General features: G+C 37.7%; 1 protein-coding gene across 1 annotated transcript; it reads left to right on the forward strand.

Moving 5' to 3' along the window:
• Positions 1-4,600: 4,600 nt before the first annotated feature.
• NDUFS4 (NADH:ubiquinone oxidoreductase subunit S4) lies at positions 4,601-54,365 on the forward strand. Its single transcript, XM_076363045.1, has 5 exons — positions 4,601-4,754; positions 25,695-25,773; positions 45,282-45,454; positions 49,748-49,821; positions 54,157-54,365. Exons 1-5 carry the CDS (start codon positions 4,669-4,671, stop codon positions 54,258-54,260), a joined length of 516 nt encoding a protein of 171 aa, XP_076219160.1. The 5' UTR covers positions 4,601-4,668; the 3' UTR covers positions 54,261-54,365.
• Positions 54,366-72,089: the final 17,724 nt, after the last annotated feature.

A 72,089-nucleotide genomic window follows, 5' to 3' on the forward strand; every position in this document is an offset into this window, starting at 1 on the left:
ATGCAATCAAACAGACTTTAGGAATATTGTCAGCTTCCTTACCAACCTGGCTGCCATATAGAGAATGTAAATAAATACTAAAATCCCAAAACATCATGTTCTTATGCTAACTCATCTTTTAATGCAGAAATTGACATTTGGGACAAATCCTCCCATTAAATTTATCCTGATACCTAAAGCACAGTAAGGTTTGCAAAGGACTATGTAAGAGGAATAGTCTTTGTCTCACTGCAAATACTCAAAAAACCTGCAAGCATAACTGCAGCTGATATTTCATCAGCAAAATAAATTATTTTGGACAGAATGGAGCCAAAAGAGTCATTAATTACAGAGTAAGCTCTTACAAAGATAAAATCTCAAAACTAAAATTTTCAAACTAAAATTTAGTATTTTAAAAACTAAATTCCAGTCCTATAAAAGTTAATTAATGTGAATTACTTAGTGTATGTTAAGCTGTCATACTTAGATGTCTGAAGGGTCAGAATCTGCGAGTTATCCAACACTGAAATCATAGCTTCTGTATGTAAAAGCAATGCAACCAACAAACAAAATGGAACTGGGAATTCACGCAGCTATAGCCAGTATAATCAGTTTGCTTGCATGTTGTACCCCTTTTCTACCAGTTCTTTGCTGCATTAGACTGTCGAGATCTTTGAGACTGATGCTATTGTTTCCTACATAGTTCCTCTACGCCACCCAGAAGAAAACAAACCAATTCAAAGCAACAATACATTAAGGAATAGCTCTAGAATTCTGCTTGTCACTGCTAACTGTGGTTTATTCAAGACTATGAAATTGTTTGTACCAGAATTGATTGGTACATTCAATTTGGTTTTACTTTACTCCAGGCTTGGAGTAAAGCTGTGCAACCTCAGTCTTGCAGGAAAAAAGTAAAAGATTAAATTTTCCTCTCCAATTCTCACAATGTGTGCAGCTCACATATGTGAAAAGAAAATACAACTCTAACTCTGCATAGTTAAGCTAATAAGCTTTCTCATAGAGTGAGACAATAGGAACTGTGAGCGTACTGTACAGCACAATGAGTGCTGGCACATGAACTGTTTCAGTCTTGAGGGACAGTGTTTCACAGTATATCAGTGACAGAAGACCAGCTTGCAGCCAGAATTATGAATGAAAAGTTTAAGCCTTCATGAAAGTATGGGCTTAGAATGATTCTTCGGCAGTTACCTCAAAAATTGATGTATTGAATTATTTTGGGGAATAAGGGCATTTAACACTTCATTTTCTAAGACTATTACGCACACAAATTCATTAGTTCAACCTAAGACATGATGATTTTAAAAGGTGTTGTATTATACGTGTGAATGCATTTACACAAATTTAAGCCAATCAGATAAAACAGTATACATTCAACTTAAGCCTATGTAGGAGTATCTTCCAGGTCTACTTCTAAACCTGAGGAAATAGTGGGAGACAGAAAAATTCATCTCTCTTTCAGGCACCAGACTGCAAGGGACTGTTGGTGCATATTAATTTCACAGTAAACTGTGTACTTGGAATTGCCACACATGCTGTCTCTGGAGAGTCATGGTTATTTGTCTTGAAATAGTCTCTCATGTGTTTGTGACTACTATACAATAATAATTCAGCAACAAATGCTATGGTTACATTTATATTAGTAAATAAACAGTCCAAGGACCCTTTTGTACCCCCAATGCAGCTCAGCTTACGTGGCACAGCTCACATCCATGGAGCTAAACTCTTTCCCCTCTTCTCCCCTGCTCCAAAAAAACAATCCAAAACCCAGAGTGGCCTCATCCACACAGCTTATTAGGAACAGTCCCAGGCCCACACTAGTTCCCAGACTGTGTTCAGACATTGTTTGGGACGGTGCTAATTGGCCAGGGCCAAATCGGTTCCAGGGACTGTGCTAGCAATTAGCAGCACGTTCACTTGTGCACACGCTCAAGCCCATCAGTCGCTGTGATCTAGCAGAAGACGGTCCCATCTCTGCAGCTGCCAAAGGCAGCTCCTGAATTTGGCACCCTCCTTTGACGGATTCAGTTAATTAGGTGGCAGCTCCAAATTCCAGCTGCCATGTGCTACCTCTGTCCTTCCCCCACCCAAAGAAGAGGTAGCAGGGAGAGCAGGAGTTCAAAGAACCGAGCCACGCGAAGCACAGGAGCCTTGACGTGCTGCCCAAACCACCGGCTCTATCTCTGACCGTGAAAGAGGACACCAGTACAAAGCTGGATCTACCCCAAAAGTCTTTGTTTGGCTCAGCTATGATGATCTGCCAGCTGATGCAAAGTAGACAGACTCAAACAACTTACCTCAGTTTACAGTGGAGCCCTCAAGGGCAACTGGCCTCACCAAACCACTGGTGCCTTTGAACAGCTATAAAATCTTCCTCTGCTTCCAGAAATGACAGAACATTTCTCCTAGCTGAAGCACCACAAAGTTTATAATATTTAGAATTTTACAAGTACAAGTTTAGATTAGCTGAAGTAAATCTGAGTTGCTGTGAATGCCTCCTCTAACCTACCATCACTCATGCACTGGAAAAAGATTTTGGAAGAGAGAGAAAAATGAATTTCCTGAGATGCAGATATTCTTACTATGTCTATCTGCATGTGACTGAAGGTTCAGTGTGAGAGATAACATGCATTATTAGGCTGATAACTGACAACAGCTGAAAAAAAAAATCACAAAAAAAAATTTGGGGAACAGAGTTTTTCAAGTCTTTCTCTCAAAGTACCTGAAGAAAAACTGGTAAGTTTGAAAGTTTGGAGTATTTTCCCACCTGCATTTAACAAAGGATATCACCTCCCATATAAGCCATTTCAGTTCATCATTGCTACAAAATTACTCCTGCTGTCTGTCTTACCACATCTGACTCTAAACATACTCACTAATGATAGAAAAATTAATTTTAAATACTCCCATCTCTAAAACCACCAAATCTGTAAATCACTGTCCTTACTGTATCTCTGTATTATGCTGCCCAGAAAGATTTTTCACTTTTCTTTTTCTCCAGCGTTGTTGCTGTTTTGAAAGGGAAGAACAGTATACATTTTCATTTCCCCACAATTCAGAAATATTTGATGGGAAGAAAGCATAGAAAATTACATATTTGAGAGTGGAAAGTTCTAATAGGACGATTTACATTAGAAAGTATTTTGCAACCTTTGCCTAATGCAAAGACTATGAAATAATGACTCTGGGTCTGACATTTAAATAGGATTATATAATACAAGGGTGTTGCTTGTTTGTTCTCATCAGAAATTAATGTTCTGTTGATTTGTAACTGCAGAAGACGTTCATTGAAAGTTTAACTTTTCATTAGAACTATTCTTCTTCTGTCTTCCTTTATTTGGGGCAGGAAAATGCTGAATTTACTTGCTTGTGCAGAATTTTTGTATCTGACTGTCAAACCGTGCTGTCAAAATCGAGAACAAGGCTGGCTTCTCCAGGAGCAACGCAGAAACAGTTCGTCAAAACCAACATCATCTCCTGTAGGAACTTCATAACTTTTTTGTTCAACAAACTTCTAAATATTTTTTCAGTTTTTCAGTAAAATGGAAGCTGAAACTTTAGTTTTTCAAAATGTCAACAGATTTGAAATATAATTTTAAGAATACCGCCTCTTCCCCCCCAAACCAAAAAATTTTCAGTCCTTCACAATATTACAGATCCTGCTGTAACACTGTTACAGCTTTTGTACAGCTTTTGCACCACGCATTTTTGGAAACTTTGTCATTTGAGCTTTTGGCACTGAACATGATCATATTTGACTTTTGATTTATAGCCATCTGTCTTCTTTAACCATGAACACAGCACCATAATGCTTCCAGGGCATAAGTACCATTATTTACTTCCCTTTTACAGTTAATATATTAAAAATATGACTCCACTTTAAGAGAACAGGGGTCTTGCCAGTCTTCCTTGCTTCAATATAGGAAATAAGGCTGGAATCGATTTAAAAACAAAACAGAGCTCCTAAAAGTACCACAGTATGTCAAGAGACTTATCGTAGTGAACCAAGAACGTGGATCCATTTTAAACAGTGAAATTATGTTTGAAAACAGGTGCAAGACGATATATCGAAGCTTTGATGTCTTTGTAGGGAGTGCACCATTCCGCCCGTGAAACGTAATGGCAAAGAATGGGGCAAAAAATACCCGTCCCACAGCTTTTGTGCCCAAGCAGGAGGGGCGCCGGGGACACCAGGGCTCGGAGCCCGCCGTGCCCTCCCTGCCTTGCTGGCCCGTCCCGGAGACACACACACCGGCCAGCCCCGCCACCCTGCCGGGGGGCGGTGAGGGCGCTGGGGCCTGCGCCATCCCTCCCGGGGGCTCGTCCCCTGCCATCGAGAAGATGGCGTCACGCCCAAAGCTGCCAGAAAACGTTTCTGCGCCGAACGCATAGCTGGGGGAAAGGGGCGCCTGCGCCCCAATGCGTGCACGGCTCCTCCACGGGGCTCCGGGCATCAGGCCTAACCTTCCTCAGTGCCGCGATGGGGTGCCAGCAGCGCCCCGCCGCCCTTCCCTTTCTCCCCTTCCCCAGCACTCCCTCCATCGCACCCTAGCCCCGTCCCTGCCCGCCCCTCCCGCTCCCTCTTTCCGCCCTCGCCTTCGCGTTTCCTGTCTGGGCGGAGGAGGTTTGGCCCTGCGACGCCGCCGTCTCCCAGCGGCTGCGGCGAGTGTCATGGCGGCGGCTCTCTCAATGTCAGCGGCTCTGAGGCACCTTGTCGTGAGGAGCGGGGCCTCCGCGGCCCGCCTGTCGCCGGCCAGGTAACGGGCACCGCGGGCGCTCCGCCGGCCGGGCGGCACCGCCGCAGCCAGGGCCCGTCGGCGGGGGCGGCCGTGCTCCCGGGGAGGCTGACCCGGGCCTAGGGCTTCGCCGCGGCCGCCTCGGCGGTAGGCCGGGGGGCTGCGCAGGGCCCCGCCGCCAGCGGGGGGCTGCCCGGCTGACAGCGGGCGCCTGGTCGAGGTCTTCCTCCAGGGTTGTGCGTGTCTGTCCGTGTCTGTCCTTGCTGTCTTCCTCGCTGTGACCGCCCGCCCGGTGTCCTTGCGGCGCCCGGAGGTCGGGAGCTGGTCGAAACGGCAGAGGAGTTCCGCCGTGCCCGGCGTGGCGGGCAGAGTTTGCCTCGCTGCCAGGGAGCCGGAGAGGGCGATGGCGTCTTCCATCGCCAGCACGGTCTTCCCAGAGATTTGCACCCCTTTGCCCCACCCTGTACCCTGTAGCTTTTCCTCTCTGTCCCCTCCCCAAGATCTGTTACTTTTCTCAGGGGGTACATAGATACTTTCACTGATTCCTCGAAATAATGCTGGAAATTGCTTTATCATTTTTGGTGGCTCTTTGCTGTTTGTTTCTTTAGTGCAGAGACCTATATTGAAAGTCCTGTACTTGACCCAACTTCTAGTTGAAGATGTGTGCATGTGTTTGCTTCTGTGCATGTCACAGGACTTAAGTTTTTGTAAGACTCCGTTCTAGTCAGGAGAAAAAATACAGTTCAATGCCATTAATGATGATTTGGAGGGTTTGCTTTTCTATGCTATTTAAATCTTTACATATAAACATACAGACAGCATAGTTTCAGTAACTTTTTTAAATCTGTGGGGTCTTTTTTTTTAAATATATATATGTGTGTGTGTATATACATAAAAACACACAGAGAAGGCTATATATATACCCATATAGAGAGAAAGGAGGACTACGGCCATACTATTTTTTCCTGCTTTTTATGCTCTGACTGTCCCATCAGTTACTCTGCTTCGTCCCTCTTACAATGGCACCTGTTTTACAGTGCCCTCAGTCTCATAAAAATGCTTTGGAATCTGTGAATATGGATTTAGGAATTGCTCAACACTAATGCAGAAACTTTCTGTTCATGTTTGACTGCTTATTTCTGCCCTTCTTTTAGTCCTCTCTGGTGTTGGCACAACTTGTTGCCCGTGCCATGTGGTAAATCGGAGCAGTCAACTGATTCAGGTTAAAAATAATTTTGTTTATTTTAAAGTTTTACCACTCTACCTTTTAAGCAGTTAATTCCAGAACAAGTAGTAGGAGATAGCAGGGGTGGGAATGAACAGCATGGAAATGTGAGGTAGGGACTCTTAAGTTGGCATTTCTTCCAGGAAATTTCTTCTTTGAAATAGTACCTTAGGTTTCTTCCCTGCCACAGAGGGACACTGAAGAATTAGTGTCCCTTAATAATTTCAATAAGAGGGAGGTTGAAGATATTTGCCTGAGGGGGACTGGAACTTATGCTTCACGTTCCGTAGGAGAGTGACCTGATCATAAATCTGCAGGTTTCTTGGGGAAGAGGCAGGGAAGAGCACTATGAGTCTCTCTTATTTGAAGTTTTACGCATCTTTGCGATCATTGCATGTTGGAAGAGTGAGAATAAAATTTTCCTTGGAACAAGGAAAAGATGTTTCAGAATAAGATCGTTTTGGCAGTATGAAGGACCAGTTAAGGCTGTCATTCATTGCATAATTTTTGTAAAGTAATTAATTATTTTCTTGATGAAGTAGGCACTGAAACTTACATCTTTCTTCTTCTCAGTTACTGTTTCATACAAAAAATATTGTTAAGCAGCCGCTGCAGTCTGCCTACTTGGAAGGGAGAATCAAAGTACGTAATTACAGAAAAGGATTCAGGGCTCTAAATTTTAAATTCAAGATGTCTTCCTGCAGCTCATAGTGAGCTAATAAAAATAGATAGAGGTGTATGGGAGAAAGTGTATCTTTTGTTTCCATACTTTCTGTTGCTTCTTGAAAGCAGCTGTTTGGTTTGTTTTCTTTTGTGGATACCTTTCTTATATACCATATAATCCTTTGTATTTTACCAGAAATCTAGATAACTCCAATACCATAAATTTCAGTAGACAGGTAGATGCCTCAAAGCTTGGCAGTATACAAATCCCATTTCTAGCTTTAGTATCTCACATTTCATTTTGTAAAAAGGGGATAAAGGAACTTCCCTACCTCACAGAATTGCAAATCGTCTTATAATACAAACCACTTAAGCTTATTTTCTAGTTATAATGATCAGCAACTATCCAAAAGCCTACTTCTTTGAGAAGCCAATGGTTTGCAGCGTATCTTGCAACTGGATATACAGATCCTGTGATACTGGTTTCCTTTCAGAAAAGTGTTTTGGCAGATACAGTTTGGTGCAAGTAGCTTCTTTGTTACAGTAAATTCAGAGTATATTTGTCCTCTTTGTGTAATTTATTATTGGAGTAATCTGTGTATTTGTCAATCTGTAGAAAGAATGTACTATGCCAGTATGCTAGATGTGTGTCTTAAAGTAAATATAGGTGTTAGAATTACTAACAGTAAAAGTTAACACTGTTCTTAGGAGATGCATCTAAGAAGATGCTGGAATTGTCAGCTGTGAGGGCATTTAAATGATTCTTCTGTCACTTCAGCACTATGCTTTTGTTTACTCAGATTCAGAGTACGGTTTGGTCAGGTTTGGTACAACTTGGTTAAATTACAGTTTCATGTTATCTGCCTAAATTAGGTTATGAGAGTAATATAGCTTATTGTTTGAGCACTGTGGGATTAAAGTTAAAACCTTCAAGTGGTAGTTTTATTTGCAGTGGTTTTTGCAGATTTTTGCATGTGGAACTTCTGATGGTTCTCCAGTTTTCAGAAAGTCAGTTACAGAATAATATAGCTGTCCTCTGATTTTGAAAACAATTCTCAAGATCATTTTCCAGAAGTCACAAGAGAGATTCTATTCTGATTTCCATGAGTTATATTTGGTTCTTACAAATATTATGACTCCTCTAATGCAAAGATTGCATTTATCTGTACATGTTTAGCACTTCAAATTATGCATGCCCAAGCTGCTTGATGATTCTGAACTGGTTACTGGTAACAGTAACAATGAAATAGGTGCTCAGTCCAAAGTTAAGAGAACACGCAGCAACATGCCTCATATCTTTATGAAGTCCTGTGTGCCTCGTTTAAATCACTGAAGCAGTGGTTACTGAGTCCATCATTATTCTGTCTGGTGGTGAGCCTAATAGACCATCAGCAGATGGCTTGAGCTGATACAGAAAGTAGAAGTGCCTCCGTTGCTTAGATCACAGTTTTGAAGCTTTCATGCTGTAAGATCTGTCAAGGTTTCAGGAGCTTGAAATTATATTGAACATGCTCTTCTGAGTTTGACCTCTTCAGGAGGAAAGTTGTACCTTGTTTGTCTTATCTAATTCCTTCAAATTTTACCTCTTAGTGATCTGCAGCCAAAATTTGATTAAGGGGATTAATTTAAATAATACAGTTACATTTCTTTAAGTTTCATGTGAATTGGAGGAAAGCAGAGGAGGGACTCTTAAATGTCTTTGTCTTGAGAAAGACTGCATTGTCTCCTTGCATTAGAAAATATGGATAGGTGGAGCTGGGAAAACAAAACTTCAGACAAATTTCTATTGAACTGGGAATCAGCTATTTGTTCCAAAATCACTTAGTATTTCAAAGAGTCCCTTTATTTCACAAGGTATTGCAGTCAGGATACAAAGATACTAATTTCTGTTGCAGAAGCAGAGTATTTTGTGTGTGCAGGTGTAATACCTGGCCACACAGTCTACATTTCATGATAATGGATTGTTCTTGTCACTTTTCAGTGATAAATTATGGTTCTTCAAAATGTATTACCTTCCTTTTCTAATTCTGTTGTAAAGACTCTGAGTATGATAGCAAATGTTTTGCTAGTTCATCATAAATGGATACCTGAGGTTATGAAAGCAAAGAATTATGGACATTTGTGTAGTAGAAAGCCTGTTATTCAATTCATGCTATATGCTCAAGAGAATGAGGAAACCTGGGATGCCATTTAAATCTTATTCTTCAGTTACTGTATACATAAGCAAGCTTCCCCCCCAGTAAAAAGAGGGGGAAGCCATTTTTGTGCGAACATAAAGGACTTAATAAAATGTAGAAGAAACCTGTTTCATTTTCTGTCTTGCTTTTTCATGAATAATAGAGAAAATGTTTATTAACTTTTCAAAAAAAGTTTTTTTGTTTTCCCCTCAAGATAACTAGCTTACTCTCTTGTGTTATTGTTTGTTTGGTTTGGTTTTTTTTCCTTTTTCAAAATAGTGTTGGCTTTTTGTTGCATGTTCATACTAAACCATATGTTAAAATAGGGCTTAGTAGACTTCCCAGATCTAGACCTGGGTAGACCAGAGAGCTACACAAAGATGCACAAAGCTCTGACTGCATCTGGTTAATAGAAGCACTGTTTAGCCAGTGTTAGTGCCAGCCAGTGTGACATTTTTGTAAAGTTTGGCATAAGTATGATGTTGCAGCAGTTGTATTATTTACTATTTCATCCAGCTGTAATGTGTGTCTGCTACTTATGCTCATATACTGTGCAGGATAATGTACATGTGGTGTTGTCAGGTTCAGACACATCAGAAGCTTTTGTTTTCATTAATAAAAAAAATAGTTCTGCAGCATTTAACTTCATCAAAATTAATTCCAATGGCTAACTGCATCTGCAAACAGTACCTGGTATAAAATTTCAAGATAAGACCAGGGGAAAAAGTTTTCTGAGGTCTTGCCTTTGCTGTATAAGTGGTGTTTATACATAGTTTCATTTTTATTCATGGGGAAAAAGACCTTTTAAAATATGTATTTAACTTGAATTTTATAATTTTATCTCGAATATCTATTTTGTTTTTAATGCGTATCAGAGAAAGTGCAGTGAATCAGACTATCTTACAACGCAACAGTACAACTGTGAACTGAAATGCGGAATAAAACTCCAGGGAGTTTTTTGGTCATAAGATTGTGGTGATGTGGAGGTTTGGAGCAGACTCAAGGTGAAAGATGTGGAGAGGCAAATGGACATAGCGAGGGGAAAAAAGATGAAAAACATTGCAGTTTGTACACTTAAGGACCATAAGTTTAAAAACAAAACTCCAGGCAGCCATGAGTGTTTGTCTGATCTTGCAGACAGCCTGAAGCAGTAGTTTGGGAGAAGTAGATGTTTCATATATCTAAGTGTATAATTCATTTAAACTCCATTCCCTTTGACTCTGTCCACACTGTTCAGATAATGATTGTGTGGATAAGAGAGTGTCTAGCAGCCAAATCTTGCATATTCACTGTGACTGAAAGCATCATCAGTGGTTATTTTTTATAGTCACATGTCCTTTGATGATGATCTGGTGTCTTGCTCTTGTGCCGGAAGGCCCTCTTTCCCCCATCAGTTTTGCATGCTTTGAGGGAGAGAGGAGGAGATTTCTGACAAGCAGGATGACTTGAGTCCTTTTGTAGTACTTTACGTAGGATCTCAAAGACGTTAATCCATCACTACTTGCTTCTGTCCTGTAAGAGTTGGCGGGACAACAGCATACTGTCTTATTCATGACTGGTGTGTTGTTCATGGATATGCATCTTTATTACGAGGTCAGAGTAGCTCTGAAACACCAGAATTGTGTTTTAGATTTCCTGCTTTTGGCTTCTCTGTTTGGTATTATAGGAAGTAGGGTGTAGGAGTGCTCCTGGTTTCCTTTAAAATGGAAAGAGGAAGCTTTGGAAAGCCCCCATGGAGGAGCGAAGATGTTGGATGTAATGAAACACTAGAGCAGTAGCATGTTGCTGTCAAAGTGAAGAATTCTGTCACAGATTAGAGAAATGAAAAAGTGAAAAAGACCACGTATCATGTAGTTTAGCCTTCTTCTAACGAACAACTTGTCTCCTAGTGAGCTAAGATCAAGATCAAGATTGTTCTTAAAGTTGTATGGGATTCCCATAATGTTTCTTAAAGTTCAAGTGCTTTCAGTATTGGTCTAGGTGAGGAAGAGGATGGGTAGAAAGACATGAAAGTAAGAGGGGCAGAAGGGGAAAAGAGGTTGGGAGAGCCAAAGTTTGAGAATGGGGGCAAGGGAGAGATGTGTTGTTCTGGAAATGACTGTCTTTCTAATGTAATTATGGAGAAGTAAGTAGAGCAGGCGTTATGACAGCAAAATGTTCCTGATGAGGCTTCTTAAATTGCTTGTTCATTATTGGGCATATAACGTGGAGTGACTTATTTTGATTACATTTGGTTCCTTCACTTTTGGAATTAGAAACCCAAAGCAGGAGGAATGACAGCCTTTTCAGCAAGCGAAGGTTTAACAGAAACAAGCAGACAGATGTTTAAGGTATGTTTGTGTTGAAAGATAACTAGTAAATAAGCGATGTGCTTGCTTCTGCACTAGAACAGCTGAAAGCTCTTCTTACCAGCTCTGTGGCGACTAGTCATTGTGGGCTCAGAACTGCAGGTCACTTACCTGAAGTTTGACATATCTTTAAAAAAAGAATTATTACATGCTAGAATAACTTTTTCCCTAAATCTACTGATTTGAGAACCTAATAATCTTCTCTCTACTTTGAAGATATGAAGAGGAGTGGAGATATGAATAAAAACCCCAAACCGAACCAAAACAACAAAAAAAAAAACAAACAAAAAAGCCTTGGAGGGTAGAGGTGAAGTTTGTTGGCACTAGTACCCTAAAACAGAAGGACATAATACTTCACTTCAGGGACTAAACAATTTAAAATAGGTTCTGATACTGCATTTGAAAATGACACACATTTTGTTTTCAAAACAACCCCAAACTTTTTTTATAGAAAAGGCTGTCGTGTTGGTATTTCCTAATACCGCATATTTGGTATCTCAAAGTTTGAGAGACATGTACTTGTAGAATTTGCTACAATGACTTCAAGCACATTTTTTTGTCAAATAAATAAAGAAATTGATAGAAAGATGAAATGCCATATGGATACATGGAGAAGGGGAATTCGAATGCCAGCTGTCAATAGATAGAATTTCAAATCTATGTTAACAAAATAATAAAATTTGCTTTAGTGGTGGTGGTTTAATATATACTGTTTAGCAGGTTTAACTCATACTAGAAAATACTACTTTTTGGGTTACAAAAATGACCTTGATGTTGCCTTAATGTAGGTTTGAGCATTAACCTTGTTATTCCATTACACATCTCAACTTGATGCAATATTTATATATGATTGGAAAAGCCCAGAAGACAGTTGGGTTGGGTTGTATTTCTGACTGATAGGAACTGTCACTTTCAAAGCTGTTCTTCACAAAAACAGACACTATCAAAATGCGCCAGTGGGATTCAGAAGTTAAGTTCCAGAACCCAAAGTAACTTGAGAATTTAATTGATACCATCTACCTCAGTAACATGCTTCTTTGGCCTTTCACTCACAACTAGACACAAGCAAAATCAGTATCTGATATTTCTTTTTTTGGGAGGAAGTAAACGCAAATCAAATCAACAGTAGGATTATTAGACCAATGTAGTAGATCTTCCCTGTGGCACTGTGGGAAATCTTGCTTATTGTTAAGCACATGTTGATGAATAGTGAGGATGGAAACACTAATTACAGTTAATATGGTTGATATTTTTAACTTCTATCTGCGTTCTCAATTTTGAATGTTGCTTTTGGTGACATCTTTGTAACACATCCTATGGATAAATCATCTGTTTAGTATGGTAATAATTTCTCATCATCCCCAACCTTTTGGCTGTTTCTGTGGTGTTTTTTTCCTTTTTTTTTTTTTTTTTAAGGAATTTGTGAACTTTAAGCATGCTTGCAAACAGTTTTAGGCATAAGGTGAATTTCTGGAGATACAAAGGCAATGTCACTATTCAGTTCTGTCTGGGACTAACACGCAGTCTTGTTCATAGTTACTATGTTTTATACGATTCTTTGTAATGCATAGGAAAATATCTGTTCTTAAACTTGTGCATTTTTCGTTCTTTGAGAGTGAACCATGTCTGTTTGCCTTTTTTTTTTTTTTTTTTTTTGGTTACCATAGGGCCTGAAACTAAATTTTTAGTAGTTTGGGAAAAACTAGAAATTAAAAGTATCCCTCCCTGCCAGGCAGCTATTGATTTTTCTGCTGTTGGCCAAATGGTCTGTCATAGATGAAATTGTCTGTTGTAAGAAATTGATTTTTCTGCTGTTGGCCAAATGGTCTGTCATAGATGAAATTGTCTGTTGTAAGAAATTGAAATTATGAGAGACTTTTATAGTTAGCAGGGGAGCTTGAACCTACTGACAGTTTAAAAAAAACCCCCAAGTTTAAAAAAATCTTCTTTTATACTAATAGTTTCAGTAAATTTGTATAATCCTTGAGAGTTTATTGTTTTATACGTTTTATCCATGTACATGTTTTTATTCTCATGACAATACAGTGGATTTTGATACGCTTTTTAAATTCTTTTGTAAGAATTTAATTCTGAGTGTGTTACAAAGTGTACCTCCAAACTGTCTTAAGATCACATCCTTTATTGTTCCTAATAAAAGATATTGTTAAACTAGCAGGAGGCAAGCTGAACATTATCTTCCTTAGAATGCATATTTCCTAAGAAATGAATGGCATATGTCTGAGTTTCAAAGTGCAGTTGTTCCCTCCTGGCAGTATAACAGTATGTTTAGGTACCATTTTGTTAACAAGCCACTTTCTAGCTGCAGTAATTTTTGTCTGTCTTAATCTTCCCTTGACCTGTGACTGATGTTGAGGAAGTAAATTAACTTTTGACTCAACTAGACAGGCTGTAGGCAGCTCCAGAATGTGTGTGGGCAAACAATTCTTGGAGCTGCTTATTCTTGGAGTGTTAACATGGAAGATTTCGTAAACAGTTTCTATTAATTATTTTTTAAAAATCAAATTTAATGTATTTTATATAAAATACTTGAAAACATTTTTATTATGAATGTATATGTAAATGCTTCTTCTGATTTTGTCATTTGCTGTCAGGATAATGAAGTAATGTTCTACTAAATGTTAGTGATGCCATTTGTATTAAAGTCCAAACCAAAATTTTGTTGCAGAGGATAACTGTTCAATTTTTCATCTTTTCTATGTATTTAGTTTTAAGTAGAGATTTTTATGGGTATTGCATCTGATGTCAATAATGTTCAGAAGTACCATCTTTCATTATAAAACCAGAGATGTATTTTGTGGCTATTTAAAGACCCAAGAATAAATAAGTGGCTTACTACTTTCAGTAGAACCACTATATTTTAAATGAAGGAAAAAAACGCAGAGCTCTTCATGCAGTAGCTTTGACTGTTCTGTCATATATTCAAGGAGTATTTGTATGTGCTGCGTAAGTTATCCGAAGGGAAATTCTGCAGCAGTGATGTTTTGTCATATGTCAGTGTTGATTGTGCCTACCAAAGGAAGAGACAAATAATCTGAATGTTGTTGTCTGAACTGGAATTCAAGAATAATGTTTGCATTTGAAGCACTGTTTTTGCCTTAAGGGTTTATTCCACTTTAGAAAAGAGTGAGCAATGGCAAGGCTAGCAGTCTCCTTTCAGAGAGCTAATAGCTGCTCAGATAGTAAGAATATGGAAAGAGACTAGCAAAAGGAAGGAATGGTACTAGTGGAGGAGAGGGTCAGTGTATAAGTAAGTACAAGAGAACACACAAATAGGGTAGCTGATGAGCTTATTTTTATTCTCAAAGGTGAGTTCTCAAAAAATGCTTGTATTTACATTAATAAATAGCAGTAAATGGAAACAAAATGAAGTAAGATAACTATAGAACAACAGGGCACTCACGCTTTCTTTTAAAGTAGACTTCATTTAAGTAGCTTGGCAGTTTCATTATATTACTCTTGTAACACACAATAATTTATCCTTTATCAATTTAAAGAATTATTGTCCCAAGACTGCAGATGCTGATACAGTACTCTAGAAGAAATGACCTTTTTTTTTTTAATGCCTAAACTAGTGCCATGTAATTGTTACTTGCACTTGCATGTAGAATAGCAGTTAAAGTTTTGATGTCATAATTTTTTTAAAACTTCTGTTGGAGACTTGCATAAGTTGCTTACATTGCAGCCAACCATTTGTTTTAAGCTAAAGACGGATGTGTATTGTAGAAGCTAATTAATCACACTGGTACCCACAACAAAAAACCTGTGTGGTTAGTATCTTTTAAAAAAGAGGTAAGATTTAAAATTGGTCATTATAGAGAGACTACATAAAAATTAAGTCCTGTGCTTTGGTTGCAAAGTAATGAGGCTGAAAAACAAATGCAAATATATTGCATACACTGGAAAAAACTGAATTTGATAGGAATTAATGACTAGCAAAGTGTCAGGGAGCAGCAAGGGCTGGCTGCTCCTGAAGGTAAGGCAAGCTGGAAGCTGAGGGTGATCCCAGAAGGGACAGTGCCCTCACTGACCAGGGCACAGTCCCACAGCATCTATGTATGAGGAGAGCTTGGGTGCTGGTAATAGGGTCCATTAACAGTCTCAGACACAGCGAAGTCATGAGCGAGGTCCAGGGTCCATCTGGGGAGTCCAGTCAGGAGCAAAAGGAACCAGAGACAGGTTTGGAGACAAGCTGCAACGTGTGTCTGAAGTCCATCCAGGCAACAGTGTCTGAACAGGACTGGAGTCACGCTGCAGCTTGGGTCAGGGGTCTAGCCAGGCTCAGAGGCAGGAGCTGGAGACAGGGCTGGAGGCGGGTACACTTAATGATGTCGCTCACCCAAGGGCTGAAGACCAAGAGCTGAGCTTAAATGGAACTCCAGGGCCACGGGCAGGGGGTGTTCGTGGAGGCCCTGGATGAGGCTGGTCACAGCCATTAAGACCTGTTAATGGCCTTAGGGTCCTGATGCATGGTCTGACAGAGTTTGTCTTCAGGCTGTTAATAGAGCACAAGCTGACTTGAAAACTCAAATTATATTCTTGCATGTAAGATGGCACCATTGGTATATCTTCTCTGCATGTAACTCAGTAGGCAAAGATTTACTGAAACATCATGGGGGTTGTTCCACTCAGAGGTGTGTGAACAGGAAGTTGGAAATATGTCAAGAAAGGGATGATGTGGACAGGCAGAAGAATTAAAAAATGGGCTGTGGTGTGATTAAGGTGTGTGATATAATGGAGAGTAGCTAAGGTACCTGATAACTGTGGAATGGCAACTGTTCAAAGAGGAGTTGAGGACAAAAGCTTCATGTCAGGAAGGAAATTGAAGAGTAAGGTGGCTGAGACAAGGCAAAGTTGACAAAGCAAGGGTGAAATAAAATCATACGCAATAGTATTAGCTAGATTATCCCATTCTCATCTAGAACAACTGCTGAGAGCATACAGTTCTGAAGTGACCTGCTTCTGTATGTCACATTCCATTTGTGGGGCATTTGGCTGTCTTTAAGTGGCTTTTATGAAGTACTACAAACATAAATGAATAGATAGCTCTTGAATACATTTTTTCATAGCTGCCCAACAACCGAGGCTTACTAGCCAAATAGCTTAATTGACTTTTGTGAGCCATTATAAACCAAGATGTAGTTTTCCAGTAACACTTTAAAGGATTCTTTTTTGTACTATAGTTTAGTTCAATAGTTTACAGTTCAGGTGTTTGAGGGCATTAAATAAGAAATAAGTTGCCTTTATTTATATGCCATGTTTTACAGGCCTTGCTATTACCTGAGATTATTGGAATAAGTATTACTTAAGCCTTTAAGTGCAGTCAAATAGAAAGACTAAATCAAGAGGAAAGGATAGGGATGAAATGCAGGACCATGCTATGCCATAAACCAGTTTGCAAACACAGAGGAATCTTTACTCATTTTTTTTGTTTAATTTTACATGACTCAAAGGCTCTTGTTCAAAATGCATAAACTTCCCTAAGACAGAGGTGGGTTGTGGAACATTGGTTTCATTCCTCACAGTTTTGGAATTAAGCCCTTTGACTTTTGTTGTTCTTACTATAAAGAGAGCACAGTTTTTAGTTATTGTCTAGTTGTGTGAATGCCTGAATGTGCATGTGTGGGGAGAAGTTTGACATTTAGAAAGCAGAAACTGAGCAAGTGTGTCACCTGTGTATTTTCTCTTTACTCCCTACGTAACTTTTCCCTCTTCCTTTTTAACTTTATTAGGCTTTCTGACTAGATAATGTCAAATTCAGTTGATATAGGCTGTGCAGCATTTCTAGTAGTATTTGCCTTTTGGCTGACTTGCCTACAAGAGGTTTCCACTGGTTCGTGGGGAACCTGCTGTTCTCAGATTGTGATCTGAGGTTAATTTCTAAGATTAGGTCTTCTGGTTTGGAGAGTAGCATGTAATGGAATTGCTGATCAGCAACTGTACAGGTGGCAGTAGTTCAGACCTTCTGTCACCTAACTGCAGTTGGACATCTTATAAATTATCTATTCTATTGCTGTAAAAGTAGCACACCAGATCTCTTTTCATAATGAGTTTTATGATTTCTACTACAAAAATTTTTAAATAATTTGGGGTCATTTTATTCTTAATGTGTTAAACCCCTCTCTCAAAAGTGTTTCTAGTCTGCTGTAATCTGGGAGAGACCACTGGCATACTGCAAATCACATTCATATGGGGGTCTAGAAGCACTGGTATGACTTTGTTCAGAAGTTTAGTTGCAAATAATGACTGAGTTTACATCCAAGTACATTGAGAAACAGTCTGGTATCAACCTGGGACTTGCAGAGAACTGTTTCAGGATGTGCAGCCCTTGCTTGCTGGTGTGCTGACTTGAACCCAAGCTAGCTCTGTGTATTTTTGCCTGAACTATTCCTCCGCTCAAGCTGTTTTCATTGTGTGTATGCTTGTGCCATGCATGTATCCATCTAATTAATGCTTCCACAAGGCATAGCGCTCAAAAGCATGGTGGAGACACCTGTGTAGCTCTGCAGGAGTAGGCTGAGCCTGCCTGTGCTTACTGCCTCTGGCTGTTGCGGAGCCTTCTGAAGGGTTGTGCTGGTCTGTGTTGCGTGCCCGGTGGTGTCAGCTCAATTAGCGGGCTAGAGAGCAGCTCAAACAGGCCCTGTTTGAGTCAGGGGCAGTGCAGGCTTGGCACTAAGTCAGAGCTAACCTTCCTCATTCCTTGTTGAACCTGGGAAAGCTGTTTAAATGAGGTAAACTGATGGTGGGCAACTCAAGCCGTGTCTTAACAGAGCTGACTTTTGTCCTGGGGACTTAACTGTTGAGTGCCAGGAGTGGCCATAGTGCTCTGGTCCTACGGTAGTTCTGGAAGGACTACGGCTGTGTTTGCATAGTGCTGTGGTTCAGGTGATACCTTGGTTGTCTGTAGATACATCAGTAGCATTTTCCTATCTGTGGGATGATTAAAATAGAACCTAAAATAACTAAAATCTGATTGTTTTCTCCTTAACAAAGTATTTACTACTTGAAAACTTAATTCATTTAATATTTCTAAAGGCAGGCGAACTTAACATTTAGCTTTGAACATGCACACTGTTACAAGCCACAAGTCAAACGCTTTAAAGTTATTTTCGTGTTTATTCAGTACATTTATATGACTGTTGCTTCTTTTCACAATGGAGACTTGCCTCACAGAAAAGCACAATCAGTTCCTGCCCTGTTTTCCAAACACACACCTGGAAAATATATGTATATTTTGCATATGAATTTTTTAGCAAGTAGAAACAGTGTTTATGTATTTCTATTTCAATTTTGATTTTTTTGCCACTTAATACAGAAATTTCAGTAGTTTACATTAAATAAATTGGTATTCCTTTCATCCATTCAGAAACATAATTTACTGTGTTTATAATTTAACATCATTTTGTAGGCAAAGGAAAAATTACGATGTGCCCATATTGTCTGAGAATGTAACTGTTTATAAATGGGGAACTTGGCTTTTCCTCCAAACCCAAAAGTTACTCATGCAGTTCATACTACAAAATAGAACTACATAGTCTCCACAGGCAGTGTTTGGCATTATATTCCATATTTTGTTTATCTTGGGATGTAATAAGAATAGTAAATGTATCCTGGTAAAAATAAAATACCATTGACTGTTAAGTTTTTATCACTTTAATTACAATAGTGAATCTAATACCAAGGAAGTATTATCCCACTCTATTTAAAGTTCACCTCTCACAAGTTCAACTTTACAAGCTGTCTTTATAAAAATGCATTATATTGGGGCTGAATACTGTGATCTGTACTATATTTGACATCGTATAACAGGCAATCACTAATGTCTGTGTTTTATATGAGAGAACATTACACTGATTTGTTTTTAGTCTACTTAATTGCAGTGTGTGACCAGGTAGTGTTTCCAGTGTTTCTTTTTGTTCAGAATTTAATGTCTTTATGGTGGCTGTACACTGTGAAGCTTATATTATTCCTGATAAATGCCATAATATTAAAAAAGGTTGGTTTTCTAAGAGTGATTATCCGTTCAATGTATTGAATGGTTCGTCATGGCTTCTGCATATATGTATATTCACACCTACTGGTGCCCTGGTCATTCAGTATCAGAATACTTAAAACACCATTTAGACTTCTTAATGAGTGCCTTCATTTTTCATGAGGAACATGAGGTTTTCTTCAAGACTTTGTTTCATCTCTATGTTGTGTTCTGATTACCTTCTTTAACATATCTCCAACAGTTGACCAAAAGGGGGTGCTAATAGATCAAACAGTCAGATGTGTGGCATAAAGAGGTTAAGGGGCCTTTTTTTGTGCAATGAATTAAATCTCAGCTACTGAATTAGATCAGGTAAATACAAGGTTTTGCATCTGGGTGTTGTGTAACATGCAGGTCACAGCATTGCTCTTTGTGGAAGGCAAATTCATGCCTTGTAAATATGGCTGCTTCTCACCTTCCACTAGGCTTGTGGGGGATTCTTTGTGACATTTCCAGAGGCTCTGTGGCAGGCATTCTCTTCTGTAAGACTTCCATATATTTTTCTGTTTATGCAGTTAAAAAACAAAAGCATATAGGGGTTAAGCACAGGTTATTTAGCAGGTATTTAAGAAGCTCAAATTTATTGAATTTTAGAGACTGAATGCAGATACTCAAAACTGCCAAGGTAAATGTTCAAGTCAGATGCCTTAATATCCTTCATCCTGATATCACAAAAGACTTTAGCTTTCCATTTTTTTACTGTTTGGTTTCTCAGTTCAGCAGAACTGGTTAATGGCATCAACAGAGCCGGGGCCTCTAATGTAAGAAGGGAAGAGGAGACATAAGTATGTCCCCTGAAACAAGGAACTGCTATGTCTTTATCCCACAGTAGAATAAGATGGTTGAGAGACTTGATACTGGTGTGAATATTGTAATGAAGACTGGAGTACTTCCAATGGCTTCTCAATGGACCCCTCCATTTGTGTACCAGAGACGTGGAACCCATTTGTGACTTTGCTGGAACAGCAGGTGACAGTGGAAGGGGAGTACATGCTTCTCATGGGAGACTTGTGGTTAGATGATCACAGCATTTGTTTTTCCAGGATATGTGATACCTATAGAAATTTTTGAACTCTACAAATTCACATTTTCACTAGTAGTTATCATTAATTCATTCCGTGTTACTGAGCTAATGTAAGAGTATTTTTACAAGTATTTAATAAGAAGACTGTGTAGTGTAGTCTTTGCAAAATTTCTACTCCTCTCTCTACGCAGTATAAAGGACATTTAGATTTACTATGAGACTCTAAAATAACAAATTATAGCCATAACCCAGTCTAGATGCAACGTTCAGGTCTATAATGTCTCGCTAAAGAACTGTACACTGTGGAAGAAAAAGTGACCTTAACCTTTTTTAAATTCCTAACACCGAAACCCAGAAATACCATTAAAGTGTATTGTTTTATAGCAGATATTAAAGCAGAGTTCATGCTGAAGCTGGACCACAATCAGATTGATGGTAAAGACAAAATTGTATTATACAAAGTTACATTTTAAGTGAACTTTAGAAATGAGTATAATGAAATTATAATAAATGATAGAAATGATTAAATGATAATAGTGTAAAATGATGATACAGGATCATGTAGATCAAGTTTAAGGAATTTAAATGCACAACACAATGGCATGGGGTGGGAAGAAAATACCACTTTCATAATTGCAAACCAAATGACAATTTGAGTGGTGGTCTCTGTAGCCAAAGGAGCTGCTATTTGTTCATGCCAAGTTATCCATGTTTGTGGAAACACAAAGACACCTCCGTATTTGTGCGACAGACTAACATGTAGAGAACAAAGAAGGAATCTTCCATTAAGAGAGTGACTAGGAGATTTGAGAGAGGGAATATACTTGGGGAGGAGGACTGTGATGCCAGATGCATCTGAAGGAAGAGGCCCAGAAAGACAAACTTCAGCAAGAGGAGAATTTTGCTGTCTGAGTCCCTGTGGACTAAGCGTGGCATCTTCAGCAGCCATACAGCCAAGCCTCCTTGATGAAAGAAAAACTTTTTAGGGACTAGAAGACCTTGTGAAGGATTGGTTATAATCCAAGAAGCTGCAGATTGGATTAGCCACATACATTAATGTGGGATACTGTGGGGAAGTATCTGCAAGATCATAAAGGACATGGCTGACTTTTTTTTATGAACCTTAATTTTACTTTTGTCTACGTAATTTTGAAGGGTTTTTCTTTTAAAAGGCTAACTATTCTAATAAACTCAGGCTTTTACATTTAAAAGCTTGTTTGTTCACCACTATGGAGCTCTCTATAAGAAAAATGTTTGGGCAGATCCACAATGGAGCTGTGGCCAGCTTGGAGTCTCGTCACACTTTGTTTATTAGGTAGTAACTGAAGGAAGTTTGTCTGATCTGTGTTTTGAATGGGACATTAATGAGCCTAGAAGGACATTAATGAGCCTAGAAGATAGCAGGGTTTACTGTTGCTAGCTATTACGTGTAAAACCTTCTGTATAGTTTCTGAACTTTAGAATTATATTTCTGGTCTATTTATTATTATTTAAAGTATTCTGTGTACAGTAATTTTAAATCAGAGTTTGATTAGTCTTGGAACAGGGTAAGAAATGGAACTTCCTGCTCTTAAGGCCTCATCCCAAGATGTTTCAACGGGGGGGGGGGGGGGAAGAAAGCATAAGCAGTCAAAAAGAAGCAAAACAGGATAATGTGGACCCATATTTCTTACAAAGAGAAAGTAAGAAAGCAGATTACCTTTCTGGAGGTCAGTAATAGAAGAAAGGAGGCGAATCTTGTGAGAATGGAACTGTAAAAAGTATGGTTTATACCTTTGCAAGTTTATCTGTCACAAAAGCTACCTAAAGGTCAAGGTGGATGTGGGCAGAGGCATGTATTAATTGGGAATTTTGTGCGAATTACTTTACTGTTGAGGACAGAATAAAAGGTTTTAATTGAGTGGTCACTTAAGTGATTTAGATTGCATATTCATTTGATTTGAAGGTAAAATAAGTGTTGTAAAGTTTATACAATTTCTAAGGGGAAACTTCAGTGATGAAATAATACTTGTCGCTGTGGGAGTTTGAAAAGAGAGGATTGTGTGAAAAAGGTCTGTTTCCTGGTTATCTCCTCAGTTAAGTGCCTGACATTAGGAACAAACTTGCAATGAAACCTGTTGAAAATTAAACAAGCGCTCTGGGAATCAAGTAACACTTGTTATTAACTTCTAAATAATAGTATTTCAGATCACATGGTATTTCAGAGTTGTTGGTATTTCTAAGCTCCAGGTTACTTTCCTATGAGAGATGCAACAAATGGAAATATCAACAGCCTGTCACCTTTAAAGCAATACTCGTGTTTTATATATTTTTACACAGAGGGACCTCCATGGACTTATGGTTCACATTCCTAGTCTAGTACAAATGCCAGTTTTCAACCACTTTTCAAATAGGAAGTTCTTAAGGAAAGTATGTTCTTTCCAACTCATTGCAGTCCAGGGACGGGCAGAAGGCTGGGCATTTTAAGAAATGTACAAGGTTGCAAATTCCAGTAACAGCTGGGCTTTTTCCAGAATGGTGTAGTCAAGAGAAATGGCTTTGAAAAATGATGAAGAGGAGCAGAAGTTGACTTAGGTTAGTAAACAGTCTGTCTGCTTTTGTAGATGAAGAGCTAAAACATTATGGAGAGCTGTAAGGTGTGATGTCTCTGTCAACTGGGATAAATTGCAAGGCATCTTGTACAAAAAAATCAGCTCCCTCTGTATGCAGTGTAGAGGCATCTCAGAGAAACATTCTGCCCATCTTTAATCTGAAGGGATTTTTACCCTGCTCTTGCCTATTAACTGTAATGGTATGAAATCTCTTTAATTTTTTTTCCTGCAAATACAGAAATTTCCAAAATGAGCACCGATCTGAGTAAAAATGATGTCAAATGACATAATGCTGAGTGGAAATAATTTTGGAAGGGCATGACATTTATACTTTTCAAAGCTGATTAATGCTTTTCCAAATTAAAACAAAACAAAACAAATTCAAACTGAATTGTGCTAAATTGTGTTCCAAATTGCATTTATATTACAAGATCAATATTACATACTGATTCTGATCAATCTTATTACTTAAATCCTGGCATACTCAAATCTTTACATATTCATCGGACCTTTCCACAGAGCAAGGTTCAGAGAACTTCTTGGTTCATAGTTCAGATTATTTTCTATCCAGAAAGGACCAATTTGATTGCATAATCCAATGTCCTTTGGCCATATATTAAGTAGTGTAGTGAACACTGTATCACATGAAGTTCTAGAATACCTGCAGAATACTACTTTGACACTAAAATTCCTGGAGTGGGGGAGAAAATAATTTTCATATTACAATGTTTTTGCCTTGTTTAAGGTTGGAAATTTTGCTGCTTCAGCTACTCTACTACTGGAACTAAAGTGTAATGCTGCTGTTCTGAAGGCTTTTAGGATAACTTCTCTCTTGGTGTGTTTTTGAATAAGAACCATCTAAGAACCATTTCTTGTAGCATACTGCAGTATCTGTCTATTCTGTTTTTATGATGTATTGTTTTACATGTACAAATTAAAAAATGACAGCTGTGTTGATCCAGAAGCTCTCTGGGACACAGATTTTGGGCTAACAGAGTAGTTATCATTTCGATGTTTATGAAATTCTTGTGCTCCCTTGCACTTGAAAACTTCATCTTGTTCTTCAAAGTACCCTTCCAGACAGATTTTTGTCATTTTAAATAGCAATAGATGTGTCTGTCCATGTCATAAAGTTAGGTGATTCTGTAAACTTTGTGCTTTGAGTTTGTTTTTCGTGATGTCGAGATTTTTTGAAGTTGTTATTGGTAAATGGAAGGTAATTTAGTAGAGTGTAATCTGTGTTAGCAGTATTGACTTGTGGGAATCTGCATTTCGAATATTATTGAACTGAACTTTGTTCCAGTTGCTTAGTTTTATAAGATTTTTGTGGCTTTATAGTCACTAATTTCAAATTCCTTTCTAGTGTAGGTTTTACCCCCTAAAAACTTTACCATGATAATATTGTCTGAAAATTGAATGCTTGTTTAGTTAATTTGTTAAACTCAGTGCAGATAGATTAATTAAATGATCAAGTTCATATCTTCAAAATGCATTCTCACCAGAATCGACAAAAATTTAGGGAGGGATTTGAGATTAGATGACATGGTAGATGCATGTGTTATGGAGGCTGTTCCCCCAGTTAGGTCTGCCATGTTCCCATGGCTTGGTAGAATGCCATAGAAGATATGCTCTTTTAATTCTACAGGTTTTGAATGATTGTGTGCAAGTTATCTGGTCCTGAGACACCTTTCACATTATTGACTATTTAACAGTTATAGTTTATGTGGGGAGGGGTTAGTTTGGATAGTATTGCAGATCTTCTGAAAGTCTTGGAATTTGGCTTTAAAAACTGTGGTGTTTTTAAAGGCACTTATGGATGGTTTCCTCAAAAATTGGGTAAACATTACCAATAGCATTAAATTACTAGAAGTATGGTTGTAAGTATCCCATAGGCAAAATCTCAAAGTTCATTTGCATCTGCAAGCATGTCTGGCTTCCCAAAATTAGGTAATCTGAAAAACAGTTGAAATGGAAGTGACTTAGTGCCTCTTACTGTTCAGTTGTCTATATTCTTGCATTTTTGTGCCTCATTTGTTTAAAATGACCTTAATTAAATGTGAAACACACTGTTAGCTCAGAGAATTGGGCTTTTTGGCTTGTTTCACTTGCTGTTGCATTATTTTGCCAAAAGATGATTTGTAGTCAAAGGGCCCAATCCTGACATTAGTGACATAATGCAAATTAAGGGCAAATTTTACTTCTTAATTCAGTGATGTGGAATTGGGTTCTGTGTTTCCATCTGTACCTTACAGGTTTAGTAGTTACGCAAGAAGATTAATCATATTTCTTGGAAACGAATAAGCTGACCCATACTGATTTAGAAATGAAGCAAAATAGTTGTGAGCTTTGCCCACTCAAAACCAGAAAATTTTGTTTGAATTATTAGCTTAGGGTTTGTTTTGTTTTTTTTTTGTGGTTTTTGTTTTTTTTTTAATTTGTTAATATTCTGTTGTTAAAGTGTAGAACTGGAGCTTTACCATTACAAATAGATTTAGGATTTTTTTCCTCTGATGCCATAATTTTAAGGATCAGAGTTGCAGAATGCTTGCAGCAGCCTTGTATTTTTCTGTCTGTTCGTGACAAACCAGCTACTGTACATTCATATAGAGCAGTACAGTCCTTGCCACTGGCAGTCTGTCTGTGACAGAGAGCCTGTAGGCTGACATAAAGTGCAGCCTGTTGTGAACTGCTAAGTGGGAGTCTGCCAAAAACTCAGCAGACAGAACTAATTGGGGAGAAAAAGGATTTTTGTGCCCTCATCTCTCCCTCTTCAATTTTTTTTACAAGACGGATATTGTTAAAGTAACTTGTTTATGTAAGATTTGTCTGCCTCTATTTTCTCATTGCATGAATCATTTTTTAACTTCAAGTCTTGCACCGCAGGTCACTGAGCACTTCCACATGGCGGCTGGCACAGGACCAAACTCGAGACACGCAACTCATCACAGTTGATGAAAAATTGGTAAGGGTTTTCTACTGCATACTGCTATGATACAGCCTTCAGGGTTATTTCTGCACAATAGGCATTCACTATGGTATTCTGCGTTCTTCTAGGAAAGCCGTATAAATGTGAACTACAAAGCAACAATCCTTCATACATTTTTAAGAGGGGAACATTAGTAAAATATAAGTTTGTGAAGGAAATATGGCATTCAAAGTGTTAAGCAATATTAAAATTATGAGTACCTTGTTTATTATTATTATATTATGGCCAAGGACTAGTATGAGCTGTAATTTATAACAAGTTTGTTTGAAATCTGGGTATATTTTCTGTGTAGTGAAATTATACAGAATTTGCTGGCTTCCTGAAATTATCTTCATTAGGACCTATATTACTAAAGAAACTGTATAAAGAAGGATCATGCAAGATTATTGTTACTATGCACATATACTCTAGCTTTTGAATATGCATGAAGGTTAGATTACAACTAGGAACAAATGCATAACATTCTTCTGCTAATCAGTAGCAGATCAGAAATTTGGCAATCTTTTCTTGTAAGTTCTTCCATAATGTGTGGTCTGTTACTCTAGATGCAACCTGACACTTATGTTTATATTATTCAATAGTATAATTTTTTTAAGACTTCTGGGGGGAATGTGTCACAGCAGAAGCATGCTTTTAATTCGTTTTCATATTGCTTTCGAATCTTAAGGAAAAAAAATTATTCCCATCATATGTACCAGACAGTTCATATTGTATGTACTTTCTTGTATCTCTGAAGCTATATTAACTACTTAAGAAATATTTGGGATTTGTATTTATAAATCGAACATTTGTAATGAAAACTACAGGCTGTTGGAAAAAAAAACACACCTACTTTAACAACTCTTTAGGGCTTTTTTTTTGAATGCTTTGTAATATAAATGTAGCAATAATAATTACAGGTAAAAAAAATCAGTTATTTTGTAAACATTTTTCTGAATTTAAAAAGTAATAGTATAATTTTAGGTTTAAAAATTAGGCAAAAAATAATACTGTAATCTAGTGAACATTATTATCTTGCTAATCTAGTTGCATAACATGGGATTCAGGAAATTTCATTTAATGTACAAGAGTTCATGAGTCAGTATGTAAATAAGATTCACCAACTCAATAGACCTACATTTCCCTAAACGAATTATGAATTACATTTGATTATTGTAGCACTGCTCTTTAACATTAAAAAAAAAAACAAACAACTAAATAGAGTTTTTATAATGCCTGAATTTATAGTATCACATTTCCCTATTGTGACCTCAGGTGTTGGATACATAGATCTGAGAGACTACAGTGTGAAGACAGACCCACAAAATAAATACTCTTCTATCTTCCATTTTGCATTTAAATGTACATTATCCTAAGTTAGGGTTGTACCTTATCCTGTCTAGCTATGAGAGTTTATACTTCCAGTTGAGTTAAAGTGATACTAATTTGAAATACAACTATTCTGTTCTCTTAGTGTTCGTGTAAATGAATTGTAAGTGAAGTGGTTATTTCTAATGTCATTATATGTTCTCATCAGGTTGAAGATGCTCATATCATAGTTGCTGGATTTTTTTTTGAGATCTCATAGTAGCAGCCATTGAATAATTTTGTTTAATTTTGATACATATAATGTATCTAAATGATTATTTTATCCTCAGTTCTTTCAAGTATTAGGTTAAATGTCAAGACTGAATAGTATTTTCCTACAATATTGTGCATGTAGGTGCACATTCTAGATGCACAAATGTTTGGGGTTTTTTTCCAGATTATTGTAGGGCCTGAAACAAAATGGTAGAAAATTAGAATATTACTTTTAAATTTTCATTTGTAGATTTAGTTAAGTTTTTGGAGAAGTTTCCATAATGCCATAAAATATCCAATAATTGATGTTCTATTAATGGGCAAAAATTTATATCCTGTTAGCAAAGAAAATCTTCACAGAGAGGTTTGATGTGGTTTTCAACTCTTTCAGGATTAGGAGTTCTCTAGACACCTGTTAAACCTCATGGAAAGTAGAGTACTGTATTAACTTATTTTAGGTTGTTGCAGTGTATTTCCTAATTTTAAGTAGGATTAATTACAACCCATTAAAACTAATTTAACACATCTATGTGTGTTAAATGTGTATAATATAGTGTGTATAGTATAACATGAATTTTCTGGTTTTTAAATAATATTGCTAAGCATAATAAAACTATTATTTTCATGAAAGTTGTAATTAAACTGTATTCCAGAAGTTGATGCTTAACTTTTAATTAAGAAACACCTGTTCTCTCGTGTCACTGCCAGATACATGCATCTTATTGTTAGAAATCATTAAATCATATTTTGATGGATTTGTTGGCTTTGTCATACTTCCCCCACCCGCCCGCCAAAGCCTGGCATCACCTTATGGGTGGTTTTTACGTGCATATCAGAAAGAAGCAGCAAGAACAGGTGGAAAATGGGATATGGTTATCCTTGTTTGCCTTACTCCTCTTGTAACTTTTATTGAAACTGAACTCTTGTGTGAGTTGATGTTTACAAGGCTAGTAGAGTAACACTGTGGTTATTGAAAACTTTTAATTGCATGTTGTAGTTGAAGTAATCTGTCTATTTCCAGTACTTTTGTAGGCCTTGTATTCCTATGTGTATATGCATGTGCTAGAACTTGATCAACAGGGATTCCTTTGAATTATCTAGAGTCCCATTTGGTTCTGTAAGTGCTAAAATATTCCTTGTCTTGGGAAACACAAATGAAATAGAAGGGGGAAGAGCATCCTGACATTGAATTATTAAGCAGTAGTCGGTCACCTTCTTACTGCAGCCCAGCACGTGTTGACTACAACAGAAAAATGAGTTCTAATGAAATAGTAGAAAATACAGTAGTTTAGACCACATTCATTTTTCATATTAGAAAAAAGTGGGACTCTTAAATGTAAAAGGAGTTAAAATGCACAGCTTGTATAGAACACATCCAAGAAATGATATCTTTGTCTCCGTTACTAGCTGTTTTCAGTGACTATTGAATAAAATAACTTTTAATGAACAGTTAAATCCAAAGAAAATAACATACAAAATGAACAAAGCTTAACAGAAATATAGTTCTTGCATCACATTGTGAATCTCTAGCCACCAATTAGGTCATATTCCAAGAGTCTGGACAAATAGCTGCGTGAAAAGTAGTCTCTCAAGACCCTGCTTGCATTAGGAAATTTGGGCTATAGAGGACAAAGGCTGTCGGCAGCAAATCTCCCTCAGGTAATGTTCCAAATGATTTAACTGTTTGTGCGTATGCAGTAACATAGCTTCCATCATCATTATAAAAAGCTTTAGTGGTTTTGCCTAAAATGGGCGTTTAAACTGTTTTAAATTACTGTGATTTGTTTCAATCGTTGTAAGTAGGGTGCATCAATACTGTTTGTTGTACCTAAAAGTTGTCCAGTTCAGCATGTGTGCTTTAAGCAGGCTTCCCAGTCAGTGCTGGTAACACTGCATTGTCGGTGTTTAGCCTGGAGTTTCTACAGGCTAGGAACTTTTGTGAAAGTTGCTGTCTGTAATTGGAAGGTACCCCAAAATATTTGCCAATAAAAGGACTTTTGCAGTGGTTAAATGGTACCAATATTGCAAGAACGTTTCAGAATTAGAACAACTGCCAGAAAATACCCTTTGCATCTCTAAAGCAGAATATTCCACTGATAATGTATATGCTGTAGCTCAAAGCAAAAATTACTGCAAGAGCAGTTGCGGGGTTTGGTCACTGGGGAGATGCTAGAAACATTGTGGAACTGTGGTTAAGAATCAGCTATTAGTTGCAGCCATCTCACAGATGTTTTTGTTCTGTATCAGGCCAAGATGAAATAGGATGAATTGCTACGCAGAGTTAAGCGTTCAAGAGCAGTGCTATCAAGTACAGTTGAAATGGTATTAAAGTAGTTTTTGCAGCATTGTGAGAACATGTAGGGACAGACTCTATTACAAGCATGATGGGCTAACTGCAAAGATGCTACTGACATTTCAGCACCTGTCCTGAAATTGTTTTGTTTTGTCTATACTGTTAATTAAGCTTTTTTTCAGTAATGGTTCAGAAGTCTCAGTACTGAACCTCAGCAGAGGGCCAGTTTCCTTCAGATTGTAGACAAACTCTACATAACTCACTAAAGATAACTTGCATACACAAAATTGGGCGCAGAAAATCTGAACCCCTTTTTGAGGATGAGCAGTTCATATTTTTCAGATGATGTTCAAGAGGAGCAATAAATGCTGTATAGTGCAGCAGCCTAGGCCAAAGCAGATTAATAAGTGGATAGGGGATGAGGGAAAGGCTGTGGATATTGTTTACCTGGGCTTCAGTAAAGCCTTTGACACCGTTTCCCCCAGCGTTCTCCTGGAGGAACTGGCTGCTCATGGCTTGGGTGGGCATACTCTTCACTGGGTAAAAAACTGGCTGGGTGGCCGGGCCCAAAGAATTGTGGTGAATGGAGTTAAATCCAGTTGGTGGCTGGTCACAAGTGGTGTTCCCCAGGCCTCGGTATTGGGGCCAGTTCTGTTTAATATCTTTATCAATGATCTGGACAAGGGGATCGAGTGCACCCTTAGTAAGTTTGCAGGTGACACCAAGTTGGACGGGAGTGTTGATCTGCTTGAGGGTAGGAAGGCTCTACGGAGGGATCTGGACAGGCTGGATCGATGGGCTGAGGCCACCTGTATGAGGTTCAACAAGGCTAAATGGTGGGTCCTGCACTTGGGTCACAACAACCTAACGAACCAGCGCATGCAATGCTACAGGCTTGGGGAAGAGTGGCTGGAAAGCTGCCTGTCGGAAAAGGACCTGGGGGTGCTGGTTGACAGCCGGCTGAACATGAGCCGGCAGTGTGCCCGGGCGGCCAAGAAGGCCAATGGCATCCTGGCCTGTATCAGAACTAGTGTGGCCAGCAGGAGTAGGGAAGTGATCGTGCCCCTGTACTCGGCACTGGTGAGGCCACACCTCGAATGCTGTGTTCAGTTTTGGGCCCCTCACTACAAGAAGGACATTGAGGTGCTGGAGTGTGTCCAAAGAAGAGCGACGAAGCTGGTGAAGGGTCTGGAGCACAAGTCTTATGAGGAGCAGTTGAGGGTGGTTTAGCCTGGAGAAGAGGAGGCTGAGGGGAGACCTTATCGCTCTCTACAACTCCCTGAAAGGAGGTTGTAGCAAGGTGGGTGTTGGTCTCTTCTCCCAAGTAGCAAGTGATAGGACAAGAGGAAGTGGGGTGGATATTAGGAAAAATTTCTTCACCGAAAGGGTTGTCAAGCATTGGAACAGGCTGCCCAGGGAAGTGGTTGAGTCCCCATCCCTGGAGGTATTTAAAAGATGAGTAGATGTGGCACTTAGGGACATGGTTTCGTGGTGGACTTGGCAGCGTTAGGTTTATGGTTGGACTTGATGATCTTAAGGGTCTTTTCCAACCTAAATGATACTATGATTCTAATAACTATGGTGAAATCAGTATCAATCTCAGGAGTTTCCTCTTGGCTGTCCAGAGGTAGCAGTTAGTGTCTGTTGTAAGTGTTTACTACTGGATAATCCAAGAGTAGCAGTATATTAATAGGATTCTCAGAACATGAACCTCTTTAGCAAAAAAGTTGTGGAAAAACTCCAGTTCATTTTTTTCTAGAAGACTGCATTATTAGCAAACATCACACAGTGTTTCCAGGATTGAGTCATAGTTTGTTCACCTTCACCCAAATCCCAACTTTGGCAAGGCTTAGAAATTTAGTGAAATTGTATAATCTTGGTTTGATTAGAGAAGTATAGACTTTACTATGATAAACAGTGATAATACTGCAGCTCAAAATAAAATATACAAACAAGTGAAAAATAGCCTGGAATGATGAAACTTCTTCAGATCTCAATCTGAAAGTCTACAGTGCTGTGAAACAAAGGACATAGCAAATCAAGCTTTAACATGCTTTTTAAAGTGTGATCATTGCTAGCAGCCTTTTCCAAGAACCAAGAGTATATAATGTACTTTACTCTGAAAACCAAAGCAGTGATGTGTTGTAAAATTACGTGCGAGACAGTGTGACATTGCATTTGAAGACTATATAGGAGCTGTTTTTGCAACTCAGTGAAGAGAAACACTTGGCAAAGTATGCATTTATTAACCACAGGCTTACTAGATTTCCTTTTCTTGAAACTACTCTTCAGCCAAGAATTCTCTAAGCATTACCACTGTGTTAGATAACAAGGATATAGTGGATGTTCTATGTTTTGGTTTTTCAAAATGCTGTTAACCCCTTGTGGGTTATTCCTTGAGGGTTAGTTCAAGCTGTTCCCAAAGTAACTTAATGGGATAAAAGAATTTAGAGTAATCTTTTCTTCATTTAATCCACTCTAGCTGCAATATTTATTCAACTGGTTACCATAAAGGATTCAGTTCAGGACATCATTCCTCTTTAGATGAGGAATGTAACTTACAAATTTTTGTGTGCCTTATATGTATGGCTCTGTGATAGGGAGCTGTCATATTCAAAGGGTACAAAGTACCAGGATGGAAATCTGGGGGGGGGGGGGTGTGGGGGGTGTCAGACAGAATTACCCGTTCCCTCCCCCTAGCCCCAAATTTTTCTCTTGTAGGTTGTATTCCTTCTGTTTATTTTTTTCTCTCAATTAGATCAGCAGCTTGCATTTTGCTTCAGAATAATGAAAAAGGAATAAAAATTAATAAACCTGTTCTGTAAAATAGGGTTAATAAAAGTGGTTTTTCCACCCTTTACTTTGCAGATATGTTTTGAGAAACAGTTTCTAGCTTTGGGCAAAATGTTCTTGTATATGAAGTCTGTGGTTTGGAGAAGTACTTTCTTCCCTCACAGTTGTGTCAACTAAACAGGTGACCAGCTTATTTGAACTGTGTTGTACTTGTGATTCAAGATAAAAGTTGTTTGCTCGTGATTTATAAAATATTTAATACAGTGTGTCTTGTCTTCTCATTTCATTTCATATGCAATACTTAGTGTTTTGTTTGCATTCGGTCATCTGCAGTTGTGATGTTTAACACTTGATACTGGTTTCCAGTGTAGAAGGTGTTTAAGGTATAAAACCACATTCTAAATTTATTTCAAAACTGAATGCATTCTTTCAATAACAGTGAAATATTCAAAAGAGAAGACTGTTTGCAAGAAAAAATACATATACATCTACTTTAATAAAAGTGCCTAACTTAAGAGTGGACTTGCATAGAGTTAAATGCTTAAAGGTCTTTACTTTTTGTGGTCACTGATAGTTTATTTGTGACTCTGTGTTTTTGCTGCAAAACATAATCTATTAAAAAGTTCTTTTTCTTTTTTCTTTTTTTTTCCCCAGTGAGGACTAAGAAATACTGCTCTGGGGAGGAAAAAACTGTCTTGGATAACTTTGTCAAAGCAGCTAATGTGAAATTTAATATTTAAAGGTTTTAATGATTTTGGAGATGGTGATAATCCTTCTCACTTCATGTGCAGCACACTGTTCTGCCAGAGCATATATTTATTTCTAAACAGTGATTTTTTTTTTTTGTTTTTAATTTAAATAATTTGGCAGTTTCTTCTTTACAGTTTTGGCTGCTAGTTATTTGGTCTTAGATACAGTACACGCTCAAGTGTAGGTGTGTGTGTAGTTACCAGATTATCTAGCTATGTATGCATTTTCAGTACTGCAAATTCAGTATATTTTGGTGTTTGGCAATTAAATCCCTCTTCAGTTGGAATATTGTAGCTCAATTCAGCCTATACTGCTTGCTACAACTTGTTTTTGTAAGCAGTTGTAGTTCGATGAAGCTTGCGGTGGTTTGGAAAACCTGGTTGGCTGGATACCTATAAAGAGCTTTCTGTAAGAATGTCTGCGGGCAACAAGTTATTCCCCATGATAAAGCAGCTTTCTGTAGCTCTGACAGTGCAAGTAAAGAAATTGGCATCACCTTTAGTTGTCTTCTGAGAGCAATAGATACTGCTGTATTACTAAACTTCAGCTTGAGATAATTTCGTTTTTCAGTTTAGAAAACTACACATTTTGTAAGTAGCCCAGAACCTCATATAAAGTGGTACACAGTTGTATCAATGAGAGCAATTGCACTCTCATCCCTATGTAGGTTTATTTTCGTTTTAGGATAGGGTGAAGAATTTGGATTTCTTTGTCTGAGAGCCTTTTCTTTTGGTGCATGGTAGTGCTATCTCTGCTGGGTATTGGAAGGAGGAGTGTCTGAGATTGAGGTTACACAACCTTCTAACATCTCGAGTGTCTGTTTTGTCTGGGCTCCCTTTGTGCAGCATTCTTGTGCAAAAATTTCAAGGCTTTAGTCTGGAGCACTGGGTCAAAGAATATGTCTCTTTGAAGGGTATGCAGGCGATTTTTTTTTGTTTTGTTTTATTACATAGTATTTCATTTTCTATCAAAGAATACTGGTTTTGAAGAGCTTGCTATGATGGCTGCTCAGAACAAATTAAAGGAGCATCATTGTACCATGTTTAGTTTGTCTGGCTTCCAAAGGGTTATTCAACATGCAAATACTTGTTTGGTTTTGTAAGTCTAAATATGCAAGCAATGTTTCTAATCTGCTAGAAAGAATAAAAGTAAGCCATTGATACAGTCCAGTAATCAACAAGAGTAAGAAGTAACTTCATTTTTGGAGCTATTTTGTTTAGCAGTTTAAAGACTAGATAGTATTTTCATGTTCTCATAAAACAATACCATTATCTGAACCTTTTCTAAAACACCTAAGTTAGTATCTCCTGTTATGAAATATTTCTGTAGATGACATGAATTCTTCTTGTCCTGTCAGGAATAGTGAATAAACAATTCCTTGTAGAGTGCTTGCTTTTCTGTTCAATCAAATGTGTCTTTCTGCATTTTTGTAGTATATCTAAGTTGTAGATTTAAGACACAAATCCTAGGCTAACTAACAAAGTTCTACGTACAGTCTTGAAAGCTGTTTCTAGTCATGAAGTTCTACCTGAATCATTTTATCAAATCAGAAAGGAAAAGCTTTCCTTGTCTGGAAAGCCCAGTAATCCTGTGGGAATCCTTTAACATCTTGGTCATGCTGCAATGGAGCTTGATGCTTCTTCAGTACTACCTTTTTCTACTCAGAAGATCAATGATGAAATAGAACCAGATGCTCTTCCATTTCTTGATGGCTTGTTTATGAGGTATTTTTGAACTACTGTCATGGCTGTTTTCTCAAATTAGGAACGTTAACCTGTGTTAAGTGGGGACATGGATCATGGAGAGAGCATCTGATGTTCAGATCCAGAGTTTTAATATGCAGTTTAGTTCTTGTGCTGTGAAGCATGCACCGTAGGGAAATTGCTCAATCTCTTATGTATCTTTTTGGCATACTCAGTTCTCTTCACTCCATAAAGCCCATTGGCTTACGTTTAGTGCAAAAGAAAATCTGTGCTCGATGGGGAAATAACTTTTATTCTATTACCTGTTAGCCTGAAAACTGGCTTAACAAGTGAGGAGAAGCTGAGCTATAAGGAATTTCTACAAAATGCTGATAAGACATGCCAAATACAGTATTTTTTTAGAGATGTTATAATTATGTTGCAGATGTTTTAAAAAAATTAAGACTACGGTGAATAATTCTGATTAGAAACACCTGAGGAAGTGGATAGTTTTTCCTTACAGATTCGTTTTATAGATGTGCACATATATTCATGTATAAAAATATACAATGGTATTTTTCTATATAGGCCAACATCATCATCATAAATCATATATTTTAAAGTTTTCACTGAGTAGCATGTTAACCAGGCAGAAGCTTTTTTAAGATTAAAATTGTAGTTTTCACTAGTATTTTATTCTTTATTCTTCTGTTTTGTATTTTTTCCTTAGTTGCATTTTCTTAGTACCACATTTTTGTTGCCAAGTCTGCTCTATTTGAAAGCATTCTTGGGTCAACTAATTCTGGTTCTCTGATAAATCAGAAGTTGAATATCTTCTTCTGTAATGTCTGTTTCCAATACATACTCTTACTTTTTTATCACTGTTTAGTAAAGACAATTGTACATTGTACTCTCCTTTGATTTTTTTTTTCCCCCACAGTAATAGAAAACTGAAAGGAAAGATGTAGTGTATCAAGTTGAATTGCTGAATTTAATTGGTGACTGATTTCTGCCTGTTGTATCAGGAAGTATAAGACCATGATTTCTGTGTTATAAATAACCTTAAAGGCCAAATGTATAAAGGCCAAAGCACAAATTACAGGGACAGATGTCTAGATAGAAGAAGCTAAAAACAGTTTGTGAAGTAACACTAATACATTCTAGTTATGATTCACCTTTTTAGAGAGAGATTGTAGAAAAGCTTCCATTTTAACTAACCATGTAGATAAATTTAAAGAAATCATTTTTGTCCAGTGGTATTAAGCTGCGTATTTTATTGATGATGTTGAAACAGTTGAAGCCCCATCAACTCTTCCCATCCCCACCAGGGAATAATGACTGTATTACTGTTAGAAAAGAACCTTCTAAAACACATTTAAGGCTTAAAAGCTGTGTGCGCTAATTAACAAAATACAGTGAACATTTAAGCTGTTAATAGCCACAGCATCCCTGATGCATAGACCTTCAGTATGGTAACACTGCATAACAGTTCTCTATTGTGCATCTCTCTAACGAGGGTAACGGTGTCAGTTCTTTTCTTGCTTCACTACCTGCTGTGTATGGAAATTATGTACACTATTTAGCACTTGCTTTCAACTTTTAAAGTCCATGCATATTACAAACAAGCATTACATCTTGCATTAGGGTAGGGTACAGCTTTTAACAGGTCTGGCTTCCCTGTAATTTCTTAAATGCAACTTTTCTTCTAAAAAGCATGCAACAGAGATTTTTCTCTAAATTTGCATTTCTTGACTGGGGATTTGCTTCTGTTTTTCTCCCCTGTGTCTCGCACCCCTTGTTACTGTGTGGCAAAGATCTGTTACAGAAATCACTTTTTTTATGAAGGAGATGTAAAGAATAGAGAATGTGCATCACAATGAAGGCAGGCATTGGTTTACATGAACTCAGGATTTCTCAATGTTGTTCTTAGTAGCAAACCATGCACTAGTGTGACAGTATTGTCAAGTTAAACTTAAAAAGCAAAAAGTAGTGTTTTATTTCACCCTCACCTTTGATGAATGTCTTTTTTTAATAAACAAAAGCCTAAATTGTTTGTTAAATTTTAACCCTTAAAGTTAAATGGTCTTTCACAGCTACCATTAAATAGGGAATTAATAGGTAGTTGGGAGGTGAAAGGAAAAGAACACCAGAATGCATGATAATGAAATTTAAAAAAAAAAAAAATTTAGTATTCTTTGCTCTAGCTGCCAGCCCAGGGAGATCGTTAGCTAGTTAAAACTGAATCCACAATGGACGTTTCATACAGTGTAGTGATAATCTTTCTTACGACTTCATCATAGGAAATCTTACTGGAGTTATCAAGTCTTAAGACTTTGCTGTACGTCCAAATTTGAACTCAACAGCTCAGACCTTAGGATATTTGCTGTCCAGATTAGAGTATGAATTGGCCAAGGTGTTCCTGCTTCACAGCAGCAACTGCACTGCTTATGTCTAAGTAGTGTCCCAGTTCACTGCTAGGCTCTGAACGTCGTGCTCCCTTGGGTCTTTTGCAGCTTGAACTGATAAGGGAGTTTTCCACAAAACTGAGAAAAGGCACCCCAGCCACACATTAGATTAGACCCATTCCCCTCCAAAGACTGAAGATGATGAAACAAATGGTGCCTGTATTTAGGAACTCTACCTGGGCCTTATTTGGAAAATTTCTTAATGGGTATTTAAAGGAAGCTTTGTAAGGTTTTCAAATGGGCATAAAGCAAATCAGAACTGTTAATTTTCTTGTTCCTGACAGAATTTCTGAAAAACAGTAACTTTAAAAAATTAACTTAAGTCATATGCTTATGATTTATTTTGTAAATACAGGTAACTTTTAATGAATGTTAAAAATAAGGACTTTAGTAAAATGGCATCAGAAACAGACAAAAAATACAGAAATTATTCCCAATGCGCAAGAATAGCCTGAATTTTGGCTCTCACTTAAGATATGGAAGATCCCACTCTGAGCTGCTGGTTGGGGCTTTGGGTGTCCATGATCAAAACTACATTTTAAGACTGTAAACTCAAGAGTCATCTTTAGTTAATAATTCACCAAGATATTCTTGAAATATTATGTTTAGCTTTGCAAGCCAGTCTGCTTATTGTGACTTACGCTAGGAGTATAGCATAAATAATCAGAACTGCAAACTGAATAAATTTTATTTGAAAGAATATACCATCACTGAACTACAAGTGAACTACAATATACTATTTATTTAATAGAATATACAAAATTGAACTAATCGGGGGAATCAGTACAAAGCTGTCTATTCTAGGTGGGCTCTAGCTGCTAGTACTTCTGTCTTCTTTCCTTTAAAGCTCCTTCTTGCCTGTTTTTTTTTGTTTTCCAACTGAGAAAATAGTATCTGTAAGAATAGTTGTTTATGGTAGTAAAGCAGTAGAGTGTTGCCGTAACTGTAAGTTATTCTAAGAGGAATCAGATTATTTCAACTGTTCAGTTGTCCCCTTTCCTTTTCTAAATGCAGGTAAACTAAGGCTGCCTCTCCTTTTATTTGAAAGTTTATGGTCTAAAAACTTTGCTGTAGTCTTGTTCTTAACTAATTGATTTTTTTGCACACTTTTTAATCTGAGGATTGTGAAGTTCTTGCAGAATGCTTGAAAGTTGTGCGCTGTAGAAAACTATTTTTAAATGCCTCACAGGTAAGAAAAAAACCCAGACACTTGTGTGGGTATGTAAGCAAAAGATTTGGTTACATATGCTTTGAATGAGTTCTAGAAAATACGTTCTCTCTAAATCTTGCTGTGTTACAAGAAAAAGTAGTTTACAAGATTTGCTGTAAGTAATTCCAACTTTTTTTCCACCTTGTTTGAGATAAGCACACTGTTTATCATTTCCTCAATTTGAAGAATGTCATGACAGCACTGAAGTCTCTGATGACTACTAGTAGCAACATCAATCTACTTTTATGAAACATATTCTTCTCCCCTGACCGCCCCTATTTTCCTCCATTTAATAATGATTTTCTTAATTTCAGTCATATGGAGAAACTGCAAAGTGTAAACCCAGATATTTGATTCCTCTTCTCTTTAATTTCATGATACTTTCCCAAACAACATTTACAAAACTAAGACATACTGTTACAGGAAAAAAATACATTATTAATAAAAAATTATTTTGTCTTGCTCTTTGATTCTTTCTTGGCAGAAAAACTACACTGAGCATGAAATATCGGTCTGTGCTGAAATAGGGACTTCGTGTTCCGAATGTTTCATTTTTAAATTTGTAAAATGTTGTTTACCTGTCCGTCAAGAATGCAGACTGAATGATAGGTATTTTTTGCATGTTTATCAAGAAAAATGCCTCTGTGTTTTGAGGCTTGTCAGGGCACAGAGAGGTGCAAAATCTGAGATTTTTTGGTTTTATTTTTACTATTATGGCTTAAACTAACAAAAGCACAACTCAGCAGCTTTTGCCATAACTTTACCATTAATCAATTTTATAAATACAATCTTTCTATGACTTTTGCAGGAGACAAATGTGAATACAAAATTCAAGAATGTAATGCAGACTATAAGTAAAGTGTTCTAAAGATGTGAAAGAAAGGTTGGTGGGGGGGTGGTTTTCTACTTACTGGTGTGAAGTCATGTTCCAATTTGCAGAGAGCACCTGGGATTTTTAGAAGTCCAGTCAGTTATTCCTGTTTACTCTTTCATCGTGTTCTCTCTGACCAAATCCAAGTGACTTTGGTTTAAAGGTGTGTGGGATGTGTTATGCCATTATGTTTGTAGTATCTCATGCAAGCAGCGTGGAATAATGCTGGGCATGCAAAACATTGGGAAAGTGGAGCCTTTGTGCAGTGGGACAACAGGGAAGTTCTCAAGGTGTTTTTGCGACAACAGCGAATGCTTAGCCATCGTGGCTGTTAGAGTAGTAACTCCTCAGCTGTGAAATACAAACTGATGAATAGAGTTTGCTGAAGCTAACAGCACTTGCAAATGTTGGACTGTTCTGGATGCTGACACCTTTGCATAATGGCAGTCAGTAGTCTAAAAAGTGTTATAGTGGACTTACGTTGATTCCAGTAATGTGACAATTTCTGCTTCCGTTAGACCCACTTTTCAGCATATCCTTTTCTCCATATCCACTTTCTCTGTAGTGTTTTCTGCAAAACTGCCTATGGAAAGAGATTTTCTTTAAGTAGAAGCTTTCATGCAATCATTATTATTATTATTCAGTCCTGTTTCCTGTTTACAATGTTTGGTTTTCTTTTTTAAAATACGGTTCTTTCACTGCTTTTCTCAACTTCTTTATTAATCGTTCTGTAGGATGGTTCAATGGGAGAACATGTTACGAGTAACACCATGTTGTTCACAGATTACTGTGATAATGCAAAGTGATTGTGAAGCCTGAAAGAAAACTGTATTCTGTGTGATACAGAATTTCCTAAGGGCAAATATGCTTTTTTCCCCTTGTTATGTCTGTAGCTGTTAGATAAATGTTGTCTGACCATGTTTAGTTCATTCTGCCCCATTTTTCCACTTACAATTTGCATAGTAGATTCTGTTCTCTTACATTTGTTTCAAAAATACCGTATTGAAGTGTAGAAACGTAAATGTTCTCATCCTGACTTACAGCCTAAGCAGCTGAGCACACTAAATAAAAAGCTCCTTTCACAGCAGCTATTTTGTGGGTATTATGCAAGATGTTCTGTGCTCTGATATAACAGCTCCTAAAGAAAGTGTGTTGCAACACGAATTTATAGCAAAAATTTTATGCACTTAGTCTGGTAAAAGTTGTTGGGGGTGGGGAAGAGAGCAAGCTGTTGTAAACTCCTATGAAGTACAGAAAACTTCTACTTTCCCTCCTTTCTAACAAGTGTAAACTATTGAGGTTAAGTAGGTGGGGCAACCGGAAGTAATTACTAAGGCCAGTGGCATTTTCGCGGTTTAATAAAGGCAGAAGCTAATTATTCAGTTTTTATTTAAGTGAAATGACGCCAAAAAGGAGGTTCCTGCAGAGCAGCTGCACTCCTTCAGTGTTGCCCTAATTTACCACAGACACAACTGTCACAAACAGAACTTTTAAACTTGATATATAGCCACGAAAGTAAGGAGCCCTTTGTCTGGAGTGCATGCAGAAGAACTCCTTTGTACAAATCAACCGGCAGATGACGGACAATGATGAAAATTTGATTCTTTGAAGTCATAATGGTCATTGAAATGTGTGAAATTCTGGTATTGAAAAGAGAGCGGCTAGCAAGACTCTAAATCCTGGGTGGTTGCTGGAAGCTTGCTGGGAGGTTTTTCTGTGTTTTGACATCAACTTCCCATTGCTTGTTCCCTGTTTCCTTTATTAAAAAAAAAGGGGGGGGAGTGCTGAACAGTACATAGTTGATAGTGGTTATGTACAGTTTTTGTCTATGCATGGAAAGAAATGTCATAGGAGAAACATGACACCTTTATGCACACCTGACCCATCTATTGAAAAACACTTGCTTTCAGAGATACTTTCAATCATTTTGTCTCTTTCCCTTGAATTAGAGAGTTCCATTTCTTGTCCCCTTTGGAATTTGTGCTATTAGTGGAGTACTTAGAAGGAAATTCTCATTTCCTTTAAAAGTCATCTTCATGCCGAATACTGCTTTCACTGACACTGCCTCTGTGAACCAGTTTTTCTCCCTACTGTATAGCACACTTATCATTTCTTACTACTCTTTCCAGAACAGTTTTACCAGGCTTTCCACCATGACAAGTGTTCTTAAATAGTGTAAGTTACAATAAAGACAAAACCTCCTCTTCATTTGTAAGCAATTTGATGTGATTTCTGCTGTTTAAAAAAAGTGTTTTGTCCCTCTCAGCTTATTCCAACAAGAGCCAAAATGCCTCAAAGTGAGTATTTTAATTTTTTTGAATTACAAAAAAATTTAGAGGTTGCTGTTAAAAAAAACACCGCTGTGTATATTAAGAAAAACAGAATGTCAGAATGCACCTTTTAGATGATAGCCTGTGTTAAAAATGTGAAGCAGGGTTGTTAATTTTTAGTAAAGCAAACTTATACAGTTCAAATCTCAAGTCTTTTATATTGTCACCTTATTATTAGAATTTTGAATGCCAAACACCTCACTAATATTTTAATATGCTAATATAGCAAAATTCAGTAAGGAATGCTTCAGGAAAAAAAAAAAGAGATAGTAATGTGAAACCAGCTGTCAAAAACATCTTTGTTTTGGAAAGTTGGTTCACAGGTAGTTTCAATGAGAACTTGAACTCAGAACAAAGCATTGAAGACACAGTAAAGAGTTCAACCCAGTGCAGCATAGATCTTTTCAAGTATTACATTGTTTTAATGGCATCTTGGAGCGGGAGCTTTAGCCCATTGAAAAGTCGCTTAAAGGACAGGTTCTTCTGTCACTAGCTGGAGCTGTGTGGATGAAATGATCACAATAGAGTGTTGTAATGCATTTTAAAAGTGTGAGAAATCAGTTTGTCTAGACTAAGAGTGCGCCTACAGGGAATAGGAATTTTAGAGCTTCTGTGCTCTTTAGGTGTCAAGTATGTGATAGATGCCAAGCCTTTTTATTCCATATCTTTGGCAACAGCTCAGCTATGCTACAGTACTTACATGTCTACAGCAAGCAAAAACAGTGATTTTATGTCAGGACAACTTGGGCTTCAGAAACCAGAAACTCATTGTCCTAACAACTGTCTGTTCAATTGCCAGCTTTAAAATGGGGAAGATATCAATAAACAATTGCTAGATTCCCAGAAGGCATGGAAACTTTAGCTATAATGAATCGAAATATGGAGAGCTAGCAACACCACATAGATATTTTAGTTTCAGAAAGTAGGCAGGTTTTAGTTTTCACCTTGAAAAGATTTTTATGGGATGAATCCTGTATTATTAGTGAAATAACTTTGATTTGGAGCCAACTGAGTGCCCGAAAAAACATGGCTTGAAGGGACTTACGGTTTGTCTGGGGTTTTGGTTTTGTTTTCGTCCAGATGAACAAGTCTAGGCATTTCTTTGCTACAGTTACCTCATAAATACAGCATTTGCTGGTTTTTAATACTCTTTTTAGATTATGTTCTGTATGCACTAATGTGTAGTGTTTTTATGATTCTCTGGTATAGATGCTTCAAAAGAGGAAATTGTATATGTCCATAATGTTGTTTAACATAGTATATTATTTTAATAATTCCAGATAATTCTGGAACAATTAAAAAAACCTATAAATCTGAAGCATAAAATTCATACTGGACATATGAGTTACTGAGAATAATAATAGTTAAAAAAAAATTCACAATATTGAGCTATTTTGAAGCTTGCATATTTGGAGGTATTTGATAACAAACCCAGAATTTTGGCATGTAGCAGATTATTTCAGAGGGGAGAAAGACTTTTATTTTTGTGAATATTCTTACATTTTCTCAATAGGCATGTTTGTTAAATACAGAAATAAAGGCTAATATAGTACCCTATTCCTATAAACAGGCAAGCTGAAACATTGAAGCCCCGCCAAACTTATAGTGCAGGTAGAAAACTCTTTTTGTTAAACAAAGCAGTTTGCCAATTCAAATAAGAAAACTTCAAGCTATTTCCTTCTAAAACTGTGGTTTAAGCTTCAGCAGTCAGAAATGCCAGTCTGTCAGGAGGTGTTTTACATACGTGCTGCAACATTCCAGTGACTTGGTAGTGTTTCTTTTTCATATCACTGCTAGACTCATATTAAAAATAAACATTACTTGGTCCTAATGAAAGCATTTATAATGGAATTGTTAAGATATTTTGACAGTTTATTTTGGTAGTCTGGATAGAAATGTCAGAAGTTGGAAAATTAATGTGCATGCTTGTTTGTTTCCCGTACTGTTCTAATTGCAAATACAAGTCAAATGCTTTAAAACTTGCTCCCTTGTGTAGTTTTGAGGGACTGATCTCCCAAAATTTATTTTCTGAAGTAAAATGGAAAATGAGACTTGCCTCATTTCAAAGGATGATCTGGTGACAGCACCAAGAGCTTTTAAGTTTGCCACAAAACAAAATCCCATAAAGTTAGTAGCTACAGACATGTAAAGCCACAGTGTTTTATTTAAACTTTTAATTCAAGTCATGGCAGTACTGGTGAGATGAGTTCAATATGCCCAAAGTTTTGCTGCACTTTTTTGGACTTTTACCAGTTTGCTGTTTGTTCCTGGAGAGAGGAGGGGCAGGGAGGGGAGGGCGGGGAGGGAGACCAAGGAGCTCCCACTGGCCTTTTAAGTATGTAAGGAACAGCAGTAGTTTAGCATCCTTAGAGATGGATTTAATGTTTGATTTCACTCTTTACTCTACTAGGGTGAACTGACAGGTTAATTTTATGTAATTACTGTTTAGTTTTTAGCAAGAAAGTTCACTTTGATTATATCAGATGCTGCTGAGGGTAATTTTTCACAGTAATTCTTGTGAGGTTTTTCCCTATCTTATTCTTTGTTAAAGTCAGTTAATATTTTTAGGCTGTTTTTGTGATCCTTAAATTTTTATCTTTGTTAGGTTTATTTGTTGAGGGCTCACAAGCCAAGCCTTAGTAGAGGAGGGCATCTGACTATATACAATGTTACAAGCCTTTTTTTTTTTTTCTTTGAAGGTTGGAATCTCCTGAATGCTTTTGTCCTTCACAAAAATACCAAAGAATGTTACTGTTACAAAATGTTCCTCTCTTGATCTTGAACGTCAACAGAAGAGTTGACTCTCAAAAGCTGATAGTCATAGCTTGAAACACAACAAGGGGTCAATTTTATGTAATAACTAATGGTTAGAGAAATAAGAGAGTTGAATTCTAGTACCTGCTCTGCAGTCTCAAACAATCAATAGATTATTGTGCAAAAGATAACCTCCTGCCTTTTCCTTCATACTAAGCATAGCTTCTTGAGTCAGCGTGGATGTTGGTGCCTCTTAGTTATATACAGACTTAAGCCCAAGTGAAAGCACACTGCAGCACATAGTTGGCTGGCTAGGATTTTGGTGAATGAAGTTTAAGCTCCTAATCGTAATGTAGAATTTCAGGCTGTGTCAATGTTTCAGTCTGTGCTCTAATATTTTCTTTAAGGCAGAAGGAAGAGTTTGTACGTTTCCGCATTTGCTTTAGCTGGTGCAAGTTGGAGCAGTCCTGACTTTGCAGCTGTGGTCGGAGGATGGGAGGGAATGTCCTGTCCCTCCTCTGGCACTAGCAGTTGTGTAGCTGGGAGATGAGCAGGTTCAGGTAACTAATCCATGCAAAATCTAATTCAGATGGGGGAAGCAGGATGGTAGCAGCCCCAACATGTATCAGCTTCACTTTTATTCAACTGGACTCATAACATACTTCTCCGCAATTTTTTTCTTTTTTTGTAACTTTAAAAATAAAGCATGAAATATATTTTTTTACAAGCCTTTTATGTGAACCCTTTTTTAACAAGTTTCGTTGTGTTTTTCATAGGATATCACTGCTTTAACTGGTGTTCCAGATGAGCACATCAAAACCAGGAAAGTTCACATTTTTGTTCCAGCACGTAATGCAATGCAGGCAGGAGTTAACAATACAAAGAAATGGAAGATGGAATTTGATAACAGGGAGCGCTGGGAGAACCCTTTAATGGGCTGGGCATCTACGTGAGTAGTTACTGAATTTGGAAATACTTTTCTGCTATATTTGGCTCTTACTAGTCATGTAAATCTTAAGTTTGAAATGTCCTTTCTACCTGTAAATCTACTTGTGTTTTAACAGTACTTACAGTAAGCAGTTGGGTTTGTTAGTCGTATGATTAATGATCTGTTATGTTTAAAAGCAGATTTTAGCTCACAACATCATCTGGAAGAGTTTGAAAAAAGTGTTGACAATCAGAAATTTAAATGATTACATTTGTGGTGATGTTACTGTATGGCAGCATCAGGGAAAGAAGGTTTTCAGTTACCTGAAGCAGTAAATCCTTCTCAGCTCTCAGTTGTATCTTTTAAATTCGGTTAAGCATAAAATAACAATACTTAGCCTCTGGGGGTGGTTTTTTTTTTTTTTACGAAGCTTTATAACTATTCTGAAGATCTGAAATGAGGAGCCATAACTAATTTTAAAAAACAAAAAACCAAACCTATTTAAAATATTACAACGTTTTGTTTCAATGTTGCTAATATTAGTGGTAAGAACTCTTAAATTCGCCGAAATCCAGGAAAGTACTAATCTCAGCTAAATATGCTATAATTTGGAGATGTAAGTATATCTTGGATGCAGCTAATTTTTAATTCTTTTTTTCCTATATAAATATACTACCTACGTTTTACAGTGTGGTTAGAATTCCTGTAAACTGTGAGGACAATGCCAGCAATTCTCCTGACTATATTGTAATTTTGATTTGAAGCTGCCTTGTTTGAGGCATATTCAGAAAAGTTAATTATTCTACATAAACAAGAATCAACCACTAGGGATTATTTTTCAAACTTCAGAAAGGATATAATGTGTATTGAAAATGTCTGGCTGCAATCATATTGGCACTTACGATCAAAGAACACAAAATTGTATGGAAAAAACGTTAAAACCTTAAATATTAAATAGTTTGAGGACACTTTTTTTTGAGGTTTATTAACATTCTAAATTTGGTCACAGAATGATTTTTTTTTTCTTTTTTTCTTTATTTATAAAATAAATGTATCCAGAAATATTAGTTCAAAATAACACTGAAATCAAGTCTTCCTGTTATGTTGGTTTCCCATAAAAAATTGAGGAGGCTTACAACCTGTAACATCTCAGTTGTATTGGTATTGCAAACCATTAGGGAAGCCAAGCTCAACTATCGTGAGCTGAATATAAAAACTGAATATGAATTAAAATATTAATTGTATTAAAATAGTTTGTTAAAATACCTGTTTTAAAACTTTAAGCCTGTATGTAACAATGACCTCATCTTAAGCACGTCCTGGGGTTTTTCACCATTTTACCTTAAGCATATTTAAATTGCTGTTTCAGAGGATAAGATTTCGGTGATTTAATACATGTATGCCTTGGATGACTTGACTACTGCAAGTAGCTATTACATTTAGCAAGTAATAACCAGGTTGTTTCACGGGGCCTAAATTAATAAAGTGATAGACTGTTGACCAGCAATACGCCTTTCCTTCCTATCTTGTGTGCCCCCCAAGTGTCTAGCCACTAAAGTATGGTCTATTTATACCTCCGCACAGATTATAACACTGTAGCAGGTGCCAGTAACACCTGCTTTAATTCAGGTTGAATTTAACTGTTCTTCTAATCCCCCTTTGCTTTTCAGCTGACTTTAACCTCCCCAGACAAATTATTTTCTGGGTGGGATTTTGCATGATCTCAGACAAAACAATGGCTTTTAACCTTTCTAACAGTTATAACCATTTGTGCTAAATAAACCACCTAGAAAAAGGAGCCATGGTATTAAGGGCTTTACCTGTATGTTAAATTGTCCTGGAGTGAGCTTATTGTGGGAATTTAAAAAGGAATGGCTGTTTTGAATGAATCCATCTCTGCATATGTTTTTATTTTGGGGTAGGGAATGGAATATTTCCTGTGTAAGCAGGCTCCAGGTAGGCCAAAAGCAAGTGCTGTTTTGAGAATTGACGCTGCTAGGTTAAGGGTTTTGTAAACTAGTTTGTTCATTTTTTAAGGAATTCTCACAAAAACTATTAGTGGACATTCTAGTAATTTCAAATCACCATTCAACACCCAGAAATACCTAACAAGAGTTTCTTCTCTTCAGATTTAATTTCTGCGAAGAACAGTTCTTAGAAGTTTTCCCATTTACTTTTAAATAATGTAATGGGATTAGTGGATTAGAGCCCTTTAGGGTCTAGGGATTAGAGCCTTTTTTCTCCTAATTCAATATACTTATTTACCTGTAGGTCTTTGCTATATTTCTGTCATTTTACAGTCTTGTTTGCTTTTTTTTGTTGCATTTGTTGTTTCTTGGATATGGTTTTTTTCAGTGAAAATTATGTAGTTGTAAATCTAAATAAAATGGACCCATGGCATTTCTTTTTAACTGGGAGGTTTCATTACAGGAATGCCTATGGATAGTTCTTCTGTACATCTTTTAATATAAAGCTGTAAACAAAGAAACATGGGAAATGCATGGTTTCCATTGTACAAGATCTCATAAGAGAATAAAATGTGGAATCCCAGTTTGTAGTGACTGGTAAGACAGTTTAGGGCAGGCGTAGGAAATCCTGCAGCACTGTGATTGCTGACACTATCAGGACATCATGCTGGCCATCCTGAACTCCAGTTTGCTCACAGATTATCACAAACTTAAACATATGGAGAGCTCATTTATGGAAAGAAATCAAAAAGCTGTATTTGGATTGGATGAAAGATGATCCCACCTGAAAACAGAACAAATCATTTCTGCACAATCCTCATTTCCAAACTGCTTCTGTTCTGGAAGGTTTTCACCAAACTTGCGGTGCTGAACAGGCACCGGTCCCTTACTACGCTTCAGACTTAAAATTCTTTGTTCCCACTTAGTAGTGTTGAGAAGATTTTTCCAACCCCAGTCATGGAAGAGAAAAACGATAAGCAAAAGTTGTCACGATACTGCAGTGTATTTGGGTCACTTGATTCTCCACTGATCACATCATGGACCAATTCTTAGTTCCTAATTCTCCTTACTGCCTTTATAAGAGAAATCTTTAGATGTCTTTAAGAGAGCCCATCTTAGTGGCTTGTGAAAGTGTAATTTTTGCCTTTATCCTTTTTTTTTTTTTTTTTTTAAATTGGGGAATATATTGGATATATAGCGAACTCCATTTTTCCATGTGTACATCAGATAAAATTACATTGTTGTCTTTGCTGGAAGCTAGATTCCCACTCTTCCCCTCCCCCTCTGCCAGTCACAGGCTTTGTCCTTTATTGTGGAGAGTTCAATGTATCTGTGGTTGCTTTTTCTCTTCATTTACCCTTCTAGCTTCAAAGAGAGAACAGTTGAGAGGCAGCTCCTTCAATAGTTTGTTGCAATTTGGTCTTGTCTTCCCGGTTGTCTCCCAGGCTCATGTGCAGTGTTGTCTCAGGGAAGCATTATCTAATCTAATCATTGTGCTGCTACAACCAGTATCTTACTTCTTTAAAAGTTTTGTAGGTTAATTTTTAGAAACCTTTTTTTTTTCCCATCCTTTGCCATTGTTCTTAAAATGAGCTTTTATAGCAACAAATAAGGCAGTTTGTTTTTTTAACTGAGATTTTAATTTGTTCCAAGAAGCTTTTTACTGTTTGATTCCTTTCAGAAATGCAGTTGAGGAATACCTGATCACCTATAACTAACCACTGTGTACTTAGTTAGCTAGCAGATTGTGTTTCTGAGCTTCGTTTTCAGTGGTGGCCTGCAATCTGCTTGCTGTACTGGAATAATTTCTGGAGGTCATGTGACCTCAGCCAAAGCTGAACTCTTGAGTTTTTTTACATACTTCCCAGTCTCTGATTAATTCCTGCTCTGCTCACTTAGATATTCTGCTCTTTTCTGTATAAGATTATTCTTTCCCTAGCTGCTCTACAGACTCCTGGTCTTCTCGAAATGTTCAAAATTATGTTAAGCTTCCTGATCTTCCAAAAACAGAGGGACTACACAGCTTTAAAAATAAAAAAGATTGTTGCAGAGCACTTACTATAACCTCAGCAGGTGGTTAGACATGTTTGTCTAATAAAAAACTTAAAATACTAATTTCTGCAAGGAGTTGGGAGGGAAGTTTAACAGACTGAAAGAGTGAAACAATACTGTGCAGAAAGTAAGTGTTAATCCTGGAAATAATTAAAAATAAGGGAATTCTGAATGGCTTGTGAGGTGGTGTACTACAAAAAGTTGTGTAATACAGCATTTGACTAGCATTTGACGTACAGATATAATTATTTCGTATTTCGAATGTGCTTAAAATTTGTCATGGGATTTCTTACAGAGCTGATCCTTTATCCAACATGGTTCTTACTTTCTCTACTAAAGAAGATGCCATTGCCTTTGCTGAAAAAAATGGTACGTATTGAGTGTGAGGGATTCAGCTTTCTACAGGCAATCTTGATCTCAAAGTATTAACAACAGAAAAAGTACAGGATAAAGTACCTTCCCTCTATTCCACAAAATTGGTAGACCATTAGTGCTCTACTTGAGGAGGAGGAAAACAGGGGGAAGTATTTCCAAGGGTGCTGAAGGCATTGAATCTAGGCCTTCCACTTTCTGGAAGAGTGTTCCAGCCTCTTAGCATTACTATTGCAATGCTTTTGCAAGTATCTGTGTTTTGAATGAGAACTGAGCCTTGCTCAGGTCTTGGAGGAAAATTAATGTTAATACTTTAAGAGTATCCCAGGCTGGGGGTCCCAGCTACATGGCAGTGGGATTTTTACCTGAAGGCATGACGTGAGCATCTGAATTCTAGTTAAGGAAAGACTGTCAGAACCCTTGTGAATGTTTGATAATCAGAAAAACTAGAATTAACTGACTACCAAGTAAGCATGCTGGACTTTAGTTTTGGCGGTGTTGCAGAATGGATTTATCGTAGAATCATAGAATATCTCAAGTTGGAAAGGACCCATATAAGGATCATCGAGTCCAACTCCCTGCTCCTCGCAGGACTACCTAAAACTAAACCACATAACCAAAAGCGTTGTCCAGATGCTCCTTGAACTCTGACAGGCTTGGTGCCGTGACCACTTCCCTGGGGAGCCTGTTCCAGTGACCAACCACCCTCTCAGTGAAGAACCTTTTCCTAATGTCAAACCTGAACTTCCCCTGATGCAGCTTCATTCCATTTCCTCATGTCCTGTCACTGGATCAGCACCTCCCCTTCTGCTGCTCCCCTTGAGGAAGCTGTAGATTGAGGAAGTTGTACCTAACTCTTCCCAAGTACAATCTAAAGTCTAAACACTTACACTTGATGATTGTTCATAGTTGAGAAAAAGACAGTAGAAAAGCCAGTATCATTACTTAATATTTTTAATGCTGATCATACAGAAGGACTGTATCTGTAAACTTACTTAGTTATTTAGGCTTGTATTTTCTCACAGAATTATGGTACTGCAAGCAGCATCCATAATCTCAGCCTTTTGAATATACAGCAGTCCTTTTATGTGTTGGTATGGATTTTTTGCTGCATTTTTTGTTTTTTAAATCAGTTTCATTTTCCTTAAAGAGCTAGACTTGATGCTTGGTGCTCACGGATGTGAGGAAGGTTAATTGCACTGAGTTAAAGCCAGGAATAATGCACATGGAGTGTAAGCTTCTTCAGAAGTCTTCCCTGTGGCCTACAGCTTTCAACTATATTTGGGCTGGGGTAAATAGGTAGTAAAGTTTCTTGGTCAGACCACATTGTGCAAAGTTGTTAGATGGCTTATGTTGTACACCCAAAAGATGGGGTAAGTCCATTAACTTATACAATTAAGAAGCTGAGCCATTTCATGTGCAATTTATTTGCACTTTTTAATGGTAAAGGCAAATATTTAATTCCTCTATTTCTCTTTGAATAAATCTTTTTTTTTAACTTAATAGTCTTATTTTTATTGAAAAAGAAATTGTATTCACTAAGAAATTAATAGGATCATCATATTTGCATTGGATATACCAATTACTGTGCAATTTTAATAGTATTTTATAATGTTTTATGAACAAATATGAACTTCAGGACAATCTGGTGTTGCTTTACTTATGCTTCTGTATTGTTCATGCTATTTCTGTTTCTTGGGAAATTCAGCCTGTAAGAGAAAAAACCTGAATCCTGGCCTATATATCGCTATATTAATGAGATACTTATGTCATCTCTTTGGATGTGTTATATTTTGTCCTTTCGAAATGCAGATTCAAGTAAAATACTTGATTTGTTCAGTGTAGAAAGCTTATGCCTTTGCTGAATTAGTAATGAATCTCCATTGTGCAGGAAAACAACAAAGAAATTCTACCAACTAAACTAAGGCTGTGACTCAGTATTAGTATTATCAGTTCCATTTTCACTTAGCTTGCACCCTTAATTTTACCATAATTGAGAAGTACCAAACTTCTCTGTGGATACTGGCTTGCCTAAATCATTATTCCATTTTTATTTAAGGTGGCTTAGTTTTATGCGTATGATACGTGCATAATATTTTCTGTAGTAATAGCTTCAGTATCAGATGTAGCTGGAAATAAAAATTTTAGTTCTGCTTTTAGGAAGAAATGAGAAACTTAGGCACACATTTACAGTGGAACTTAGCTTCTAAACTGAGATGTTACTGAAACATGACTAAGTCTAGGAACACAAATATTTACCTCTCTGTCCTTCTTGTATGAACCACCCAAGTTTTCCATTACAAAATTCCTTAAGAACCTCGAGTTTAATTTCTGCAAATCCTAGATATTGCAGGTATTTTGATATGATTGGGAAACCTAAGAGGTCTTTCTCACCTAAGAACTTCAGGAACCTCAGGCAAGCTATCTTTCTGCCTGCCCCATCTGATGTGTTTTCTAATGTAGGAATAACACCACTGAATACAGTAACGGGAGAGATCTCTGTCCAAAATATGACAGCTGAGGATGGTCTGAAGTCGAGGCAAGGAGGAAACACTTGTAACTGGATGAAACTAAAAGTTTAGCCTGTCGACCTAAATTCTTTTTTGTCCTGTCCGACATCACCGAGGCAGTTGTTTAAAAACATACATCTTCAGTAACAAGGATGGAGAGCTTTTCTACTCCACAATAACCTTTAGTCAGGTGATGAGGGTGTTCTTTCAGAGACGATGAAATCTGCTTTCTGTCCACTTGGCTTGTACGGCAGGGTTCTGGGCAAGAGTAACCTCCCCCACCATTGTGGTGTTTTTATAAAAGTGACCTCTGCTCTCTGTCATGAACAACTGAAGGTGCCTATCTCAAGGAGGCTGTTGCAGAGTGTGAAACCTTATCATATATGATGGCCTCGTGTAATACAAAGTTAGATGTAACTAACTTTGTGGATTTTGGATAGCTATGGCAGCCCAAGTCATTGTGCTGGCAGTTGCGAATCTCTCTAGGAGGCACTCGGCTCCTCTCTATCTAGTGTGTAAAAAGATGAAGCAATAACTTGGGGCTGTAGATTCCATTCCAGCAGCCAAGTGCCTCAAAGTTAGGTGTTACAAAGCTGAGTCTGTCTCTGGATCTAGTTGTGGCTGTTTACTCAAGCTTATATTTTTAATCAGAACAGGAGGCAAAAGCCAGTGCTCTCACAGATGGAAAGAATATGTTTTTAAAACCTCTATTCCAGTGTTTCTTATGGAGAATAGTTAACTTGGAAATTAACATTGGTTCAGCCTAATAAACATGAAGAAAATGTTTGTGACATTTGTGAATACACAAAGTTGAGGCACAGTGACGTGACAACTTGCGTATCTTACGAAACATGTTTTGATGTGTAGATGTATCTTGAGTGTTTTCTGTGAACATCTTAAATGTAAAAGTTCAGATATATGTTAAACCTTTTAGGACTTAGCAAATTTTTTTTTTTAAAACTAAGGAAGAAAAGCATCATCTTATTAGTACCAGTTAAAACTGAACTTCTAGCTTCAACTCGAGTATCTCAACTTTGAGTGAAATGTTGCAGCTAAAGAGACCAAACTTTGGAATACTGAGTGCTGCCCTGGCAACTTTCCAGGCACCTGGAGGCTGCAACCAATTTGCATTTTGATTTACATAAACACTAATGTCTCCACCTCCTCTTCTCTGACATTTTTTAGCATTTCTCTTGCTTAACTATCACATAATTTACTTGTCTTCTATCACTTCATTCCCTTTTCTTTTACTCCTAATTTTTTATGTTCTTATAAAAACGTTAAGTATTAAACTCCGTTCTAATGCTAAAGTTTTTTCTTTGCTCTTCCTTTCTTTGATCCTCCCACCCTTCTTTTTTCTCTAGCTTTCCAAGGTCTCCATTCTCTCCCAACCTTTGGGATTGATCTTCTGTATGCTATTTTTTCCACGTTTCCTTATCTTTATTTTCATTTCCTGTCCCAGCATACACAGAGCCCTAGTGCTTCTGTGATGCTGTGGAGTTGTGGAGTCGTGAATTTGCAGGACAGTCAGGGTTCCCTGTTGAGCTTTTCACTGATGACTGTCAAGTTTTTTGCAGGAGTAAAGAAAATGGAGGTACGTAGTATGGTGAAGTCTTATCAACTGAGAGAACTGGCATATGTCACATCTATGGCATTTCAGTATTCTCTGCTGCCAACTACAAAGGAATAAACTAGTGGATGCCTACGTGGAGAAAAAGATATTAAAAGGTTTAAGTTGCACTTGCTCTATATTGTATGCTGAGAATATTTAGAATTCTCTTTGTTTCTTGTCTCCCCTCGCCATTTCCCCTGTAACCTGCAGGCTGGAGCTATGATGTTGAAGAGAAGAGGATTCCAAACCCTAAATCCAAGTCTTATGGTGCAAACTTTTCTTGGAACAAAAGAACAAGAGTGTCTACAAAATAGGTTGGCATTGGCTGTCTGACTGCGAATAAAGTCAGCTGTGCCGTATTTATAGTCCATGTATAATACATCTCTTAATCTCCTAATAAATTTGACCTTTAAACTACAGATGCATCTTGTGATGTCTATTTAAAATGTTTTTGATGTCTCCAATTGAACCTGTTACAAACTTCCCTATAAATAGAGGAGATTTGGAGTGTTCATACTTCTAAAAAATTGCTGTACTAGGAATCTGTCAAAAGGAATGTTTGAAATCAGCTGCAACTTTAAAGATTATGGTTTATCTTTGATGGTAATTTTATATTCACCATCTTGTTTAAACCTATCAGCCTTGCATATACAAATTCTCTCAATAGAAGCTGGGCTTTTTTCTTTCTATACAGGAGAAGGTTGTCAATTGAAGAGCAAAGTATGATAAATAAATCATAACATTTGAGTATAACTCAGACTATTCTGTATAAATATATATTGTATAACCTCCTTTGTGCCCAAATTAATATTGTCATTATTGCAGAAGCATTCATGACTGGAATAGAAAGCACTGGGTTTTGTGTTGGATATGGGGGAGGTTTAGTCCAAAAGATTGAGATTGCAATTGTTTCTCCATGATGTTCTTCAAAAGTGAAACTAAGCCAGGTAAATATTCACAGATTAAGTCAGAAGAGTGTCAAGTGCCTCACACAGCATCAGCACATACTAAGTATATAATTACAGTTAAATTTTTTTATTGCTAGTTACATGTTTATCTGCATTGAGGTTTCCTGTTGCCTAACAAGAGATGTGGTGATAGCATCTCAGCCTTAACATTGAATATATAGCCTAAACTCAGTTTGTCTTACGTGACATTAAATCATTAATTTTAATAATGCACAATATTATGTTTGGAATCCTTGTTTACATATCTATGGCTTTTGATTTATTCACTTTTACTTAACAAATTGAGATATTAACACATAATCAGTGAAGTCTATTACAAACTGGGGGAGCGTACACCTTTTTCATATGCAACTGAGTTTTAGCCCAACTGTCACAAAAGAAACAGTTGAGACAACTCTCTCCACACAGATCTAAAGAATGGTGTAAGCGCTATGCACTGAATTCTAGCTAGAAGAAGGCATAGAACTACCTTGTGTTACCCAGATTTGGTTACATTCTTGTTTCAGTTTTGACCAGCTGCCCTATATGCGTTTCATATATGTATTCTGGCTAAGCTTAATATGCTGATCTTACTAAGGAGACAGTAATAAGGAAAGCCATTTGTTGTTTTTTTTTCTTCTGTCTGTTACAAGTGAAGAGCAGCAAGATCTTACTTTAATGGTCTTCAAGCTTTATAAGATTGTCAACATTAAAATTGAAAAGTGCTTGGGTATCTAACACAGCAGATGCACAGCTTGGTTTTTGAAATTCAGGGAAGTCCAGGGAAATGACTGATAGATGTTAGATACCTAAACATTATCTTTGGACACCTAATATATGAAATTGCTGTATGTTAATATATACTTCTTGTAACTAGAATCAGTTTCACATGGAGCAGAGTTTCATTTTTTTGTTTCTTCTGCTAAGATAATGGAAATATTCAAAGGAGAATTCGTTCAGTCCCCTTTCCTCCCTGAGGAAGAAAGCTTTTTCTTTTCTTTTTTCTTTTTTTTTTCCCCAAATGCATGTGTTCATTATGATTCTGTACTGTGCACCCCACCTTGAAGTCTTTAAGTCATGTTCGAGCCTGGACCTTCTTTTCCCCTGATCACTTTCCTGGGACTTGGATTTTTTTTCTCCTGTTGGATGGCTTCTTAAGAATGAGCGTGCTGACAATGGAAGAGACTTGATTATCATTGCTGTAGTCTTCAAACCCCGGAAGTGACATTTGGTGCAAGAGCTTGCAGAGGACCAGTGCCAACAGGAATTTATTTTAGAGATCAAAAAAATCTAGATACTAAACTTCATTACCCTTTCATTAACTTATCAGAAAACTACAGCACTGGGCTGGAACTGAAATTGTACAAGATGATCTGACAGTCTTTAGTTAAGTACCTTCAGAAGTGAGTATGTCATTGGTGAAGTCCAGCTTCTGTCTACTCAGCAGTGTGTTATGACAAGTAAAATTGCTCCCAAATCTAGAAGATGTCAAAACAAAAGGCACAACAGGTAAGCTACCATAATTAGGTTTTTTAGTATCCTCAACCATTGATCTGAAAATGGAAATACAAAGAGATTTTGAAGACTCAAGGCTAATACAAATGCTGAATGAGATTAGAGATTCATCTTGGTGGTAGATGTAACTGTGCTGCGTCCAGCTAATCAAAGCTTTTCATGGCAATAATATTTCAAACCTCTGGAAGTATCAAAATCATTAATGGGGAAAGAAAAAGTTTAAAGCTCTCAAACAAATAGAACATGTTCTTTACCCAGTGGGATTTGCACGCATTACCACCTTACGTTGCAATAACAACCAAGAAAGCATTAAAGAATTACAAGACAATTGCATGCCAGCATTGCAGAGGAGCCTTACATAGGTGTTACATTTACATTCTTTCATTGAGCTGTGTAGATTTGAGAGGTTTTCTTTACAGTTTTGTAGCTTCCATTATTGTGGAAAGTCTTAGGCAAAAAATTAACAGGCTGATCTGAAGTAGTTTACACTTGGACTTGTGTAGATATATGGTGTGACGTTCTGGAGGCAGAACTCTGCTACTGGACAAGGTCCTTTCCCAGTTCTAGCAAATTAGTCCATAGTATCACCAGTTTTCTGAAAAAGGCTTATTATCTGTCATTGCTGTCTCAGCCAGCTACATGTCACAATGAGATTTGGATTATTCCTGTCAAGTCTGGGTGAAATTTCCTTCTTTTAAGAAAGAAGCAACATCATAGTCTTTTTCCTCCCGTATGCTACTCCTTTTACTCCCATCAGGAGTAAAAGGTATGTGGCACATACCTTTTTTTTTTATTTTCTTTTCAATGTCTCTTGACCACATGAAAATTTTCATACATGAGTTTTGAAAGGTTGGCCATTCCAGTACTATAATTTCTGTTTAAAACCAGGAATGTTTCGGTGAAATTTTAACTTCACTAATAAATGCCACTTTTTTTTATTTTACCCCACATTTGCATTTCCCCCTTCCTGCCACTTCTTCTCCAAGTTCCTTGCAATGAATTCTGTTAAATGTATGTCTGTTTATATCAATTCAGTGATGAACTACAGAAAAACAAAACCCAAACCAACCCTGTTTAGCTGTCTTCTGAATGCTCAGAATGGTTCTAATCTTTGTATTTTATGGCATTTCTTTTACCGAAGCCAAATTGAAATGCTGGAAGCAAATGCTCCCCGTTCTATTGCTGACTACAGATAACAATATCTACTTTGCAGTATAGGACTCTCTACAAAATATGGGTGCATACCTGCAAATACTTTGATATATTTTGCATATTTCTGTTGTGATAAAATGACATTTGCAGGATACCAACTTATTTTGAGGGTTGGCAGCATTAATAATTCCAACGAACAATTTTTTTTATTAAAACAAAGGCCCTGCAACTCAAAACCATGATGTTGTAATGGAACCTAAAGACTGTCAGGAAACAGTTTCAGATTTCTAGCAGTGTATTCCTTAACTGTGCAGTTTGATGGATAATTTAAAACAAATCAGACTATTAAGTGATACTATGAAATGGAAAATTTAATTACCCTTATCTACAAAGTTTTGTTGTGGTAGAAGAGGAGAAGCTAATTTGGATTAATTTTAGCTTGTGCCTGTAATTTCACACCAGGAACTTGTGTAGTTTGGTTTTGCCAGAGATACAGTTATCTGACCTTACGTTTGGTTACTGGGCATGCCAACATATTTTGTTATTCCAGAAAGAAAAAAAGTGCAAATAAAGAAACCTGAAATAACCTAAAAAAATTATTTTAGACAGTTGTACAGTAAGTTATGGTATGTCTGGTAAGGCAGCTTGCTTTGATAAGTCCTTGTTCTTATTCCTACATTCTGAGAGGGATTTATTTTTAATTGGTACTTGGTTAATGCTGGAGTATATCACCAACAGCACAAGATTGCTGAAATGTGCCTACAGCAACTTAATAGAACAAAAAAAGGCAAATTATTTTGAGATGGTATTAAAATGTGGATTTCAGTTGGATTTAAAATACTGATTCTTCACATCCACGTTCATCATGAGAGAAGGTAGAAAGGTCCCTATCTTGAACCCTTCCTGCACAAAAAATGTGCGTGAAAACCTTTTTGGACAAGTTGATTAGAATAAATACAAAGGTCAGGCAGTAGTCTTGTGAGAGTCCTGAAGGAATTCAAATTTGAAACCGTGTAACTACTATCTGTGGCTTAAACATTTTGCTTATAACTCTTTTTACCTGAATAACAGATGGCAGGGTTTGGGTTTTGGTTTATTGGTTTTTTGGGGGTTTTTTACCCCCAAAGAAAGTCTCTATAAATAGTGCTGTGAACAGATATGACATAAAAATGATATGTCAATTTGGCTATTTTAGACGTAGTTCACTTTCATGTTCTTCAGAGGAGTTGGTGAATATGGGGACAAGGTGATTCAAGTAGTCCATCTGGATTTACAGAGGGCTTTCAAAAAAGGTCTTGTCGAGTTACAGAGAGAGGCAACAGCATACTTAAAGACATAAGTATCGTCTGTTTGAGGAGCAAATCCCTAGGGTGGAATTAGCTCTTCAGTCTACAGGAGAGAGGACTGAGGATGAGTATGGTAGTGGCCTCTTAAAATCACAAGTGGTGCAGAGAATAGTGTATAATTATTCACTGTTTTTCATACAGAGGCAGATCAAAAAATCTCATGAGGATGCAGCTTAAAAATAAACTAGTACATTTTCACATAGCAGATTTTGAAATTCATTGGCAACTTTTTGACTACCATAACTAACTTTACACTAGCTCAAATTCAACACAAGAAATGCATGCAATAAAAGTTTGCATCAAACATAAAATAGCATCCTGTTTAGAAAAATCCCTGAGCTAAAGGCTGCTGACAGCTGGGAAAGGGTATCCTTGGAGTAGCCCTGTTTTTACGTTATTTCTTCGGCAGTCACTATGAGCCACTGCCAAAGCTGGGTTTATTCAGGTGGATATCCTGATCTGGCACAGAATGGCTGTTCTTAGTACTATTTGCCGGTATGGCGTTCAAATATTTCATGCTATTGTGTTTGTCAATGTTTTGTGATTAATTAAATACATTCTTTAGAGTGAAGAAATGACCACAATTTCAAAGCTGATGGAGATTTACTATTGACCATCATGGTCTTAAGTGATCGTCAGATTTTTTTAAAACAGGTTATCATACTCAGATGCCTCTATGTGGCCAAATTCCACAGATTCAAAATTACTATCTAAGATTGCAGAAATACTTAAATGAAGATTAAATATTTTCATATTATATATACAGTTTACCCTCCTAAAATATCCCGGTAAAACAATGGCTTGACTTGATATGTAAGTACAATTATTCTTAAAAAGGTATCGCTAAGTCAGAAGAAGTGAAGAAAACTGTTTATTCTGGTATTGTGCCTATAAATACTGGAAGATACTTTAATTTCTCTGTATTAGGTAGAGAAGATGAGAAAATTCTTAGCATGTCTGTCAAGTAAAGCAGTTGTCTTTTAGCATGCCTTGGTTGTCTGTTACAGGAATATGTATGCAAAGTTGTAGTGAGTCTACTGAGATGATTTTTCTAATCGAATGCAAGCTTGTCATTGCTGCCTTCTGCCTTAACCAGCTAAAGGAAGTAAAAGATCAAACTGAGAAATACTGTAAATTTAAAACCAGAACATACAGCTTATTACAAGCAGTGCCTAATAAATTCTCTGCTTCTTACAGCACCTTTTCTGGTCAGTTCTTGGACGTTTCACTGTTGTGGTTTACACATGATCTGATGGTGTTGCCAAATAGGCATTTTGTCAAAATTACAAAGCTGCTCAGAAATTAAATTTATTTTTGCTTTCTTCCCCTTTCCCCCACCTGACCGCTTTTATTGCTTCACTTGGGATGTCTGCACAGTGCTTGAGAAAATATTTTTGAGTGATACACATGGCTGGGGAAATGCTGCAGTTACAGTGCCCTTTACATTGCAGACTGTCGTATTCATTAATCTATTGCATGGGTCGTTCAATTTTTAGCTTTCTGATGGTGCATTTTTTCTCTCTGGCAAGACAGGTTTCCAGTTTATTATTGGGGTACTGATAGCAAAGTTCCTTTACCAGTCAACATCCTGAAGTATAGCCTTCAAATATATAAAATACCCAATAACTAGAACAGACATAAAATCTCGTAACAAACGAAGAAGCTTCACTGAGACACTCTGAAAGAAACTACTAAATTTTTTACCACTTCAACCAAATAAGTTTTCTTTAATTTCCACTTTCACAATCCTTAGTTTGCAACTGCTCTGTGCAGCTACACATAAAAGAGAACTTGGGAGCAAAAGGTATGTTTGCCTCAACAGGGAGTACTGAACCACAGCACTGAGAATGTGCAGTACCTAGATTCCATGAGCTGCACTTGCGCAAGTGTAGTAACTATGTAAGTAAAGTGATTTAAACAGAATTACTTTAAATAATTAGGCTCTAAAAAAGCAAAACCTGCCACTGTGAATATAATCCAAATTTTAAAAATAACAGTAAATTGGAAACAACTTTGCTGCAGCCCATCACTGTAACGGTGTAAAACTGCAAATGATACCAAAATCAAAATGTTATAAAAAATTATATCAGTATCAAAAATGCATCTTACAGTATCTGCTTTAAAGTGAGGTGATGTGAGAACTACCCACCTGTCCACAACATGGATATCCACACTTAAACTGGATTCCGTTAATAGCTGGTGGATTTTGATTCATTTAGCTAGTGTAGAAATCTGAAGAGGTGAGATGCACTGAGCTTTAGAAGTACCTTTTTGTCTATTGCCATGGGTGTGATCTGAATGCTAAATGTCCATGTCTCAAATGAGAGACAAAACAAGTTACTGGGGGAAAAAATATCATTCAGGGTTATTAAACACATAGAAGCCACCTCCAGCATAGAAGTCCCTAAAGCACAAATGGCTGGAGGCTGTGAGAATACTCAAAAGGTACGCGACTCGGCAGGCACCGCTGCAGAGCTAGATGGCTGTCTACATTCACTCTCCATCAGAAACAGGACCTGGGCTAGACGGAGCCACCACAAACACCTTTATGTACTTATAACCACCTACATGACTATAAACAGAGACTCGTTAAGCTACTGCCGTCTCCACTGTAAACACCTGAAGTTCAGTTGTTGATACCACTCTTCATGTCTGATAGACAATTAATTTCTGATCAGTAAAATAATCATCTAACTGAGGGATGTAGGAACCGTTGAATTTATTTCTCTATATCTGAATCTCCTTGCTTTGCACAGCTTAAGATTGAGTTACATACATATTTTCATTTTGTCATCTCAAGTTCCTTCAGGGTTTTTTTTCTGCCTCCTTTAAAAATGATGACTGAAGCATCCACCTCTGCTACAAAGAATGGCTAAGAAATGCCTTTTTTTACCTTTTTTTTTTTTCCCCCCCCTCTCCAGACTAGTAGTTTGGTTCAGTATTGAAGTCCTGCCTATGTCTCAGGATTCCATATGTTTTCTGAAGGAGGCATAGGTGCTACCAGTGAGTGCAATAGAGTGGAGAGAGTTAGGTATACTCACTTCTCTTGATGTGACCTCAAAAATAGCATCCTCACTTCCCATCAGTGCCTACCTTCGGATTTCAGACTGATTAAGAAGCACAGGAGAGAAAATTGCAGAGCCCATGTTTGAACTTTATCTTCCTGAAGAGAGCCAGAAGAATACCATGGAAGACAATATAGGAATCCCGTTTCAGGAAGGGCAGATGACTTGCTACCTGAAATATCTTGAAAGAGCTGAGATCATTTTCAGTTCCTCCCCTGCCTGCCTTCTATCCACTGGAAAGCAGGTTATGAGGAAAAGCAGGTAACAAATACAATTAGCACTTCTTCTGCTGACTTCTACATGTTAGAACAAGGTAGAAAATAATCAGCACCTGGCTCCCCCACTCACCTGATTGGTGTGCACCTTAGGAAATTGTCTCAATACCAGGTTTCACTTCTTGCCTCCTTTTCCCACACTACTTGATGGCTTATCTTCAAAGCATTCTCATTTCACTATCTTCAGACAATTCTGTTTTGCAGGTGGAAGGCACCTTTTTGTTTTTCCTCAACTTTGATCATTACCATATGGTCTTTCATATGTGCTCAGGGTCTCTTTCCAGGATCATGATTCATTTTTTTCTTCCCGGACAATTTTTCTGACCAGGTCTCTATACAAAAAACCAACTTAAACACAAAGTGATGTGGTTCTTGTGAGTATTTTGGATTCCAGACAGAAATAGTTGTATGATGCCAGGGACGTAGATCCATGGCCTGGCCTGGGGATGAACGTTATCAGGTATGAGGTCTTTCCTCAGAGGAATGTTAACCTAAGACGCAAATATCCATAATAGAAAACAAATGGTGTCACAGAAACAGAAATCCATTTCTTACTGGTGCCTGTTGGGCCTTTTATTCTTTTCCATAGGCATTGCCTTAAAGATTCACAGTCAGTCTTTGAGTGATGTGGTTATGTGTGCTCCATCCTGGTGTTACGTTTTCTGGAGTTTGGAATTTCTTTTTTGGCCAGTAGGCTCAGCATCCCACATCTCTGCACTTAAAAGACCTTCACCATCTCCTGAGGGCATAAAATGGCAGTGTAGCCAACTGTCTCATCTGTGATTAGAATTGCTAGTCGTGTCTAGGTGCTTAACTCTTTTTATCTGTGGTATATCATTAATCTAGTACCAGGCTAGCTCAAAAAGGTTTTATTTTTAGGCTCCATTTTAATTTTTTTTAACCTATTAGAGTCCTGCTGTTTGAGTTGTCAGCAACACAAAAAGTCCTCTGATTCTTGGCAGCTTGGAAATATTCTGTAAAAAATTAATATTGGGAAACATTGAGTTGTTGAAATCATTGTGATTTGTGGGAAAATTCTGGCTTAAATAAACATTAGTTTTGAAATATTTTGCAGCCAGAAATACCGTCAGATCAAAACCACTGAACTGGCATGAGAGTAGCCGATAGCAGGAAAGTACAATGTCTGGGGAGGCACAGTCGAGGGACTGGCACCTGCTGCTGCTACATCCCAGGTGAATTCCCTAGCTGTTAGGCTAAGGAATTCCTCTCCCTTCTGCTGACCCAACTAATACCCAGTTACCTGCATAAAATAGGACTGCACCAAAGAAGTGACTGAAGCAAGGACTCTAGATACTGTTAGGGTACTCATCTCATATGCAAATTAACCAGGCCCTAATGTCTTGATTTGGAGCCAGAAATTCAGTCTGGATCTTATGTCTCCTAGGTAGCTGCTGTGACTGTTATTTGCTCTAGTTTATTTCTCTGTTGCTCTTTTCTATTTTTTTTGCAAGGAACTTCAAAAGCTCCAGGTTTTATTTCCAGGCAAGATCCTCAGGGATAATATTTCCCCACCCACTTCTAGTTAATTTAGAGTATCTTCTTTGCCAGATCACAGACAGAATATGCTGCCTCTCAAATCTCTGCCAAATTTTGGCTTAGAATTAAAAAAAAAAAAAAATTTCTAATGCCATCTTGCAGAATAGAATTTGCAAACTTTGGATTTCAGAGCATCAACAGGAACCAGTGAAACTCGGTTCAATTTTAAAGAAATCCCTGGGCAGTAATAATCCTGAATCTGAGAATACTTAGTCATGTGCCATTGGGCACATCCATTTCTCTTGAAGCCAGATTTTGCCTTTGTTATATGCAAGAATTTCTGGCCTGGCATCCTGGTTCAGAGACTAAAACATTCTAGCACGTCTGGTGGAAGGATCCTGTTACAGCATATATAAGGCTGTTCTCACAACCTTCACCTGCAGTGATGCTGATAAAAAAAATTTGCAATGTTATGTTCATCCAAATAAGTTCTCCTCCTGTTTCCCTGAGACCTGGGGAGTCTGATCAAGTATCAAGGTTTCTTTGTACTTAGCAGCAATCCTTCCAGCTTGTTATAGTCTCAAAAAAATTGCTGTATGTGTACTCTGCAGTTATTGAGCCCTTCCTTTCTAGCATCACAGGTGAAATGAACAGGGACTGGTCTTTGACTCATTGATTTTTGTTTCTTAAATTATCTTTGTGTGAATATAGGACTTTTTATGAGCATTTTAATTATGCTTCTTGAGAACCAATAGAAGTCAACCTTACCTTAATCCCCAAGGAAAATTTCTCCTTAAAATAGTTGTAGCTTTCCATGTCAATCACTTAATTACTATAAAAAAAGTTCTTCATATACTGTATATGTTAGAACACTTTTCAATGACTTGAATCTCACCAAAACATTCACAACCTGATTGAGGTGACTGGCTTTGTTGAAAGAGTAAAAGAACAAACCACTTTGCAAGCGGTGCTGCAGATTTTCTCCCAAAATGAATCCATATGGATTGCTAACTCAAATACTCTACGTTAACAAATGGCTAAATGAGAACCTTCTCCCCAGTCAGATAAAGATTTACTCCATAAAAGCTTCTGCAACTTCTTTTGGAAATATTCCCATCTTTGGAGTATGCGCTATGCCACCTGTTCATGCATTTATGAAGCACTGCTCCCTGCGGGACAAGTCTGGGTTGTATGCTTATTTTGATAAAGTGGTACTTTAATCTTCAGTCAGACACTAAGCAATTACCTCCTGCCACTGAAGGCATGTCCAAGAGTAAAATACATGATACCTTTTCTTTCTCCTTTGAATTATATCCACAAATTAACTGTTCATTGTATTGTATATGTGTATTCAGTACTCTGCTATTATAAAGCTTTTAACAGATTTATAAGTGAAGGAAATATCTGGGACTCCACTGAAGACCATCTAACAGCTCGGGATTAAGTATTTGGAATGTGTATGTATGGCATATGTACAATAGGTGAAGATTTATTGCACAAATAGATTTTCTAAAACAGCAACTGTAGGAGAAGCAACAGTTTTGTCTCTTTGAGTAAGTGTTCATGTATTTCACTGTTGGTACCTTGCAAATGCTAATCCAGTGATAGGAAGAGATGCTGACCATCTAGCTAAATAAAGATTGAAATGCTGCTTAATCAAATAAGCTTATGTTGAAATGTTTCCCTGAGGGCATCCAACTGGTTTGATGTCTGCATACTGTTAACCAGCACTGGGTATTCTCTCCACATCCCATCCCATTTTATCCACAGCTGAGCTGCAATTCCAAATAGGTGCTACTCACTCAATAACAAGTAAGGATACATAGATGCTTTTTCTTTTAAGGGATTTTCACAATTCTGCTCAGTGAACGGATATCATATTAGCTCCAGCAGGGTGGTTCATGGTGGTTTTCCAAGACTGATCCTTTCTTGAATAACAGATCTGTTCTGGTCAGTCAGTATGTTTAACAGAGAATTCATGGTACACTGGAAAAGCACTTTTAGCCCTATCTGGAATTTCTTATGTTGTAGGAAGAACAGGGTTTCCTGTTGCTGTTTGCACGGCAGCACCATCAAGGTGCAAATGAACATGTAGAATGAGCTGGGTTAGTAGGAGTTACTGTTCTTCCTCCAAAAAACAGCTCACTCATCATAAATCTACTTGTAGAACTAGAGGTTGACTTCTTACATCTGGAAGCAATAAACAAAGTGGCCTATAGCCTCCAAGTGTCAAGACTGAGGATAGGAGGTGGCAAGTGACATCTTACAAAGCTGAGCAAGGTCCCTACTGTAGGTTGTCCAATCTTCTACGCTGTTTTCAGAATGGTACCAGGAAATAATGATGGGTAAGTTGCAGAGATGTTTTTTATGCCATCTGGCATAGAAGGCTATGACGCTAACATAGAATCATAGAATCATTGAGGTTGGAAAAGACCTCTAAGATCATCGAGTCCAACCGTCAACCCAACACCACCATGCCCACTAAACCATGTCCCTAAGCGCCTCATCTACACGTCTTTTAAATACCTCCAGGGATGGGGACTCCACCACTTCCCTGGGCAGCCTGTTCCAATGTTTCACCACTCTTTCAGTAAAGAAATTTTTCCTCACATCCAATCTAAACCTCCCCTGGCGCAACTTGAGGCCATTTCCTCTCGTCCTGTCACTTGTTACTTCGGAGAAAAGACCAACACCCACCTCGCTACAACCTCCTTTCAGGTAGTTGTAGAGAGCGATGAGGTCTCCCCTCAGCCTCCTTTTCTCCAGGCTAAACAACCCCAGTTCCCTCAGCCGCTCCTCATAAGACTTCTTCTCCAGACCCCTCACCAGCCTCGTTGCCCTTCTCTGGACACGCTCCAGCACCTCAACATCCTTCTTGTAGTGAGGGGCCCAAAACTGAACACAGTATTCGAGGTGCGGCCTCACCAGGGCCGAGTACAGGGGCACGATCACTTCCCTACTCCTGCTGGCCACACTATTTCTGATACAGGCCAGGATGCCATTGGCCTTCTTGGCCGCCTGGGCACACTGCCGGCTCATGTTCAGCCGGCTGTCAACCAGCACCCCCAGGTCCTTTTCCTCTGGGCAGCTTTCCAGCCACTCTTCCCCAAGCCTGTAGCGCTGCATGGGGTTGTTGTGGCCGAAGTGCAGGACCCGGCACTTGGCCTTGTTGAACCTCATACAGTTGGCCTCGGCCCATCGATCCAGCCTGTCCAGGTCCCTCTGCAGAGCCTTCCTACCCTCGAGCAGATCAACACTCCCACCCAGCTTGGTGTCGTCTGCAAACTTACTGAGGGTGCACTCGATCCCCTCATCCAGATCATCAATAAAGATATTGAACAAGACCGGCCCCAGTACTGAGCCCTGGGGAACACCGCTCGTGACCGGCCGCCAACTGGATTGAACTCCATTCACCACAACTCTCTGGGCCCGGCCGTCCAGCCAGTTTTTGACCCAGCACATCTTCAGCATCACTATCCAAAGACCAAATCCTGCTATGTTGCCAACCTGCCTACATGATGGAGTTAGAATGGAAACCTAGATGAATTGACTATTATATTTCTGCATCCCCAGAAGCTAGAACATACTCTTCCAGCTGGCAAACTGGTGAAACAGCCTAGGAGGTTTTACTACAAGAGCACAGGAGTGCCTACATTAAAAAAAAAAATCACATGTCCACTGTAAACTGCATGCTCTTAGTATGTTCAGGTAAAGGACATAGGGAACTGCTCCCTGTGTTTAATGTTCTTTGGGGCATAAAACATATTCCAACTAGTCACAGCCGCAGAGATTCAACAACTACTTTGTGAACTTAAATACTAAGAAACATAGGTCTTTGGAGGGACCTGGAATCAATCACAGCCAACCATTAATAGATACTCCACAGCTGTCTACAAAAATATCTGCTCTGACTGCCCTAAGTATGCAACCATGCACTTACCCATGAAACCTCAAAACCTTGTATAAAAGTTTCCGTCACTCTATAACTAACCCAAAACATAAAATATAAAGAAAAAATCATCCCGGAGGATAATATGCAAGAGTAAAATAGGGAAAATTAAACATGTCACCAATGTCCCAACCATGGCTTTAGCAATAGCAGGGCATTTCTGAAGAGAAAATGCCTAGGGGTTCCTAGAAAGTAAGCACTGCCTAACATCACGTAGAAAGGCAGAAAACAGAAAAGACTGTTAACAGACTCTGTCAACACACTGAATTTAGGGAGAGGAATCCATGTGACTCCAAACCTGACAATCAAGATCTTCTTAAACAATTGAGCAGAGCCAGGAAAGTTTTTTTTCAATATCGTGAAAATACCAGTAAATTCTGCCCCAATATCCCATCACTTTCTGTGGCCATTATCTGATGCTTCAAAAGAAAGCAACCCTGCCTACCTTCATTCCCCAAAAGCCAAATTATGCACTGAGGGCAAATGTAAATCTCTCTGGCCCCTGCAGGTAAACAGCTGGCAGGATTAAAGTATTTAAAATACAGTGTAAAAAAGATATATGGAAATGCAGTCTCCTTTCAAGCCCCTGTTATAGATACAAGAAGTTAACCACCCAAAGATACAAATCACAAGTTTTAATTTTCAACAGTAGGTTCACTTCTGTCATCAAATCCCACTTACATGCTTGTGAGCGGCTAGCATGAAATACTATATTCCTTGTGGTCCTTATTGCATTTCAAAGACCAGTCCAGAATGGCTTATCTCTGAAATACTGCTTTCTATTCTTATTTCCAGACTAGTTTTATTAATAACCAGTTCATACACCTTTCCACTTATTTAGCCAATATTCCCTCTCTGGTAAGTGCTGTCTGAATTAAAATACCTAATCAGATTCCTTTTTAGCCTTTGATTACTAAACTAAACACATCAAACTCTTTCTTTAATCTCCTCTCATGCTAATGGCTTGCCATTTCCCAAGTCATTTTAGTAGCCATTGCCATGTTAAATTATTCTTTTTGTAAAATGGCTTTGTAAGAGCTTTGGATGCCATTCACTTTCAGAGCACTAATAATCTCATAGCAGAGTATAGTTTTCTTCAATATTATTAAGACCAGCTAGTCTACTATACAGCAAGACAAGCACCGCCAAGTTGAGCATACACAATTTTAGCCACTGGCACTTTTTTCTTTTGATGAGAGTTTTCTCCGTACTTTGTCTCCAGGCAATGTTAGAAGATAAATGTATCTATAAAACATTTTTTGTTTTGTAGGGCCATACATAAAGAATGAGCCTCTTCCTATACTCAAAGTATGTTTCAGCATGAAGACAAAAGGGAAGGCTTACCTGAAGGTTGTTATTCAGCCAGTTTCCTTTTATACATAAATCATGCCCAATGCAAAGCCAAAACATTATTGAGAATGGAATAGAAATTGGTTTGTTGTCATTAGAGCTGATGATGCTCTGGAAATAGAAGAAACATGTTTCTGCCACAAAGTGCAGTTAACCCAAACCAGCATTTGATAATGTAAGTATGAAACATCACAGCCTAATAATTTTCTCAGTAGAAAATGTCTGAAAGTTGGCACTGACTTACAAATCAGATTCTGAACTTGGGTTGTGAGGAGTTTAGAATACCAGTCTGGTCAATCTATCGAATGGAGACACTGAAAATTTTCAGAAAAGTACTGGGAAAAAGAAATTACTGTTCTGATTTTTGTTGTTGTTCTCAAGGAAATAACTTCTAACTCATTAACGAGTTGCAGTCAAACATGGAATTGATTAAGCCAGTAGTTTTTGACTGCCTCCTAATGGCACTGAAATACTTTGGTTTTAGCAATTTTATTTCAATATGGGACACACTTCCATGGACCTAGATTAGACTAAATACAAAAATAAGAATTTTATCTTAAAACAGAGAGAAATTTAGAGAATTAAAAGTACTGAGGATAGATCTCCATTTTCACTTTCTTTGTTGATCTGGTAGTTTTTTCAAAGAAAATTCTAGCATCAGCTGGCCTAAAAATGTTATCACCTCTCTCTACAAACTTTGTCTTATAAACTTCAAAACAACAAGGGAAAAGTCAGCTGAATGTAGTCAACAAATAACAAATGGGAGTTGTTTTCTTACTAGAACAACAGTGCCCATGGTGGTGATTGGACTACTAGTATTTACCTTCCATTTGCAACACAGCTTGCTAATCTGATGATTATTTGTGTGTAGTCACAAATAAGACAGATGAAGGAGAAAGGGAAGTTATTCATCAAGACTGCAGACTGCTATGTGACAGTGGTCAATGTATATCAGGATTGCAACTGTTGAAACAAATGCTGATTTGCTAAGCCCAAATTGTTTAGGAAAGGCAATGTGTTAAGATATTCCTTTGATAGCTTTACTATTCTGTTCCTTATTTAAAGACTGAAGAAAGAAGCGTTTACTTCTTTGTAAAGTAAGTAAAGAAAAGTTTACACTTTCTCACTTGTAAAGAAAGTGTAAACTTTCATTGAAAGCATATTCCCTTAATCATGCAACTAAACGAACTATAGCTTAACCTTAGACATAAGAAGAATACCATCATTAAATTTGCAGGTTTGGATGAAATTAATATTAACAACTCAGTTAAATCATCAAACTGCCTGTTTCCAGTGGATCAAGACTTTCGCTTCTGCCACAACAGTAACAACAACAGTTTCTTCTAAAAGAAGCAAAGAATGTAAGCAAGGTAAATTTTCATCAAATTTTCATCTGAATCCAAGCAAAGTTCACTTTTGTCAGGCTGCCAAACAGAATATGAGCTTTAACTTGAAATTCCAAAGTTCTGTGGCAAAATTTATCCTTTGAACTCGCTGATTCTCAAAAACTGAGAACAGTTATTTACTGAATAGGTTACTATGTAGCACATAGCTATTTCAATTAGACAGTTGCTTTACTTAAACAGCTTTCAGAAACAAGTCCTTTAAATACATTGCAGTGTAATGACTAGAGGTATTTTTTTAGAGGGAGATGCCAGATGAGATATACAGATATATATATTCTGGCTTGGATAAGGGAAGGGGAGAGGGAAGTGTGTGAAGAGCTGAAATTTGGCAATGGCCACAAGAAGTTCCCTTCTGTTCTGGCATAAAAGTGGTTTTGGAAACTACCAATGAATCAGATGGTATTAGCAACACTTTTGTTTTGTGTGTCCATGTTTTCAAAAATTGTTTCAAGAAATTAAGTTGTTGCTTATCACAGAGGTAAGGTAGTAAACTTTGTTTCATAATACTGACACTGGACACTTTGAAAAATAATGAAAAATAAATTCATGATGAAGTATATATGCACACAGATCTGATTTTTTTTTTTTTTAAACTGAAATGCAGTGGCTATTTTTTGCCACAATATGCTGTTTCTTAGGGTGTTCCAGTGAAGAGGAAACTACTGGTCCTTGCACAGGAAGAGCTGTTGGAGGGAGATTAATATTCTGAGTTGTCAGAAGTAACAACCATAGACTGTCATATAAAATAGTAGCACACAAACAATGGAAATAAAAAGATAAGAATAAAATATACTGTGTAAACTAAACAATCCTCAAGGCTCTGCCAAAGTCACTATTGTCATTAAGAGCAAGCTGAAGGATTCCAGACGTGAGACAAAGTTTGTACAGATGAAATCACCAAAACAGGCTGTGACTGGCTGTTCATTGTTGAATGATGAAGTTGCTGCTGTGTATTTGAATTTGGTATCTTGAACAGCATCCAGAACTGGTGGACTAGAAGGAGCAAGTGTATGCATCACAGTGTATCCTGTTGCTTTTACATCATCTGCCCAGAAAGCATCTGGCCTAAGCTGCCAAGACAGCATTGCCTTTCAAAACAGTGTACCAGCAAGCATTTCTTCTCTTTATGCATTTCATGTGTGGTTAAAAACGTAGTTGTTGGTACTGTGAACCATGATAACTGCTCAGGAAGCCCCAGACCAGAAAAAACAGAACAATGCTGTAATAAGAAACACACCCTGTGAGTGCCTTCTCCATGGCTGGGAGCAAGGCACATCCTTTCAATCCAGCATGCAAAGCCAGTAAGGATCTCACTCCATGACTTCACTGCCCGAATTTTCTTATCGCAGTGGATGTTGTGTTTCAAATAAGATCTAGAATTAAAAGCTTTATGGCTAATTTAGAAAACTAAACCAATCCTGAAACAACACCTTTTAATAAAAAGAGGGATGTTAACTCAGCTGAGCACTGCCTGTCTTTTGTGTTCTTTTCCACTTGGTGTCTTTTATTGCCAGGTGTATCTGATGCCTTTCTGCCAAGGCATGGCAGAAGCTCATGATGGATGGAGTGATCTTAAACTAACCAGGCAAGGATTGATCTGAATGTGTTTAGTTCTTAATGTGAAAGAATCTACATGCCAGT

The sequence above is a fragment of the Aptenodytes patagonicus genome, chromosome Z (genome assembly GCF_965638725.1).
Source record: "Aptenodytes patagonicus chromosome Z, bAptPat1.pri.cur, whole genome shotgun sequence".
NCBI lineage: Eukaryota > Metazoa > Chordata > Aves > Sphenisciformes > Spheniscidae > Aptenodytes > Aptenodytes patagonicus.

Bases quoted from the DNA above. Each gene is read 5' to 3' on its own strand.
- NDUFS4 (XM_076363045.1), top strand. From the start codon at position 4,669: ATGGCGGCGGCTCTCTCAATGTCAGCGGCTCTGAGGCACCTTGTCGTG. The intron at 25,774-45,281 runs GTAAGGGTTTTC...TGTTTTTCATAG, and splicing joins TCACAGTTGATGAAAAATTG to GATATCACTGCTTTAACTGG. The intron at 49,822-54,156 runs GTACGTATTGAG...TGTAACCTGCAG, and splicing joins TGCCTTTGCTGAAAAAAATG to GCTGGAGCTATGATGTTGAA.